This window comes from Lycium barbarum, chromosome 11, assembly GCF_019175385.1.
Source record: "Lycium barbarum isolate Lr01 chromosome 11, ASM1917538v2, whole genome shotgun sequence".
In the NCBI taxonomy this organism is placed as follows: domain Eukaryota; kingdom Viridiplantae; phylum Streptophyta; class Magnoliopsida; order Solanales; family Solanaceae; genus Lycium; species Lycium barbarum.
Window position 1 is genome coordinate 87,347,943 of NC_083347.1, and position 72,089 is coordinate 87,420,031.

Here is a 72,089-nt window from a genome sequence, read left to right on the forward strand (position 1 = left end):
AGGAACGTTATTCATTATAGAAACCTCTACGAACATTTCCAAGACAATCCGAGACCATCTCTGAAAGATAGGGACATTACTACTTACAGAACTCTTAAAAAAGAACAAGAACTCTCTATGCTTTGCTTGTTATTCAATCGTACAATAAGCTCACCTATACTAGGTATACTCATATCAAGAAGTGAATAAGAACCATTAACAAGCTTGGAACCAAGAATAGAGTTACCCCAAGATACGTATTATAACTTACTTAGCTCTAGGACATGCCAAAAGAAAGAAAGGGTAAGCCTTACATACCTTGCCCGCTTCATAAGATAATTCGAACTTACGTCTCGGCTTTCGCAAGATCTACAACAATGTCAAAAGATCTCAAACATTAGCTATAGATACTTAAGAGTACAATCCTAAACTAACACTTCATTTACAGAAATTTTTGCAACATTTCCCCTGTAATTACAACCAACCCCGAGAATTCAACTCGGCCAAGTCATCAACAACAATCCCAACAATCATGCCAACAACATCAATAATCAATTCAAAACGAATTCTAACGTTAGTAACTCTTTTCTACATAATTCGACAACATCCCATTTACATTCAAATCGACCATATACAGTCAAGCTAACACCAATGATTTCACATTCAAGTGTTAATCCAAAATCATTCTAACATGATTCAAGAACACTTCAAACAATTCTCACAACATTCAAGACAACCCAACCAACATACCACTTCGTCCGAAACCTTGCAAATTCAACAAGAACAATAACAACACATTTCCTTCTTTCAAATTCATGAACTACACCAACAATCTACACATTAGCACTTCATTCTCATAATTACAAGAAATCATACTAAAATCACATTAACTTCTACAACAACCCACAAACAATTTCAATGCTAACTTAAACAATTAAATCTTCATTTGCATCATAGAATCCATAACAACAACAATTAAAAATACTAGATAAATTTAGTTCCTTCCTTGCCATACCAAACAACCCATATTCGGCCACCACCCCACACACCTAATTTCATGGTTTTCATCCATTTCCACACACTACAACATGTACAAAATATCCACAACATATGAAAAAGAGATTAAACCTTACCTTTTTCACTACACTTCTTAGCTTGGCTAAGGTTGTAGATTACAACAAGATGAATGGTTTGCTTGTCCAAAACCACTCCACGTTAATAAGGGCCCTCAAATTAGTTGAATTGCTAGAAGAAAATATTTTTTTGATCAAGATTTTTGGACCTTAATTTTTGGTCACCATGGCCGAATGGTCTCTTTTGTTCTTCTCCAAGTTTCTTCAACTTTCTAAGTGATAAGGGTGATAAAAAATGTGATCAATTATCATCTTTTATTTACATATATTATGCATCCATGTGGGCCAAGGCCCACACCACCTTGGACGACCCACTTGGCCCTTTTTCTTCATGACTTATAACTTTTCATAATTCACTTTCAACCCCAAATTTTCCTTAATAGTCCATACTAATAATACTTACAAGCAACTTGTGCATTAAGTCCAAGCCGGAAAATAACCTTGCCCTTGACTTATAGCGGTTAGCTCGGAATGTCCCAATGTACAAAATACGGGATATAACATCCTCCCCCCCTTTAAAACATTCGTTCTCGAATGTTGAATTGGTCCCGTAAGGTTCTATCAAAGGTAGTCTTTTATTTGTTTACCCCAGTTCGGATTTATAGCTATGGCCTTGCTATGTTGTGGGCACTTCCCCCCTTAAGGTTTCAACTAAGTGTCTCACGAAGTCTCTTGTCTCGATTTACCCTGTTAACCGCTATGCTCGTATTCTAACTTATGTTGTGATACATCATGTCATAGTGATTAGGAACGGTTCGGATATAGTTTAAATCCACCAATAAATTATATGAATAAGGATATACCTGATGGTGCATCCTGCGGTGTCTCTAGACCCGGTCTCTCACCTAGAGCGTAGATACGATGCGGCCCAGTACTGGAACTAGATGCTCTACCTCCGCCCCTACCTCGGCCGGAAGAAGTCTGGAGTCCTATCTCGGGGGCTCTCACTGAGGGTGACAACGCTACTACCGAATTCTCAGGGACAATACTACCCACTCTTTGTGGGTAATCTCTAGCATAGTGCCACGGGTCACCACAAGTATAGCATACACCCTGACGACACAGTCCTACATGACGTCTCCCGCAAGTCGCACATCGGGGAGGGGGCATCACCTCCTGCCCTGACCTCACCTGCTACTGAGGACCCGATGCATTAGAAGAACTCTGTCTCTGCCTAGGGTAAGTCTCCCTACCCCGCTGAGATCCTCGAAACTGCAAAGGTGCACTATACTGGGGTCTGCTCTCTCTAGTGGGACCCCTATTCTAACCCTCTGACATGGCCCTCTTGGGCTGACTACTACTCTGCTCCGAGATAGCCTCTCGTTGGCGCCTACGATCCTCTGTCCCTTGAGCATAAGCCTGAATACGAGCTATATCCATACCCAGCTGCATTGCTACTGCCATACAAGCCTCCTACAACCCTGGCTCTAATCCCATCACATATCGGTGAACTCTATCTTCCATTTCCTGCACAATAGAAGGGGCATATCTGGCTAAAGAATCAAATTCCACACTATACTCTCTAACAGACATGCTACCCTGTCGCAGGTTAAGGAACCTGTCAACCCTTGCCCGCCTCAATTCGGGTGGCATATAATGGCGCAAGAAGGCATCCGAGAATTCCTGCCAAGTCTGCGGAAGAGCGTCCCTACCCCTCGATAATCTCCATGACTGAAACCAATTAATTGTTATACCCTGTAACCTATAAGCAGCTAACTCAACAGATTCTGTAGCTGACGCCTTCATCACATTTAAGGTGCGCTGCATACCATCTATAAACTCCTGAGGATCAATATTACGGTCCGTGCCCTTAAATGCTGGGGGATTTAATGTAAGAAAATCTCAAGCCCTGGCACTAGCAGCCCTGTTTGGATACTCATGACCCCTATCCTGTCATCCAGCTTGGGTAGCAAGTATCTGAGTCAACAAATGTATAGCATCTTTCATCTCTTTTATCTCCTGACTCTGAACATCTGGCTGAGGGACTGGAGGTACTGGTACTGGTGCTGGAGCTGGGGCTGAATCAGGTGCCCCTCTAAGCTCCTCCGAAGATGGGGAAGTAGGAGAACTCTGGGACTGAATGTGTATTCCAGCGTGAGTTTGAGCTCTGGTAGACCTAGGGGCTTGGCTAACTGCCTCATCCACAACTGGTTTGCCCTTCTGGGTTGTTGTCGCTTTACTCTTCTTAGTCATCACTGAAATCATACAAGGTTATTAGATTAAGGACTTTACTTACGACACAGCTCTATCCGCACGATCTTCACCATGAAGGAAGGAATGACACCCTATTAATGTCTCGTAGCCTCCTGTTTATAGATGTGGTGCACAACACACCGATGAACAAGACTCTACTAGACACCGTCTGCGAACATGTCGAGGACCGAACTGCTCTGATACCACTTTTGTCACGACCCAACCTAGGGCCATGACGAGTGGCCGAGCTTAACCTGCCCGATAACCCAACTTATGTTACCTGTACTCAAACATGGCATTCAACAGGGCTTATTTAACTAAGTCTGAAAGCTGTAAATAAAATACCGAAGTCGACCTGCAACTCCAAAACATCCCGAAGCATATTTACATATACATAACATATGACAAGGCAAGCCAACGAGGCTACCAACACTTCTGTACAACAAAATAATGGCCGACAAGGCCAATCAGTAACCATGACACCCACGTTGTTCGCAGACTACTAAAAGAGTATGACCGTGCATAGGTGATGGGACAGGGCCCCATCGTGCCCGCAATATATACACAGAATTATACCAGAACGGGAACAGTCTCCGAAGCAAGTGGAGCTGTCTGACTCGCAGCGCTGACTCCTCCTAGGTGGCTGGATTGCTGAACCGCGTCCCTGAATCAGCGGGCATGAAACGCAGCCCCCGAAGAAAGGGATTCAGTACGGAATATGTACTGAATATGTAAAGCATTACTGAATCATAAATAAGGAAAGGCGTAACAGTAAACCAGTTTAAAAGTAACCCGGGAGTAACCTGGAACAGCATTTTAATCCGTGCCATGTAGTACCTTACACAAATTCTAGCATACACAGTGTGAATATAGTATCACAATAGTCCCTTCGAACGGCCGTTCCCGGCTAATAACACAATAGTCCCATCGGACAGCCGCTTCCGGCATAATAATAATGATGGCCCCTTCGGGCATGCCGCTTCTGACATAATAATAATGATGGCCCCTTCGGGCATGCCGCTTCCGGCATAATAATAATGATGGCCCCTTCGGGCATGCCGCTTCTGGCATAATAATAATGATGGTGTCAACACAACTTAATCCACAAATATCAATACAAAGAAATAATGCTATGGAGTGTAAACATAGATCGTAAATGAAACGAAATAGCAAAATCTCGCACCCCTTTCGGAGTGGTTTTGAAAATCAACTTTATGTTTCCTTTAGTACCAAACTAATTTTCTCAAAATCATTAGTAAACCATAAACACGTTTCAAGTCAATCCGTGTTAGTATAAGAAAGTTATGGACATTATTCATTATAGAAACCTCCATGAATGTTTCCCAAAACAATCTGAGTTAGCACATGAAAGTTAGGAACGTTATTCATTATAGAAACCTCTACGAACATTTCCAAGACAATCCGAGACCATCTATGAAAGTTAGGGACATTACTACTTACGGAACTCTTAAAAAAGAACAAGAACTCTCTATGCTTTTCTTGTTATTCAATCGTACAATAAGCTCACCTATACTAGGTATACTCATATCAAGAAGTGAATAAGAATCATTAACAAGCTCGGAACCAAGAATAGAGTTACCCCAAGATACGTATTATAACTTACTTAGCTCTAGGACATGCCAAAAGAAAGAAAGGGTAAGTCTTACATACCTTGCCCGCTTCCTAAGCTAATTCGAACTTACGTATCGGCTTTCGCAAGATCTACAACAACGTAAAAAGATCTCAAACATTAGCTATAGATACTTAAGAGTCCAATCCTAAACTAACACTTCATTTACAGAAATTTCGGCAGCATTTCTCCTGTAATTACAACCAACCCCGAGAATTCAACTCGGCCAAGTCATCAACAACAATCCCAACAATCATGCCAACAACATCAATAATCAAATCAAAACGTATTCTAACGTTAGTAACTCTTTTCTACATAATTCGACAACATCCCATTTACATTCAAATCGACCATATACAGTCAAGCTAACACCAATGATTTCACATTCAAGTGTTAATCTAAAATCATTCTAACATGATTCAAGAACACTTCAAACAATTCTCACAACATTCAAGACAACCCAACCAACATACCACTTCGTCTGAAACCTTCCAAATTCAACAAGAACAATAACAACACATTTCCTTCTTTCAAATTCATGAACTACACCAACAATCTACACATTAGCACTTCATTCTCATAATTACAAGAAATCATACTAAAATCACATTAACTTCTACAACAACCCACAAAAATTTTCAATGCTAACTTAAACCATTAAATCTTCATTTGCATCATAGAATCCATAACAACAACAATTAAAAATACTAGATAAATTTAGTTCCTTCCTTGCCATACCAAACAACCCATATTCGGCCACCACCCCACACACCCAATTTCATGGTTTTCATCCATTTCCACACACTACAACATGTACAAAACATCCACAACATATGAAAAAGAGATTAAACCTTACCTTTTTCACTACACTTCTTAGCTTGGCTAAGGTTGTAGATTACAACAAGATGAATGGTTTGCTTGTTCCAATAACCACTCCACATTAATAAGGGCCCTCAATTAGTTGAATTTCTAGAAGAAAATATTTTTTTGATCAAGATTTTTGGACCTTAATTTTTGGTTACCATGGCCGAATGGTCTCTTTTGTTCTTCTCCAAGTTTCTTCAACTTTCTAAGTGATAAGGGTGATGAAAAATGTGATCAATTATCATATTTTATTTACATATATTATGCATCCATTTGGGCCAAGGCCCACACCACCTTGGACGGCCCACTTGGCCCTTTTTCTTCATGACTTATAACTTTCCATAATTCACTTTCAACCCCAAATTTTCCTTAATAGTCCATACTAATAATACTTACAAGCAACTTGTGCATTAAGTCCAAGCTAGAAAATAACCTTGCCCTTGACTTATAGCGGTTAGCTCGGAATGTCCCAATGTACAAAATACGGGATATAACATTACAGGTATCCTTACCATCTGTTCTCATGATGCTTACTCATTGATTGATCGGGTTCAAATTTATCCTATGTGACTCCTTATTTTGCTCTTGATATGGGTTTGAAACCTGAACCATTGTTGGAACCCTTTGTTGTTGATACGCCTTCGGGTGTTCCTATTATTGCTTCTAGAGTGTATAGAAATCGTGTTGTCGTGATTAAAGGTCGTGAGACCGTGGCTGATTTGTATGAACTTGAGATGGTAGATTTTGATGTAATTATGGGAATGGACTAGTTGTCGGCATGTTATGCTAATGTGGATTGTCGCCATAAGTTAGTTCGCTTCGCCTTCCCCGAGGAGCTTGTTATTGTGTGGGAGGGTGAAATTGCTAAGCCAAGGGATAGATTTATTTCCTCTCTTAAGGCTCATAAGATGATTACTAAGGGGTGTATTTACCATTTGGTTGCTGTTAATGATACAAAAGTCATAGTACCTGAATTTGCATCCGTTCCCATAGTTAGTGATTATCCCAAAGTGCTTCCCGAAGATCTCCCTAGTATCCCTCCTGATAGGGTTATTGATTTTGGGATTGATGTTATTCCCGAGACCCAACCTATTTCTATTCCACCTTATCGTATGGCTCCAGCAGAACTAAGGGAGTTAAAGGATCAGTTGAAGGACTTGTTGGATAAACATTTCATCCGACCAAGTTCCTCACCTTGGGGTGCTCCAGTCTTGTTTGTTAGAAAGAAAGATGGTTCATTTAGGATGTGTGTTGATTACCGTCAGCTTAATAATGTGATCATTAAGAATAAATATCCTTTGCCTACGATAGATGATCTATTTGACCAACTTTAGGGTGCTAAGTTCTTTTCAAAGATTGACCTGAGGTCAGGGTATCACTAATTGAAGATAAAGGAAAAGGATATCCCGAAAACTGCTTTCCGTACTCGTTATGGGCACTTTGAGTTTCTAGTGATGTCCTTTGGGTTGACTAATGCGCCTGCTGCGTTCATGGATTTGATGAACCGGGTGTTTAAACCGTATCAAGACCGCTTCATTATTGTGTTTATTGACGACATCTTGGTGCACTCTAAGAATCGTGAGGATCATGCTAATCATTTGAGGATAACTTTGACAACACTTGAGGAGAACGAGCTTTATGCAAAATTCTCTAAGTGTGAGTTCTGGCTTGAGTCTTATGAGTTATGGCTTGAGTCTGTGTTTTTCTTGGGTCACGTGGTGACTGGTGACGGCATTAAAGTAGACCCTCAGAAAATTTTAGCGGTTAAGGATTGGCCTAGACCAACTAGTGCGACGGAAATTCGTAGTTTCTTGGGTTTGGCAAATTATTACAGAAATTTTGTGGAAGTTTTTTCGTCCATAGCCTCACCATTGACTAAATTAACACAGAAGATTGCTAAGTTTTAGTGGTCCGAAGCTTGTGAAAAGAGTTTCCAAGAGCTTAAGACAAGGTTGACTTCGGCTCCTATTTTGACTTAACCTTTTGGGTCTGGTGGATATGTGGTGTATTGTGATGCTTCTAGAATTGGTTTGGGTTGTGTATTAATGCAGAACGGTAAGGTGATTGCTTATGCTTCGCGTCAGTTGAAGAACTATCCGACTCATGACTTAGAGTTGGCTGCCGTGGTATTTGCCTTGAAAATTTGGCGTCATTATTTGTATGGTAAGCATTGCGATGTTTTTTGATACATGAATTGCCTTAGTTCATGTATAGAAAATTAATTATGATACATGTATTATTTTGTTTTATTCATGAACTAGAAAGTATGAAAGTTGTTCATGAACTAGGGAAGATAAAGGATATCTAGAATTAAATTAGGTACATGTACTAGATTAGGTACATGCTAGACGAAAATCTATAAGTACCTATGTAGTTTAACATTTTTATTTAAGTTAAGTTGGTGGAAGAATATATTCCCACTTCTCTTCAAGAGAATAATCAAATTTGTAAGTTAAGTTGAGGTGAACAAAGAAGAATCGTTTTCTCACTTGTCTTTAAGAGATAATTTGAGTGATTGAGAGTGCTTCTCCTCTCTCGATTTTTCAACAGGAGTTTGGTAAGTAAAGAAGGGTTAGATAATGCCACATGAAAAAATTTGGTGGCGATAGAGCTCTGTTAGTGATTCGTGGCACGAATAAACCAAATATGTCACGACGGTGGCATATTTATGCCTAACTATCACCATTTATGATAGTAAAGGCATATTTGAGCTTTCTTCCATTTTAAAATACCTACGCAAAGCACAATTTTTGTCGTTTTCTCTAGTACTGAATGACCGTAGAGACCCAAATTTGACGTCTCTTCATGGATAGGCACGTTTGCTTTTCCTAGAGTATACACGTTACCGAAAGAGCAATGCAGGCCACGTAAACGTAACGGACTTGTCATCCTTTCAAAAGCCTGATTTTGAGGTTTGAATGACGACTCCGTCATCGTGGAATAGGAAACCTTTGCGATTTTTTTGCATTTATGTTGGACTAGTATAAATTATAAGCAGTACTAATGTAATGACAAAATAGTTATTGCTAATTACCGAAAAAAAAATAGTTATTGCTGCTTATAGAGGACCAACCGCAATCTTAGCAGAACCAAGAAAAAAATGGCCCTCCAATTCTACTCCCTTTTCAAAAGAAGGCAACATTGCAGAGAAAAGTATGGTTCAAAATCTTGATTTTTTTTTCTCTTTTAATGAATATAACTTATGTTTTGAAAATGAAACCATGTTGTTGTTGATTTGTGAAGGGAGACAAAGACAAGGATTAGAAGACATTCGATGGATGAAGATGATGGATTTGAGGATGCAGGTACAGGGACACCTTTATCTGCAATATCTGAGGCATTTGAGGAGCTTTCATCATGTTTAAAGTCAAATGGCTATCATGATCTTATGTTGAAGCCTTTTTGTGATGCTTGTTCTCTTGTTTCTGTCCTCTTTGGTTCCCTAGGAATCGCTTTTAAATTTGCAGAGCTTGAATACGTCTCCAAGGTTAGTTACTACCTATTCTTTTGATTTTTCTTCCATTATTTGTCAGTTTCTGAGAGAAAAAGTAAATAAGAGAAAGAGTTGGTTGGAAATTGGTGGGTGGGTTTGGAGGATCCTAAATAGACAGGATTGTAGAGTTACATAATCTCATCTCCACCAAGTTGAGACTCAACACCCGGCACGCCCAAGACTGGATATATGGAGATGAACAATATAAGATGGGGCTCAAGATCTGGTAAACATGAATTCACTCTGAAACCATGAGGTGAATTTTGGGCATAATTCAACTCCAAATTTATAGCTCATGAGGTGAGGATTGCCCCAGGTCATATAAAGAGTTGCATAATCCCATCTCCACCAATTTGAGACTCCCACACGAACAAGACTGGATATGTGGAGCGTAAACAATATAAGATGGGGCTCAACATTGGGTAAACAATGAATTGAGACTAACCTAGCTCTGATACCATGATTAAAAAAATGGATGTTGGCCTAACTCAACCATAAAAACTATAGGGATCTTAGTAGCTCAGTTGGTTGGCTACCTGAACTTTCACCTTGTTAGTGAGGGTTCGAATCCCCTTCCCCACCCCCTTATGAAAAAAAAAAAAATCTAAAAACTTAGCTCATGAGGTGAGTACTGCCAAAGACCATATAAAGAGTCACATAATCACTGATATGGGACTCAACAAATATTGTGTAGAAGTATTATTGAGACATGTTAGAAAATTGTGGTTACCATCTAGCTAAACTAGGAATAAACTGTTACCTCGTTAAGAATCAATTTAAGTGATTTGCCTATCTTCTGTTTCCCAGGATGTTTATTACATTTTCCCCTTAAAACATCAATAAGAACATACAGGAGCTTTCGAAGTTTGAAAACTAAATGGTATCCCCTGGCTTGGCTCCTTGATTGTTATTCAGTGGTGATGTATGCTCATGTTTTAATCACTTTTACTCTAGATGTATCACAAAGGGCTGATTTACCAAGAATTTGTTCCTAAACAGCACCATGAATGCTTAAGGCCTAGCTTTTAAATCACATTATAATGAGAATTGGTGTCTCGCATATGTGGTTTGACTACAATACTTTTTACATCAAATGTAGTTTATGCAAAAGAAGGCAAAATATACCAAGACGGTTTTATTGCTTTTGTATCTTTATTTTTCTAGTACTCTTTTAAAACATTAATATGGTTAAGAACCCTCTAGCATGAAGCACTTTGACTAATCCATTGGGTACGTACTACCTTCCTACCAACACAGATATCGGATTACTCTGTCCACTGACTTAGACGGAAGAGTTCACCTAGTGTTGCCTCTGTTTGGATTCGAACCTTAGTTCTCGGGGTTATTACTCCACCTCTTCCACTGGTAGGGACCCGAAAGAAAATTGATATGAAGAAGTTGTTTTAGCTAGATTAGTGGTCATGAGCAACAAATAAAACATGTGGCTCGGATTTATTGATTGTAACACCTAAAAGTAAAGCTTTATTTGGTATGAAGAGTATAATTATTCTTGGGGATCATTAAGCATCTGAGAAGAACATTGTAGGAGATTAGCTAATTCTTGTGCTAGTCATTGTAATGGTTGTTATAAACCTGTATATGAAAATATACTTAAACAGAATGTAAAAAATTTCAGAATTGAAAAACAGAATCTGGAAAAATATCAGAAGAACAGTATCTCAAAATATATGTGGGAATTAAATCGAGCCCACTGAATACATAGTGTGTCCTTAAGGAAATTATTCCCCTCAATGTACCCGAGGTTGTGGAATATATCCTCCCAGGATAGAACAATTTACTCACCGTTGTAGCGGTACAACAAACTCCGGTGACGGCAAACTCACTCGACGGCAGTATATCACACGAGAATTTTAGTGCAAGAAAAGAAGAGAGAAGATCAGAATTTCCGTAAGGAAAAATCTGAAGATCAACAAGACATAAATAGCATGGAAATGTTGGTTCAGAAAAGGTGCAACTCAAAGGTTGCATCCTTTCAGATGAGCAGGAACATTTAAATAAATCCGGGAAAGGAAAACCGGGTCACGGGTGAGAAACGGATAATCTGGATTTTTATTAATCCGGAACCCGGGTTAGGAAGTGGATGAATAATTAATAATTAAATAATTAAAATTAATTAAATAAATTTGGTCCAAAAAGATTGTCAATCAATTGACCAAATCTGAAGCTGAAGCAAAGCGAGCGACGACGATGACAGCACAAGGCTTGCCTTCTTCTCAACCCTGTAGCAACTAGAAGGAATGCTTCTACATATAAGCACATGAACTTTCCTTTCCACTACCAATGTGGTAGAAATGCCTCATCTAAAAAGCAATAAATGAACAATTCAAAATTTTCATTTTCCCTCCAGTTTTCTTCTCTCCATTTCCCATTCATCTACACTTAAAACCCAACAATGGTCACATGTCATGGCTATTCTGCAAGGGATATCTGTTACCTAGTTTGAACTTTATCCTATGCAGCTCCAGCCTCGACTCTAACAGGTCAACTTAATCCGCTTCAGTTTTCAGGAAGTAATTAGTGGATGATTAGCTAATTTTCTAAGAAGTTAAATAAAAAAAATGTTTTTTTTTTTTTTTTTTGATAAATATTTCAAAAGGACCGTCAAAGCATTGTGCAAAACATGTTGAAGTAAGTTTACATACCGTTTTGTCTACCTCATATGAATTTGCCTCATTTGAGATATAAAGACAACATGAGCAACTACTTTACATTTAGGATCTGTCTAAGCCTGTAAATTCTTAATGAATTTGAAAAAGATTGCATAATTTTTCAGCTGATTGGAAGTTAAAATGTGACTGGTAGATACTCACAAGAGAAAAGTATGATAACATGCCCCTCAACTGGGTATGGCATTGTGACCATAGTCTTCTAAGTACTATTCAGGATGTACTGAAAAACGTAGTCGTAAAGAAGCTGATCTCTTTTGATATTCGCTCGCTGTAGCAAATGTAGTGACAGAAGTTGATAGGCTCCGCTACAAGTCGTTGTCTTAAAAGCCTTCAGCTAGATTATGCAGATATGAGATTTTGTTTTCTTCTGGTAGTTTACCATCATTTAGCAATCTATGTAATTTTCTTTTGGTTCTGATGTCTGCCATACCTTTTGGTTTAAGCATGAATGTCGCTTTTAGGTACGTGATCTTGCAGAAGCATCCGAAATATTTGGAAGTTTGAACAGTATCCTTGATTATGATGTTAGAAATGATACAGTGAGAACACCAGGAAGCCTTTCACGCAATTTACGCAGAGTTCGGCAAGGTCTAGACCTCATCAGAGCCTTGTTTCAGAATTTTCTTTCAACCTAGTACGGTGTACTCCCTTCTTATGGCAACTTCTTTTTATGTAAATGTGATTTCCTCCAGCTTTTGTCAAATTGAAACTGCATAAATTTTGGCACAACCCAAATGTGTGTTGTCTTATTTTTTCTAATCTTTTCATAGAATATGCCCAGTTATTTCATGTACTTTTAGACTATTTTATGCATTCAAAATTTTTACTAGAAACTAAAAGAATGGATCTGGCGTTGTCTTTGTTGCAAATTCAATTTGCTTATGCATAAAAGCAAGCTGGATGCAGGTAGAGCTAATACACTTCTATAAAAGAGCTTCATGCTGCATTAGCAATTTTCGTTTGCTTATATAAAATTTACAATGAACCTGCTTGTTTCTTTTTGGAATCAAACGAACTCACTGGTTGATGAGGATGTGACGCCTGAACTTATGTGACCATCCTATCATCGAAAATACAAGTAAAATTTCCAACTCTTTCCTTCTAGACTTGCTTTAAAATATGAATGAGGAGATTAGTTTAGAAGGAATTAGAGAAAACAGAAAGAGAAGTCCCAAGATGCTTCTACTAATGTTTTCAGGTATCTTTAGGTTTTTACTCCATGAGTAAATTAATATTGGCTTTCTAGAAGTAGAACAGATGTATGGGGAAATACCACCCGCTTACAATGAAGTAAATGACGATCCTCGCATATTTTTGTACATGGGGCAAGAAGTAAAATATGATTTCAGTCAATTTAGAAGTAAATAATGGCCTTGTTTAACATTGTTAATCAATATCAGAGGCGTGCATTGATCTCCAGAATGTTGAGTCTGATATAGTTACAATTTCTCTCTAAATGTTTATTTTATCCCGACACTTGTATATCCCTTTTCCTTTTAACTATTTTAAATTAGCTCTAGATCTAATGGTTATACTTTCTGTTTAGTGATGATTCCCTGAAAGAAGCAGCTTCAATGGCATATGCAAAAGTTTGTGCACCTTATCATACATGGGCTGTGAGAACTGCTGTCTCTGCTGGTATGTGTGCTCTTCCAACAAGGGACCAACTTCTCATGAAGCTAAATGAGACTGGTAAGTTTACTTTCTGTAACATTATTAGACAATTTGTTATTCTGCCATTCAAGTTGTTGCTTTATCCATTAAAATAAAGATTCGGGTGTATTACTGTTACTCCGAATTAGGATATAGTATACTAGTGTTTCAACAGTTAAGAGAGTGTAAGATTAGGAAACGGTACTTTGATGAATTAGGAAACGGTACTTTGATGACCAACATAATTCCTGTATTGCCAAGCATGAGAACAATTTACTAGTCAGAGAAATATGTAGCTCATTACTCTGTAGATTCAACTCTTACCTGATTTCTCAATCATGGAGATTCCGTCGTTGTGAGAGCACAAGAGATGTTACAACATTACTATTTGGGGGTTTGGGATTTGCTAGTTGTTTCCATTTTGAATCTTAGTCTACATGACAGGTTTGTCTTCTACCATTAGAATCCACGCACCATGAATTTCTTTCTGCCAATTAACAGGATAACTTCTATCTTTATCCTGACATTCTTTTCTATGAATTGAATAATTTCAATTTTGGTTGTCTTGACATCCAACCACAAGAACTATTTCAATAATATTTGTGATCAGATGGCCGTCTGGTTTGAGTATTGAATTAGTAAGACAACCTGGCATATCTGGTTCTGCTGATGTTTACGTTGTAACTTAGGATTTATACCCTTGCTGAAATGGTAGCTGCAGATATATGAACAATGTTAATGAACTAGCAAGAAGAACGATTCGACTTGTTTTGGCAGCACGAATCCATTCACAAATGTCCTAATAATGTTTGAGTTCCTCTCATGAGAAGCAAAAATTACTTGTTGCAGATGATTCAGCTGAGAGAGAAATGAGAAGATACATTGATGCTTCGCTTCCAATCATCGAATACATTGACAAACTTTATATTTCAAGGAATATAACCTTGGATTGGTGATCTTCACCTTCGCTTGGGAAGAACCAGGAAGAAATGTCCATAATATGTCTTGACAACAAGAGGAAATTCAGAAGCAAAAAAAGTCAGTCCAAAACTTACTTCTGACAGAGTGGCATTTGATTGCTATACATGTACCCCATATTTAGGGGAGTGGGAGTTAGCCTGTATGTTGAGCAGGTGAATACACTGATGGCTGCCAATTAAATTTATGGTTTAGTACAAAGAAATTTATCTAGTTTTAGGTTGGAAATATGTACCAAAAGTAGTTTTAGAAAATACATCGAGTCCTATTCGTCAGATTTGATTTAGTGAACTTGGAAGTAACAAAGAGCAAGTAATAGTATTCTTACCTGTAAAGAAGTAAAGGTTAAATATGGAAGAAGAGTCAAATTTGCAGACTCTCGGTTAACTTTTCTGCCGAGAGAAAGAGTTTATTTATATATACATTCTGTACATGGATTGCTGTAAAAGGATTGATACAAATCCTATATTCTCACTAATCTATAATGTTAAAATATGTACAGCAAATCATAACAATAATTTAAAATACATCAGTTATTCAAGATAAGAGATAAAATAGGAACAAGATAGAGTTAACTAGAAAATCTTCTACCTATCTACACGGCACTTTTGGTGCTGGTGTGAGAGGGATTCTCAGTTAATAGCCCCGGCAAGCTGATGGTGAGGGTTGAACAAGGAGCATGGATCTTAACAGATTGAATCAAGCTGTACCAAGAGCTTTCGTAAAAATATCCGCTATTTGATTCTAAGAGCTAACAAAGGGAACAACAAGTGAATGATCATTTACTTTCTCCCATACAAAATGATAGTCAAGTTTGATTTGCTTCGATCGTTGATGAATACGGGGATTGGCCGAGATAAAGCTAGCACTTAAGTTGTCACACAATAGAATCGGAGGTTGTCTGAGAGGATCGTGTAACTCATTTAAAAATTGCTCGATCCAAATGATCTCGGTAGTAGCAAAGGCAAGAGCTCGATATTCCGGTTCAGTGCTAGAGCGAGCGACTGCCTTTTGCTTCTTAGAGCACCAACTTACTAAATTGCCACCATAGTAAAGAGCAAAACCATGTTGAGAGCAATCAGGCCGGAGTCGGTGGATGAGTGCAAGTTGGAGACCATGGTGTAGGGTGCCTTTAAGGTATCTGAGGATACGCTTAACTGCAGCCCAATGGGTGGTGGATGGGTCGTGCATAAACTGACACAGTCGGTTCACAGCATAACAAATTTCAGGACGGGTAATAGTGGCATATTGAAGAGCCCCAAAAATGCTTTATAGGTGAGGATCGCCATCATGGACAAGGCGAGATCCTGGGATAGCAAGAGTGGAGATAGGTTGGGCCATTTTGGCGCGAAGGAGAACATCACGAATGTATTTTTGTTGAGTGAGGAAAATGGTATCTTATTTCTGGTAACTTGAATCCCCAGGAAAAAATAAAGATGTCCGAGGTCCTTCAAAGAAAAGGTAGCATGAAGTGTTCCAGAAAATTGGTTAATGAACTGAGGATTGCTTCATGCGACAGTAAGATCATCAACATAATTACTTGTGGAACTCCTGAGGGTAGGAACTTGTACCTCTCATGTACGAGTTCCGATGCTCTACCATTAAATTGGACCATACTTGTATTTTGGCATTTCCTAATTGTCCTACTATACTTTTGTATACGGTAAAAATCGGACTTATGCTAGACCGGTGAGACCGGGAATCGGGGGAAGAAGGAAACAAGCACGAGCATGAAGACTTTCTTTTGGACTGGAGGTATCACACTAGAAGTGGTTGATCAGAAGAAAGCGAAGGAAGTCGTTTGGTCCGGTTTTTCCATAGCCGTGTTGATCGTGGTCGTTAGTCCGGTTGATCGTGGTCGTTGGTCCGGGTGATCAGTTACACAATTGCCACGCGTCAAGACCGTTCTGCCACATTGTACTGCCAATCGTACGGGTGTCAGACCGTACAACCCAACCTTATCCTTTTAGGGTTTTCTTTATTCAAAAGGGCTTTGTGTTGTATAAGGCAAAACTATAAATAGGGGACATTTCCCTACTTTCAAGGGTTAGCTTTTTAAGATCTAGAACATTGTAATAGCAAAATATATAAAATCTCTCCCTCTCTCTCTCTCTCTGATATTGGTCCGGATTTGTGTGTTCTTCTTTAGCTTTATTTACTCATCCAATACTTAAATATTATTTAATACATATATTTAGTGTAAATCACCGATTTCGATTCACTTGCTCACTGCAGATCCATATGCATTTTCTTCCAACCAAATAGATTAAAGCTCATCCACATATCCTATACCTCACGTACAAATTCAATTGATTACCTAAATTCGGGGTAAACAGTTTGGCGCCCACCGTGGGGCTAGGATAATAGTGGTCTGTGATCTTGGTTTCTATCTCTTACCCGTTAGGATCGAAAAAATCTTTTGTTCGTCTCTGTGAAAACGGACCAAATGGCAAACAGTGGACAATCTGATCACGTCAACAATAACGAGATTGTGGCCGAAAATGAAGACAGTGGACCACGGGGATTACCAGCAAATCCCGTCGACCCAAACCCCATTAATTCGAGGGAGGGCCTCAACCGGCAAAACACCGTGAATCAGGAGAATGCCGCCCCGCCGGCCACCGATCCTTTAAATGCTCACAATTCAATTACTTTGTCCCGGACACAAGGCCGGAAAGTGCCGGATGCCCCGGATGATAATATTGACTTACGTTTAATTTTTGAAATGTTGCAGGAACAGAGGGCGGCTATTGCCGAACAAGGAGTCGCAATAGCCCAGTTGCAAAGCAAAAATGATAAAACGACCCCGGAGAGGACGAAAGGTGTTGCTGAACACAGAAAGGACGAGACACGGATGGTCGAGAGTAATCGGTCCGGAGCTGGTTCATCCACTGAAGTTCTAAGAATGCTTGAAACATTGGCGAAGCGGGTAGACTCGACTGAAAAGAGGGTGGAAACATATAACTCTCGAGCGGACCAGATCCCGGGGGCTCTGCCTATTCTGAAAGGATCGGATTCGAAGAGGTACATTCAGAGGCCTTTTCCTCCGAGTGCGGCTCCGAAATTGATCCCGAAGAGGTTTAAAATGCCGGATATCCAGAAATATGATGGCACAACGGACCCTCAGGAACACGTGACTTCATACACCTGTGCCATAAAAGGCAATGATGTTGAAGAGGATGAAATTGAATCCGTGTTGTTGAAAAAGTTTGGGGAAACTCTATCGAAGGAAGCATTGACTTGGTACGACCATCTTCCTGAGCATTCAATCACTTCTTTCGAAATGCTCGTTGATGCGTTCATAAAAGCTCATGCCGGTGCCAAAAAGGTGCAGGCCCGTAAGGCGGATATTTTCCGTATAGCCCAAAGGGATGACGAGTTATTACGTGAATTTGTCAACCGATTCCAAAGGGAACGAATGGAGCTCCCTCCGGTTCCGAAGGAATGGGCTGCACAAGCTTTTACCAAAGGGCTCAATCCTCGGAGCTCGACGGCCTCGTTCAAACTAAAGGAAAACTTGCTGGAATACGAGGCTGTGACCTGGGCGGATGTCCATAACAGATACGAATCAAAGATTCGGGTAGAGGATGACCAACTCGAGCTTCCCCCGGGGCCCGTGAATATCAACAAAAGCTCGGAGAAATCGCGAAAAAATTACGAGCCAGAGTCCATACTATCGAGGGAAAGGTATCGGCCATACTCTCATTCGGAAAGGTCAAGCTTCAGGTTGGAAAAATCAAGGGTTGGCCCGAGTCAATTCTCCGGTCGGGGTGATAAACGGGCTGAGCGCACGTCGAACAGTCGAGGTCTCTCATTTAGGAGCGATGCCGGAAGCTCGGCCAGCAACAAAGACTTGCCGAGGATATCGGAGTACAACTTCAACGTCAACACTTCGGACCTCATCTCGGCTATTGGCCCTATCGCAAAAGCAAGATGGCTGAGACCTCTAAGGTCAGACCCGGGCCAACGGGACCCGAGCGTGATGTGTGAATATCATGGAACCTATGGACACAGAACTGAGGACTGTCGCCAGCTAAGAGAGGAGGTGGCTTGGTTATTGAAGAATGGCCACCTCCGAGAATTTCTAAGTGAACGAGCTAAAGGTCACTACAAGGAAAGAGAATCTCATAAATGGGCCGAACCAGTGGAACCTCGGCATATAATCAACATGATAATCGAGGGTACCGATACCCCTCGAGGGCCGGTGATGAAACGAACAAAGGTTTCTATTGTACGTGAGAAGCGCAGCCGGGATTACTTACCCAAGGGTTCCATCTCTTTCAACAACGAAGACGCAGAAGGCATCATTCAACCGCACAATGATGCATTGGTAATCTCTATTCTTATTTTTAAATCACAAGTTAAACGTATTTTGATTGACCCAGGTAGCTCGGCCAACATCATCCGGTGGAGAGTGGTTGAACAGCTAAGGCTACTCGATCAGATCGTACTGGTAGCCCGAGTGCTCAACGGGTTCAACATGGCGAGCGAAACCACGAAGGGGGAGATCTCTTTGCCGGTCAACATTGATGGCACTATCCATCAAACGGTGTTCTATGTAATCGAAGGAGATATGAAGTATAATGCATTGTTGGGTAGACCTTGGATACATAGCATGAGGGTCGTGCCATCGACATTACATCAGCTGCTGAATTTCCCGACCCCGGAGGGGATAAAAACCATCCGAGGTGAACAGCCCGCTGCAAGGGAGATGTTCGCGATCGAGGAAGCGTCACCTCTTCCCAAAAAAATGGATAAAAAAAAGATGATTCAACCGGGGACAAGGACACCAAATAGAAACTAAAGTACACGGGTTCGACAACGGAGCAGAAAGGTTGGACCTGGGGTATGAAGAGGATGATTTCGGTGTACCCAGATCATTCGTCTTGCCGGATGACTCGGATGCGACCAAGTCAACAGTAGAGGAGTTGGAGCAAATCATCTTGTTCGAATATCTACCGGACAGAAAGGTATACCTGGGCATGGGGTTAACCTCGGAGCTCAGGAACAAGTTAATTAAATTTCTTCGAGCTAATGCCAATTGCTTCGCATGGTCCCATATAGATATGACAGGTGTGCCACCGGAAGTAACAACTCACAAGCTCAGCCTAGACGGGAGGATCCCCCCGGTGAAGTAGAAGAGAAGGCCCATGGCAGAGGCAAAACACGCCTTCGTAAAGGATGAGGTAACGAAGCTTTTGAAAATAGGCTCTATCCGAGAGGTAAAGTACCCGGACTGGCTAGCTAACGTAGTAGTGGTGCCGAAAAAAGGTAATAAATTTCGAATGTGCGTTGATTATAAGGATCTAAACAAAGCATGCCCGAAGGATTCATTTCCGTTGCCTCACATCGATAGAATGATCGACGCGACGGCCGGGCATGATATGTTAAGTTTTCTCGATGCTTACTCCGGGTATAACCAAATCCGGATGCACCCGGAGGATCAAGAGAAAACATCCTTTATTACCCAGTATGGGACTTACTGTTACAATGTCATGCCTTTCGGATTAAAAAATACCGGTGCAACTTACCAACGCCTAGTTAATAGAATGTTCGAAGAACAAATAGGGAAAACAATAGAAGTTTATATTGACGACATGGTGGTCAAGTCCCTGGAAATAGAGGACCATTTAAAGCATTTGCAGAAAACCTTCGATGTACTTCGCAAGTACAACATGAAGCTTAACCCGAAAAAATGTGCCTTCGGTGTCCGGTCTGGTAAATTTTTGGGTTTCATGTTGTCAAATCGGGGATTGAAATCAACCCAGATAAGATCAAAGCCATCGAGGATATTGAGGTGGTAAATAACGTCAAAGGAGTGCAGAGGCTCACTGGAAGAATAGCGGCGCTGAGCCGTTTCATATCAAGGTCCTCGGATAAGAGTCACCATTTTTTCTCCTTACTAAGGAAGAAGAATGACTTCGTTTGGACACCGGAGTGTGAAAGAGCTTTGCAAGAATTGAAAAGGTACTTGTCCAGCCCGCAGCTACTGCACACACCGAAAGCGGACGAGCAGCTTTTTCTCAACCTTGCCGTCTCCGAGGTAGCGGTAAGTAGTGTTTTGGTCCGAGAAGAATCAGGTACGCAATTTCCTATATATTATGTGGGTAGAACTTTAGGGGATGCGGAGACCCGTTATCCCCACCTGAAAAAGTTGGCATTGGCATTGGTAAGTGCTTCTAGAAAGCTCAAGCCTTACTTTCAATGTCATCCGATATGTGTAGTGACTACTTACCGCCTAAAGAACATCATGCATAAACCGGAATTATCGGGTAGACTAACTAAATGGGCCGTAGATATTAGCGGATATGATATCGAATACAAGCCTCGGACGGCCATCAAGTCCCAGATCTTGGCCGATTTTGTGGCGGACTTCACCCCAGCTATGGTCCCCGAGGTTGAGAAAGAACTTCTGCTAACCTCGAGGAAAGCTTCGGGTATTTGGTCGCTACACACGGACGGGGCCTCAAACCTCAAGGGTTCCGAGCTAGGAATCGTCCTTAGAACCCCCGCGAGGGATGCCGTTCGACAATCTATTAGAACTGTTAAATTGACTAACAATGAAGCCGAGTATGAGGCTATGATTGGAGGTTTGGAATTAGCCCGGAGTATAGGGGCCGAAATAATTGAAGCAAAGTGCGACTCTCTCTTGGTCGTTAACCAGGTGAATAGCGTCTTCGAGGTCAAGGACGAACGGATGCATAGGTATCTGGAAAAAATCCAAGTGATACTGCACCGGTTTAAAGAATGGACCATGCAGCATATACCCAGGGAGCAGAACAGCGAAGCCGATGCATTGGCCAATTTGGGATCTTCAGTCGAAGGGGAAGAAATCAACACCGGGACTATGGTGCACTTGATGAATTCAGCGATAGAAAACAGACATGCTGAAATAAACACAATAGGTTTAACTTGGGATTGGCGCAACAAGTACATCGACTACTTGCGAGATGGAAAGCTCCCGAGTGATCCAAAAGAATCACGATCACTAAGATCAAAAGTTGCACGTTTCTGCTTGGTAGACGGCCAATTGTACCGACGGTCTTTCTTCGGACCCCTGGCCAAGTGTTTGGGTCCCGGAGAAACCGATTATGTGATGAGAGAAGTACACGAGGGGACCTGCGGCAATCACTTCGGTGCTGAAGCCTTGGTCCGGAAACTTATCAGAGCCTGTTACTACTGGAATCGGATGGAGGAAGATTCGAAGAATTTTGTCCGGAAATGTGACGAGTGTCAAAGACATGCCCCGATGATTTATCAGCCCGGGGAGTTGCTGCACTCGGTGATGTCACCTTGGCCCTTCATGAAATGGGGGATGGACATTGTTGATCCATTGCCATGGTCGCTAGGTAAGGCCCGTTTTATTTTGTTTATGACTGACTATTTCTCCAAATGGGTTGAAGCGCAGGCCTTCGAAAAAATTAGAGAAAAGAAAATTATTGACTTCATATGGGACCACATTATTTGCCGTTTCGGCATCCCGGCCAAGATAACTTGTGATAATGGTCCTCAGTTCGTTGGCGGCAAAATCAATGATTTCCTCGAAGGGTTGAAGATCAAGAAGATCGTATCAACTCCGTATCACCAGTGTGCAAACGGACAGGCGAAATCCACGAATAAAACAATAATTCAAAATCTGAGGAAAAGACTTGAAACGTCAAAGCATCACTGGAAGGAAGTATTACCGGAGGTATTGTGGGCTTACAGAACCACATCGAAATCAAGCACGGGAGAAACACCTTTCTCGTTGGTCTACGAGTCCGAAGCCCTCATAACCATAGAAGTTGGTGAACCGAGTCTTCGGTTCAGGTACACAACCGAAAAGTCAAACGAGAAGGCCATGGCCGTAAAACTCGATCTCACAGATGAACTTCGCTAAAACGCGTTGATCCGTATTGCAGCCCAGAAGCAGAGAATGGAAAGGTACTACAACCGGAGGGCCAATTTTTGACATTTCCAAGTTGGGGAGTTGGTTCTTCGGAAAGTTACCTTGAACACCAAGAATCCTAACGATGGAAAATTGGGTCCGAACTGGGAGGGGCCGTACAAGATAACCGAGGTAACGGGCAAATGATCGTATCAGCTGGAATCCATGAACGGGCAACGGTTGCACAATAACTGGAATGTGGCTCATTTGAAGAGATACTACTGCTAAGGTATGGACACCTTGTTTATTAACCTTTCCTTTTTTTGCAGGAAGTGAAGTACCGGATAAAGTTAGGAGCTAGGTGTTACACCTCAAAAATCCTGTATGTGTTGCCTTGTGGATAGGCTAATGTGAGCTTAAGGTGATTATGAAATCCCTATGAGGTTAAGTGAAGGATTAGATTGCTTGAGGTGCATATAATAAGATTTTGAAGTTCTATGAATATGTGAATTTTAGTTTGTTTGAAGGAAGCGAAACGTAAGTCGTGTTCGGAAAAGCTCCGCTATGATGTTTATATGGTGATGTTTTAGGGCACTGATATAGAGCCTATTGTATGGTTAATGAAGTATTAAACAAGTGGTAAGAAGGTTGTATAAGGATTAGAGATCAAATGAAACGACGAGAACAACTTCGGAAAAGCTGTGAGTTCCACGACCATGTTTCACGGACCGTGAAACTTTCCACGGACCATATACTGGTCCGTATAATACCCAGCAGAGATGATGGTTTCCTGGTGGTGAACCACGACCAGTTGTATGAGCCGTACAATGTTCCACGGACCGTACAAGTGTCCGTGGAAGTCCGGACGGGCTGATTTTCAATGTTTGTATAAATAGATGCCTTGGGTTCTTTTACTTCATTTTTCATATTCCAAAAGTGTTGAGAACTCAAAACCCCTTCTCTAAGCATATTTCACTCAAGTCCAAGAGAACACAAAGGTCAAAGACAAAAATCAAGTGTTTATGTGTTAGAAAGCTTCCAAGGGTTAGAGGGCCACAAAAAATTCCATTGGAGGAGAACTAGGGTTTTGGCTCAAGTGAAGTATTTTCACCCCCAAACTTGTTCCTACAACATCTAAGGTAAGATTTATGGTATTTCCATGTTGTTTAAGGTATTTGAAAGTTGAAATACTTGGATTGTAGAAGGATATAGAAAAATGGGTCATGAATGTGGAATAGTGCCATTTTGAGTAATAGCTTGAATTGAGTCATGATTCTTGATGTATTGTGATGTAGATATGTTATAAATGATGTTAATGACATGAGATAGACCTTGTATATGAATGAATGTAAATGTGTGTTATGACCATGGATATAGGTAATTGGAAGTGAGTTGAGAGATATGGATAATGTGGATGAATAAAGACTATTGTTATGACATTGTGAATGTATTGTTGACGTTTGGGCGTTGATATATGATACGGAGGAATGTCATATAAATAAATGAGATGTTGTCCGATTTTTCTCTAGCCTTAGTCATGTATGCTAGCTATCGATCTTTCTAATGATAGTATGCCTTAATGAAGATAGAAACGTGAGCTTCGGAGGAGAACGTGCAAGTGTAGAATAGTTGAACGGAAAGATATGTAAGGCTAACCCTTTCTTTCATAAGGCATGGTTCTTTGGCCAATCATCTAAATCTTCTATAAGTCTATGACGTAGTCCAAATGATTCTATCTTCAAAAGCTACTAAGCTTATGATTCTCGATATGTATCACGATTGTACTAAGTTCCTCATATGACGAGTAATCCTATAAGGATAGATGTAATGAATGACGATGATGGTGATAACGATAATGATAACGATGATAATAGCGATGACGATAATGATAGTGATGATAGTAGTAAGATTCTTATGAGCTATTATGTATGTGTATCTATGTATGACTATTATGGAACCCCGAGCTTATGAGGCCGAGTAGAATATGTATATATTTATGTAACGCGCGCACACCTCTGCAGATGGTACGGATAAACCCTGAAGCCTTGGTAGGGCCAGGTATGTGTAACCTTGAGCCTTGGTTGGCCAAGTATGTATGAAACACCGAACCTTCGTGGTCGGGCATGCTATGTAAATGCTATGTATATGACATGGATATGAATATGAATAAGAATATGTATATGAATACGATTATGGATACGAAATGTAAATGAGTACGGATATGAATACGAATACGGATACGGACGTATGTACACAATTACGCACTAGAAATGGAAAGTCCCTATGAAAGGCAAGTAAGTGCTTATGACGACGATTCTACTATCTCCCATCTTATGCTATTTCTCATGTAGTTTATTATGCTTCTATATTGATATTGATCATGCTTTACATACTCAGTACATTGTTCGTACTGACGTCCTTTTGTTTGTGGACGTTGCGTCATGCCCGCAGGTGCACAGGGAGACAGACTTGATCCATAGCTATATTCTCAGGGACTACATAGCGGAGCTCCATTTCATTCGGAGCTATAGCTTTTGGTATTGATTCTTTTGTGTACATAATTATGGGCATAGCGGGGTCCTGTCCCGCCTATATGATATGATATACTCTCCTTAGAGGTTCGTAGACATGTGTATATAGTTAGATGTGTTTGGCCTTGTCGGCCTATATTTTTGGATATCATTTTGTTAGCCTTGTCGGCTTATGCACTTTGATATGGGCTAGTTGCTATTGATGACATGAAGGCATTGTTGTCCAATAGGACTAGTATGATGGATGAATAGAATGTATGATTTGATATGTGGCTCACCTAGATGTGAATGTAAAGGTATGCTAAGGGGTGCCCGGGTGGGCTAGCACCGGGTGCCCGTTGTCACGACCCAACTATGGGCCGTGACGGGTACCCCAAGCTGACCACGAGCACCACTCCTTTCCTCACTCGTCATAACCATTTTTACCTTTCTTTAACTTTTATTATGTCATAATCATAACACCGTCATTCTCCGTTTGAAAAGAAAACACAACTTATATTATATACATAAGCCTCGTTAAGGCGACAACATAATATATTCACATATATCAAAGTATTCTAGTGAGACCTTCTAACCCACACTACGTATCCACGAGCCTCTACTGGAGAACTGGACATATATATGTATACACAAAAGCATAGACCCGACTGGCACCTCCGAAATAGTGGAGTGTTCCTGCAAATCTGCTGAAAGCTCCTAGTGGTCTGCGCCGTCTTCCTGCCTACCTATGGGCATGAACACAGCGTCCAAAGAAAACGGACGTCAGTACGAATGTTGTACTGAGTATGTAAGGCAGGAGTGAAATAAACGTAATAAAGAATCATAAGTCATAAGGTGAGAGCAAACCTGCGCAACCCTTAAGAACGAATGTATTTCCTACATACATCATATGTCATACATACACACCTGTCCTACGCTTATCGTCATACCTATCGCATATCCCACGTATACGCACTCGTCGTACTCGTATCGTCATAGCATATATGTCAATATATCACATAATCATCATCGTAATACAGTATCTGCTCATGCATATCAAACACAGTCATAATGCAACACAGTCACATACTCGTCTATCTGGGCTCAATATCACGCGTACTCGGCCTTGTAGGCTCGATAGTGTGCGTACTCGGCCCTCCCGAGCTCGATCATATGCGTACTCGGCCATATAGGCTCGATCATATGCGTACTCGGCCATGTAGGCTCGATGATCTGCATACTCGGCCATATAGGCTCGATTATCTGCCCAACTGATCAGTGGGATGAAATGCATACATACATACATGCACATATACAAACATACATAAAAATACATAAAGGGCACCAACATCATCTTATGTTTCTCATAGCACATGCCTATACGTCTCATAGTATCGTATATGTTTATACTCATCTAGTCACTATCCGTACTCGGCCACGTAGTGACTCGATAGTACCACTTACATGTCTTCCATACCCGACCATGACAAGGCTCGGTATATTTCTTATCATCATATCCATATACTTCCTATCATCACATTCATCATATTGCGTGCATGGGACTTAGGAACAATTGTACTTTATCGGGGTGACGTAAGGTCGTGAACCCCCGAGTCCATTATGGAACAATCATGAACACTATGCCTCACCTTGAAGGAATTAGCATATAAGGTGAGTGTATACTAGCTCCATAGGAACATCATATCGTAGACTACGACACCTCTTAGCCTCAAGCTTATCATTCATTAACACACTCATAACATATCTCTCATTTCATATGGCTATTCATAAACGAGGACTTATAGTCTTCTAGGAGATAGGAAGTTCATAAAGAAGAAGGAAATCCGTACCATAAGATCATGCCTTAGAAAGAAGGGTTGAGCCTCACATACCTGTTCAGCCTCCTATTAGCTACGCTTATTCGTCCGGGCTCGTAAATCTACATTTGAGAAGATTCGCACTACGTTAGTCTCCATATCACACCCTTATTTTGAGTTTCAATTTAAACCATTTTATATTTTATCGAAAATCGGGCAGCATCTCCCCTGTTTATATGCCTAGCCCGAATTCTCAATTCAGCAACCAACAACAACACAACAATATCAACATCAATAATATCATTTTTCATATCAACGTATCTCATAAAAAAACCCACACGCTGTCTTTCCAACTCCCATAATTAATTAACTCAGTGTACGATCATTTAATCACGCTTTCTTCGTAAATAAACCAATATTAACACAAGTAGAAATAGATTCATACCTTTCTCCCGTTAATAATATTGTATCTTCACTTTTCCGTCTTGACCTTAAGCCATAACGCCTCAATACACCGTTTTATAGTCGCAACTATACGTTGTTTGGACCGGAATTTGGGAATTATACCTGGTTTCGGGCTAAAACGTTGGCTTGGGTGTTGGGGAGAACTCTCTAGATTTTTGGAGAGTATTTGGGGTGTTTGATGATGAAATAAGGGGGAATCCCCTTTTTATAAGGTTCTGGGTTCTGCCCAGAACCGACATAAAATTGCCGAGCGCGTTCGCGTGGGTCTTGGGCGCGTTCGCGCTGGGTCAGTTTTTCTGACTGCACCTTCGTTCAGTAAAATGGTCATAAATCTTGATCTCGATATCGTGTGAGGTCCCACGACCTATGGTTGGAAAGCTAATTCAATTATCTACAACTTTCATTCTTGGTATATTTCCAAATTCCAAACGTATAATACCGTTATTGCCCCTCCAAGTTAGATCATCAGAAAATGTTTCTTTAAATCATCCTTTTGGAGGGCTTACACTCATTTTTGGCTTATGGATCCTTCTTGGGACTTGCTCAACTCTCCATGTACCACTCCTATGTCTCTTCATATGTCTTTTATAAAACTCTGACGTGTGGGCCCCACTTAGCGTGCGGCAACGAGAATTTCTTATTAAATGTCATATGAACCAATTCACCCCATATGGTCTCCAAATGCCTTATGTATGTGTTATTATCATATTCTTATAATATAACCTTCATCCTGAACCCGAGCTTAAATTTTGTTCAGCGCGGTCGCACCCCGTGGTGACGCGTTCGCGCTGCATTGGCTCTGGGCCTTCTGCGCGTTCGCGCAGGCCATTTTCCTGGTCTGCCAGCCCATCTTGTAACGTCCATATCTCCTTATCCCGATGTCCGATTGAGGAGCGGTTTGTTGCGTTGGAATCTAGACTTCCCGAACTTCACTTTAGACTTCCTCTTTACTTCAAAACTCTTAATATACTAAAACATATTATTCCTTTCATTTAGACTAAAATTTCCGTATCAAACCTTGCCTAACTTTCCTTCCAAGCCTCAGAAGCTTAGCCTTGTTAATCCTTGCATAGCTTTACTCTTCCTTTGGCCCATACCAAGCCGTCTACAGTTTTGATAACGCGAAATGTTTCCCGGGGTGTAACATTCTTCCCCCCTTTTGGAGCATTCGTCCTCGAATGTTAAAATATTCGGGAATTCTAGAAATATTTCGCCAGATTTTCCCCTGTAACTTAGCACTACCAACCTGTCACAGCAACCCATAATATTACTGCCTCCCAGGGCTATAACACAATACCAATATAATTTGGCCACACACGACCTATATGCAAAAAGAGAAGCATACATACCTTGTCATCTCGCCGTTTCATCACACCTTTCATCTGGATCTCTATATCTCATCAATTCTCCTCCCTTGCTCAACGGTAGCATTAAGTCTCTTATGGCTTGCAAATCTATCTCATTTGATCTCATTGGCGAAGTATAAATACGTGCAAGTTACATAGTCATTCTTGAGTGATTCGTGCACATACACACTTACACATATACATATATTCATATTCGCATGCATAATCATTTTCATAACATTTCGTTGTCCGTGGCATATTTACACTCATATTCGTATCACATACATATCGCTTATGTTATGTACACCTAGCATATTCGTACTCACATCAATTTCATATACATATCATTTACATAGCATACCCGACCACTAAGAGTCAGTACCTCACATACCTGGCCCTTCCAAGGCTCAGTGATTCCGTACCCAACTGTAGTGGTGCGTGCGCAACATCATACATATATATATATATATATATACTATATTATAACCGATCACACAGCTCGGGGTCCCATAATATCCATACATAGGCACATATACATATAAGGTCGTAGGTATCTTTTAATGTCATAGTTATCGTGGTTCACTACATCTATCCATTTCCATCGTAAGATCTTATCATGTTATATCCCGCATTTTGTACATTCGGGTAATTCAAGGTAATCGCGGGAAGTTAAGGACAAGGTTGTATTTTGATTTTTTTTAGCACACAAGTTGTTTATGAAAATTTTGATGTGGAAAAATTAAGAAAGGCTAGGGGTAGAAAAGGAAATTCGCAAGATGACTCATAGAAATATGGAGGAAGGCTAAGGGCAAATTTGGAATTTGGAGAATAATTTTTTATGAATTGCAAGACCAAAAAAAAAAGAGATGGACTTGAGACATGGGCCAAGTGGCCGTCCAAGCATAGTATGGGACAAGGCCCATATGGAAGTTAAATAAATAACCCAAAAAAGATGACAAGCTGCCATAATATTCATCTTTTAAACTTGGAAATTTCAAGAAGCTTGGAGAGGAGCCAAGGAACAAGGCCATTCGGCCATGAGTGACAAAAATTGAGACTTCAATTTTGATCCCAAAAAATTAATTTCTTCTAGTATTCCTACTAATTCAAGGGTCCTCTTTAACGTGGTATAATTATTGGAGCAAAAAAAACATTTATTCTTGCAAGGAGCAACTTTAGCCAAGAAAGAAGATAAGTGGAAAAAGGTAAGGTTTAATCCTCTTTTTATATGTTATAGATGGTTATGTATGTTGTAGTATGTATAAAATGAATGAAATTCATGAAACTTGGTGTGTTGAGGTTGAGCTGTGTGGGTGTGGTGTGTGGCCGTGGGTGTGTGTAGGAATAAAGGACAAATTTTACTTAGCATTTTGGTTGTTGTTGTTATGGATTCCATGTTGATAATGAAAGCTTAATGATCCTAGTGAAGTTGTAATGGTTGGAGACTTGTTTTAGAAGTTAATGTGAATTGAAAATAATATTCTTGTATTTATGGAAGATAATGTTGTTAGTGTGTAAATTGTTGGAGTAGTTCATGAATTTGAAGGAAGGAAATGTGCTGTTATTGTTCTTGTTGCATTTGAAAGGTTTCGGATGAAGTAGAGTATTGGTTGAATTGTTTTGAATATTGTACGGATTGTTTGAAGTATTATTGAATAGTGTTTGAATGATTGCGGATTAGTACTTGAATGTGTGAGCAAATATGAATTTAACATAAATGAGACGCCGTTGAAGTTGTAGGAAGAAGTTGCTAATGTTAGTATGCGTTTTGAATCGACTGTGGATATTGCTAGAATAATTGTTGGTATTGTTGTTGATATTTTGGCCGAGTTAAATTCTCGGATTTGTTGTTGTATGTTTGGCCGAGTTGAATTCTCGGGGATGTTGCATTTACAGGGGAAATGCTGCCGAAATTTCTGTAGATTGAGTGTCAGCTTAGAATTGGACTCCTAAGTGTTTGTGGCTAATGTTTGGTATATGTTAATATTGTTGTAGATTTTGCGAAGCCAAAGACTTAAGTTCGGATTAGCGTAGGAAGCGGGCAAGGTATGTAAGGCTTACCCTTTCTTTCTTTTGGCATGATCTTTATGGAACGAACAAATGATGTATATGTATGATTACAAATAAATTCCTATTCTTAGGGCCACTAGGATGGCTAATATCCATGATTTCCATAAGTTGTTTCATATGATCTTGATGCGTATTTATGTCGTCCGAAAATCTACGTGATATGTTTCCGAGTCTTTCTATGATTCTTATTCACTTCTGACATGAGTACGTTCGATATAGTTGAACTTATTGTATGGTTGAATAACGAGATGAGTATAAAGAGTTCTGTAAGTTTTAATGTCCCTAACTTTCGAAAAAGATCTCGGATTTACTTTGAAACGTTCGTAAGAGTTCTGTATGTTTCCGAATGGCATTCGAAAGATAATTGATACGAGTAAAGTTTGATTTTCAAATTATTGCACGTTTGATTACTCCATAGAGTCTTTAATACATTTTGATACGTACATATGGTTCCAAAAGCTCTATCTGAGTTGATCCATAATGATATTCGGAAGGTACCTAACGTGATTGTTGCTTTGATTTTCCAAAAAGGGCTTTCGAAATGTTCATAGAAGGTTCTGTACTTCAAACGCTCATAACTTTCTTATACTAAATCAGATTGACCCGAAATTTGTTTCTGAGCCTTCAGATGTCGGTAAGTGTATGTATCTATCGAGTCTGGATTTGTGTGCATATGGTTTCGCACTACTCTGCTCGTGCAAGCCTCAGTATGTATTTCACTGCACCCCGGGCCAGGTTCTGTTATCGTGCGTCTTCCTCTACATTGTTCACCGCGTCCCTCTCCCTTGCGGGCCGGGTTCTGTTATATGTACATCTGTATATGATGATATGAAGATATGGGGATGGCATATGATGATTCTGTCCACCGCGTCCCGCAATAGAGGGCCGGGATCTGTTATGTGCATATATGATATATGATTTTGACTTGCACCGATGATTCTGTTCACCGCGTCCCTCACTAAAGGGTCGGGATCTGTTATATGCATATATGATTTATGATGTCGGCATATATGATGACTCCATTCACCGCGTCCCTTACTAGAGGGTCGGGATCTGTTATATGTATATGTATACGATGACAAAAGATGTCGGCACACATGATCTGTGTTTGGAAAGTAAGTATTTTGATACTCTGGATGATTTACCCATCTTCTGCACTTTTCTGACATATGACATCGGTAAGCGTGATCTACGTTCGGGAAATAAGTACCTCGGTATTCTGGCTAATGTACTTACTTTTTGTACCATTGTTCCAGCTATGTCTCCGTTTTCTGTATTTCATGCCTTACATACTCAGTACATATTCCGTACTGACCCCCTTTCTTCGGGGGCTGCGTTTCATGCCCGCAGGTACAGACGTTCGTTACGGTGGTCCGTCAGCCTAGGATATCCGTTCTGCTGTTTCAAGTGCTCCCTTGATCTGGAGCCATACTTTTGGTACAGTTACATCTGTTGTATATATTTATGTATGTGTGACTATTCAGGGGTAGGGCGGGGGCCCTGTCCCGCCATATGATTCGGTTGTCTTTGTTAGAGGCCTGTAGACATGTATGTGGGTCGTGAGTCGTTTTGTTCGGATATGCTAATATGGTTTACGTCTGGTATTTCCCTATTCTATTATAACTCAGTCGGTTTATATATGCGATTCTATAAGTAAAGATTTAAATAATATATTGTTTGGTATGTGTTGAAGTCCCTAACATGCTAAACATAAGTAGATTTTGGCTAGAGAATATGTACGAGTGTCCATCTCGGGCACTAGTCACGGCCTACGGGGCTGGGTCGTGACAAAAGTGGTATCAGAGCGGTTCGTCCTCGGAATGTCTACAGGCCGTGTCTAGTAGAGTCTTGTTTATCGGTGTGTGGTGCACCACATCTATAAACAAGAAGCTACAGGACAACAACCTTTCTTTCGATCTTAGATCGTGCGATAGAGTTGTATTATTAGGATGGCTCCTTTCTGACGAAATGTTATGTTTTCAGCGATGCCTCCGAGAAAAGCGACAGCTGTCCAGAAGGGCAAATCAGCAGCAGTTGGAGAGACTAGCCAGGCCCAGAGAGTTACCAGGGCCCGTGCCCAGACTATGCCCGAGATTATTCCCCAGTCAGCGGGCTCTGCTACGCCACCATTATCCGAGGAGCCTAGAGCAGCAGTCGCTGCCACCATGGATCAGGAGGCGGCTCCACCATTAGCTCCAGAGGCTCCAGCGCCCGAGCCTCCAGCTCCCCAGCTAGGGGCGGAGGATAGGGTGATGAGAGACGCAGTATAGATGTTGACTAGAATAGTAGCAGGGCAGGCTCGCAGACGCGGGCTAGGGGGTGATGATGTGGATAGACGTGACTGCCTGAGGGTTCGTGATTTCTTGACCTGTAATCCTCCAGAGTTCTACGGGTCAAAGCCCGAAGAGGATCCCCAAGACTTTATTCGACAGATGCAGCGTACGCTGAGATTAGTCAGAGCTTCTGAGACTGAGTCCGTCGAGCTGGCTTTATATAGACTGCGTGATATAGCGGTTAATTGGTACGAGTCCTGGGAGCTGTCTAGAGGCGAGGATGCTCCTCCAGCCGTGTGGGACGGGTTCGTAGCGGCCTTTCTTGGCCACTTTCTGCCTCCCGAGATGCGGCAAGCGAGGGTTGATAGATTTTTACAGCTGAGACAGATGGGCAGGAGTGTTCGAGAGTACAGCCTAGAGTTTGACTCCCTAGCCAGATATGTGTCCACTATCGTGGCTGATATGACTGACAGGATGCACCGATATGTGATAGGGTTGGATGACTACCTGATTGATAGCTGTATGGCGGTAGCATCTCAGCCTGGGATGGACATTGCCCGGCTGCAGGCATACGCATAAGGAATGGAGGACCGACATAGAGGGCGTCAGCTTGATAGGGATTATGATATGAGACAGCCCAAGCGGGCTAGATCAGCTGGTTATTCTGGGGAGTTTCGAGGCGGGCAGCCTCAACAGCATACTAGACAGTCTTCTCAGCCAGCGCGAGGTGCACCCCCACAGTCCACTGGTGGGAGAGTTGATAGCACCAGATACTCAGGAGCTGGACAAAGTTCCAGGGCTACAGGTTCGCAGGTGAGCAGGGGTTTCAGTCAGTCAAAGCCACCCATGCCTTGATGTTCTTACTGTGGGAAGCCTTACCCAGGGAAGTGTTATCGTGCTATGGGTGCCTGTTTCTTTTATGGCCGTCAGGACCATGTTTTGAGGGAATGCCCGTTTAAGAATGGTTCCCGTGGTTCAGCCCAGCCCACTGGGTCGGTTGCTGGTTCATCTTCCCCTTCTGTAGCTATGCGGCCGACACCGGCAGGTCGCCGTAGAGGTCGAGGCGGAGCTCTCGGTTCTAGCGGTCCTTCGAACCACTTATATGTTTTGGCCAGCCGACAGGAACAGGAGGCGTCACCAGACGTGGTTACAGGTATATTGTAGATCTTCTGCTGAAATGTATATGCATTGATAGATTCAGACTCTATTTTATTATAAATTTCCCCCTGATTGCTAGAAGAACTGGGATAAAAACCCGAAATTGATAGGACCGTTTGAGGTAGCTATTCATATAGATAAAAAGTGAATGATGAGAATTTAAAAGGCTAACTCGGTAATTACATAATCAGAAAAATAAAAGACCCTCTCTAGATCGGAGTGGGACCCACTACGAGAACCTTCCGGAAATTGTTCAGACCCCGACTTGCCCTAGATTATGTGAGAAAGGTCGTGCAGGGAAGTGGGTGCAATTATACCAGCATTAACGCATCGAAATGCATTAAAGTTTTAAGGTTAAGCGTGCTAGGGCCAGAGCAATTTTGGGATGGGTGACCCCCCTGGAAAGTGTACTAAAATTTCCACAAATCTAGTTGTAAGATACAAATGGGAATTTGGGGTGACCTAAAGGAAACTAGAGTATGTGGGGTGGTTAGAAACCTTATAGAGGTCGCGTAGGCTGAGACGGACTAGATTGGTGAAAAGGAAGAAAGAGCAACGCAGCTCTGGAATCAGAGTAAGTTTGAATAAGCGTTTGGAAATGTTTTGTAAAAGAAATAGCAGTAATGTATATGTATGCATAGGACATCCCATTTATGACTATATCGATCGATAGGTGGACCCTAACAACCAGTGTTGTAATGTATAGAAGACATTAACTGGACGGAATGCAAGAGACAAAGTGAAAGGTATGGTACAGATGTTATGAGATAAACTGATACTGATTTCACTACAGGTTAAGATTGGAAGATTCTAATACAATGATATTTGGAAAGAAAAGAGAGTAGGTAAATGGAAGACAAGGAGATCAAATGTCGGAAATAGTGAAAAAGTAAGAAATATAATTAAGCAAAGCCTCTAAAAGAACCGACGGGCAAAGCATGAAATTATTTGCGTAGAAATCTGAGGGACAGGTCTGTGAAAGGACTAGAATGTAATAGTATAGGACAAAAAGGGGAAATAAACTTGAGGGAGGTCGACGGTGGAAATGGGACAAGCACATGGAAGTACGGTGGATATTTTAATAGGTTGGCGATAGCCGACTAACTACTTATCAAAGGAAGAATAACCCCACAGCCATGTTGGTATAGTTGATTTGAACATAGAGAAGCCTTTCTGGAGAGTGACTTAAGGATAGAACCGATTCGCACGAATAAAAGTAATATCTTATGAACTTCAGAGCCGATGCTACAAACAATAAGAGAAGAAAGCGACTCCCCAAGAAGGAGATTAAGGATAACATATCCAAAAGACACCTCGGGTGACAACAGTTAAATGAAATAACAACAGTTGGTAGTTGATAACTTTCCGAAGAAAGGAAGCGCGCTGCTTATATGAATAAAAGATAAAGGAAGCCACCGGGTATTAGAAGATGGTTCATGGACCATTAATCATATTGAACATGGGGGTATACGCTATGGAATTGAAAGAATAATTAACATGAAGCTATACCCAATTACAATTATAAGGAGTCCACGCCGGAGAACCAACAAGGAGTGACGATTAATGAAACAATCACCAATCCAAGGAAGTTACAGACAAGGATATTGGCACTGAAGAATGTGAGGAAAGGAAATGAGGAAAAGTTACGGCAAGAACCCAGAGATGTTGCGAGTTAAGAAATTTATTGAATTCGAATCATGAGTTGTCATGAGTATAGTTGGACTGCGAAGGATTAGAAATGGCAAAGCAATATCATGCATATACGTTTGGGATACTAATAACTGGCCTTGGAAAGGAACATAACCATTATGCTCGTTAGCGACAAAGTCATGATTGGATAAACACTTAGAATGTAAAATTAAAAGGGAAAGCCCAATTTGAGATATAGTAGGCTTTATCAAATTGTCCGTAGGATTGTCAAGTCACCCATAAATCAGAGGTATCACCGAATTAGAAGCAGTACATCCAGTCTTCCACGTGCCTATGCTTCGCAAATGTGTTGGTGACCCTTCCCAAGTGTTTATATAAATGATATCTAAGTGACAGAGAAGCTACCATATAAGGAATAGTCTGTGTCCATAACGGATGATCAGGTGATAAAGTTATATGCCAAATACGTGGTTCCGGTTAAAGTATTGCAGCCAAACAATAATAAAGAGGAGACGATCTGGGAAGCCGAAAGAAGAAATGAAGAAGAAGTACCCCTAATTATTTTTCTACGCCACAGGCAATCTAAGCTTCTAAAACGGATATACTAAATGATCGTATGTGACAACTATAGAGGAGACCTCCCCGAAATATTATAATACGCCATGAGGCCAGTTTAACATTCGAGGACGAATGTTCTAAAGGGGGGAGGATGTTATATCCCGCATTTTGTACATTCGGGTAATTCAAGGTAATCGCGGGAAGTTAAGGACAAGGTTGTATTTTGATTTTGTTTAGCACACAAGTTGTTTATGAAAATTTTGATCTGGAAAAATTAAGAAAGGCTAGGGGTAGAAAAGGAAATTCGCAAGATGACTCATAGAAATATGGAGGAAGGCTAAGGGCAAATTTGGAATTTGGAGAATAATGTTTTATGAATTGCAAGACCAAAAAAAAAGAGATGGACTTGAGACATGGGCCAAGTGGCCGTCCAAGCATAGTATGGGACAAGGCCCATATGGAAGTTAAATAAATAACCCAAAAAAGATGACAAGCTGCCATAATATTCATCTTTTAAACTTGGAAATTTCAAGAAGCTTGGAGAGGAGCCAAGGAACAAGGCCATTCGGCCATGAGTGACAAAAATTGAGACTTCAATTTTGATCCCAAAAAAATAATTTCTTCTAGTATTCCTACTAATTCAAGGGTCCTCTTTAACGTGGTATAATTATTGGAGCAAGAAAAACATTTATTCTTGCAAGGAGCAACTTTAGCCAAGAAAGAAAATAAGTGGAAAAAGGTAAGGTTTAATCCTTTTTTTATATGTTATAGATGGTTATGTATGTTGTAGTATGTAGAAAATGAATGAAATTCATGAAACTTGGTGTGTTGAGGTTGAGCCGTGTGGGTGTGGTGTGTGGCCGTGGGTGTGTGTAGGAATAAGGGACAAATTTTACTTAGCATTTTGGTTGTTGTTGTTATGGATTCCATGTTGATAATGAAAGCTTAATGATCCTAGTGAAGTTGTAATGGTTGGAGACTTGTTTTAGAAGTTAATGTGAATTGAAAATAGTGTTCTTGTATTTATGGAAGATAATGTTGTTAGTGTGTAAATTGTTGGAGTAGTTCATGAATTTGAAGGAAGGAAATGTGTTGTTGTTGCATTTGAAAGGTTTCAGATGAAGTAGAGTATTGGTTGAATTGTTTTGAATATTGTACGGCTTGTTTGAAGTATTCTTGAATAGTGTTTGAATGATTGCGGATTAGTACTTGAATGTGTGAGCAAATATGAATTTAACATAAATGAGACGCCGTTGAAGTTGTAGGAAGAAGTTGCTAATGTTAGTATGCGTTTTGAATCGACTGTGGATATTGCTAGAATAATTGTTGGTATTGTTGTTGATATTTTGGCCGAGTTAAATTCTCGGATTTGTTGTTGTATGTTTGGCCGAGTTGAATTCTCGGGGATGTTGCATTTACAGGGGAAATGCTGCCGAAATTTCTGTAGATTGAGTGTCGACTTAGAATTGGACTCCTAAGTGTTTGTGGCTAATGTTTGGTATATGTTAATATTGTTGTAGATTTTGCGAAGCCAAAGACTTAAGTTCGGATTAGCGTAGGAAGCGGGCAAGGTATGTAAGGCTTAACCTTTCTTTCTTTTGGCATGATCTTTATGGAACGAACAAATGATGTATATGTATGATTACAAAGAAATTCCTATTCTTAGGGCCACTAGGATGGCTAATATCCTTGATTTCCATAAGTTGTTTCATATGATCTTGATGCGTATTTATGTCGTCCGAAAATCTACTTGATATGTTTCCGAGTCTTTCTATGATTCTTATTCACTTCTGACATGAGTACGTTCGATATAGTTGAACTTATTGTATGGTTGAATAACGAGATGAGTATAAAGAGTTCTGTAAGTTTTAATGTCCCTAACTTTCGAAAAAGATCTCGGATTTACTTTGAAACGTTCGTAAGAGTTCTGTATGTTTCCGAATGGCATTCGAAAGATAATTGATACGAGTAAAGTTTGATTTTCAAATGATTGCACGTTTGATTACTCCATCGAGTCTTTAATACATTTTGATACGTACATATGGTTCCAAAAGCTCTATCTGAGTTGATCCATAACGATATTCGGAAGGTACCTAACGTGATTGTTGCTTTGATTTTCCAAAAAGGGCTTCCGAAATGTTCGTAGAAGGTTTTGTACTTCGAACGCTCATAACTTTCTTATACTAAATCAGATTGACCCGAAATTTGTTTCTGAGCCTTCAGATGTCGGTAAGTGTATGTATCTATCGAGTCTGGATTTGTGTGCATATGGTTTCGCACTACTCTGCTCGTGCAAGCCTCAGTATGTATTTCACTGCGCCCCGGGCCAGGTTCTGTTATCGTACGTCTTCCTCTACATTGTTCACCGCGTCCCTCTCCCTTGCGGGCCGGGTTCTGTTATATGTACATCTGTATATGATGATATGACGATATGGGGATGGCGGCCAGGATGGCATATGATGATTCTGTCCACCGCGTCCCGCAATAGAGGGCCGGGATCTGTAATGTGCATATATGATATATGATTTTGACTTGCATTGATAATTCTGTTCACCGCGTCCCTCACTAAAGGGCCGGGATCTGTTATATGCATATATGATTTATGATGTCGGCATATATGATGACTCCATTCACCGCGTCCCTTACTAGAGGGCCGGGATCTGTTATATGTATATGTATACGATGACAAAAGATGTCGGCACACATGATCTGTGTTTGGAAAGTAAGTATTTTGATACTCTGGATGATTTACCCATCTTCTGCACTTTTCTGACATATGACATCGGTAAGCGTGATCTACGTTCGGGTAATAAGTACCTCGGTATTCTGGCTAATGTACTTACTTTTTGTACCATTGTTCCAGTTATGTCTCTGTTTTCTGTATTTCATGCCTTACATACTCAATACATATTCCGTACTGACCCCCTTTCTTCGGGGGCTGCGTTTCATGCCCGCAGGTACAGACGTTCGTTACGGTGGTCCGTCAGCCTAGGATATCCGTTCTGTTGTTTCAAGTGCTCCCTTGATCCGGAGCCATACTTTTGGTACAGTTCCATCTGTTGTATATATTTACGTATGTGTGACTATTCAGGGGTACGGCGGGGGCCCTGTCCCGCCATATGATTCTGTTGTCTTTGTTAGAGGCCTGTAGACATGTATGTGGGTCGTGAGTCGTTTTGTCCGGATATGCTAATATGGTTTACGTCTGGTATTTCCCTATTCTATTATAACTCAGTTAGTTTATATATGCGATTCTATAAGTAAAGATTTAAATAATATATTGTCTGGTATGTGTTGAAGTCCCTAACATGCTAAACATAAGTAGATTTTGGCTAGAGAATATGTACGAGTGTCCATATCGGGCACTAGTCACGGCCTACGGGGCTGGGTCGTGACATATCATTAAATCTCTATACTTGTGCTCTTCTTACTCTCTTCCCCCCTTTTAAGGGTTCTACCTATACCATTCTTAAACCCCTAATCCCACTATTAAATCTTTTCTTCTTATATCCCTCACTATACTACATCATAGTCGTACCGTTCCTCGTGATCTATAGCTACGATAATCCGTGTGCGAGGGCTTAACATACTCGTATCTTACCTCTCTTCTTCACCTTATACATAAGTAGCTCTTTTTTGTCATAGACTCATAGTCATCGCTATCTTGGAACTTCTACCCTTCCTACCTCACTTTCTTAGACTTAAGAACCATGGTACCACTTATCATTCTTTATCTATTACCGTCGCTACAAAACGTAGACCCTTCAACTCACGCTTGCCTATTAATACAAATATTTGTCCCTCCTTTAACACATAATCAAAGATATGAATATACCTGTGACGGCATCGGGGAATGACTCTGGATCTTGTTGCTCGGCTAAAGCATATATGCAGGGCTGAGTGGCACCTGAAGTAGATGCTCGTCCTCTATTTCTACTTTGACCTGCTGAAATTGAGGAAGTTTGTCTCCCCGGGCGCACCGAGGAAGAACCTGCCGCTGATCCTGCGAGCTGAACCGCATGCCTACCGCCTCGAAAAGGACATTCTCTCATAATATGTCCTAACTGGCCACAACTATAACAAGCATCCGAACCCAACCGGCACGGCCCCCAATGTAGCTTACCGCACTGGGTACATCGCGGTATAGATGATCTTCTCTGGCCTGATTCACCCCTGTAACGAGAGTCCGATCCTGTAATACTCCAATCCAGTCCGGTATGACTAGAAAAATCGAACTCTTGGCCTGCAACCCGTGTGGGTACATTTGTCACCATCTGGCCTGGGCGCCTAGAATGTGTCTGTCTCAATCCTCTTCTATAGTCACTATCAGCGTCTATGGATCTGACTCTCTTACTTGGCCCCTGATTCATGTCACGCTCACCCCTTTGCTGTTGTTGTTGCCTTCACGACCCAACCCCGTAGGCCATGACTGGTGCCCGACATGGACACCCGTATACATACTCTTTAACTATATGTTCATTTCACATCAAACTCAATATGGGTCTTATAACGATCTCATCATGAAATAATACGCAAGCCGACAAGGCTGCCATCATATGGATGAATATCATATCACAGAACATCGTATAGACATAGCTGAATAGAACTCATACACAACCCACACATATGTCCACAGACCTCTAAGAGTATCAACAGTAACGTAACATATGACGGGACAGGGCCCCATCGTACCCTTAGTCCACATAGGCATATAAATATATATCCGAGAAGGATTTGTACCAAATTCTGGACTCTGGAACAATGGAGTTCTCCAAATAGCAGAAGGGAAATCTTAAGCTGTCGGATCACCAAAGCGAATGTCTGCACCTGCGGGCATGAAACGCAGCCCCCCGAAGAAAGGGGGTCAGTACGGAATATGTACCGAGCATGTAAAGCATGAAATACAGAAAACGGGATCATAATTGAAATAAGAAGTACAGAAAATGAGTACAATAACTAGAATACCAAGTACTTGCTTTTGAAACATAAATCATGCATGTCAATATCATATATCATATCCGGCCCCATTATGGGACTCGGTCAATATGTCAATATCATATACCATAACACAGCATAACATCAGAATATAATATATATCTCCGTAACACATCATATCTCCGTAACACAGCATAACTCCGTAACACAGCATAACTTTATATCACAGCATAACTTCATAACACAACATAACTTCAGAATATACATATATATATATATATATATATATATATATATATATATATATATATATATATATATATATATATATATATATATATATATATTGTACCCGACCCTTTAATGAGGGACTCGGCGAACAATACAGTGAAAGTGTACACGATAACATACCCGACCCGGGACTCGGTGAAAGATATATTGAGATATGCACGAGCAGAGTAGTGAGAAACTATATGCAATTCAAAACATTTTTAAAGACTCAATAGAATAGTCAACACGAACCATCGTTCGCAATTTCAAATAATAGTCATCTCATATACCTTTCGGATGTCCCTGTGGATTATATCAAAATGAATCTTTGAAATCATGTGTACACATTAATATAAATGAATCAAAACATAAGTTATGGGAATCAAAAATCAATAGCCATCCTAGTGGCTCTAGGAATAGGAGTTTCCTTTGGAATCGTATATATATTGTATATTCATTTCACAACGATCATGCCAAAAAGAAAGAAGGGTTAGCTTCACATACCTTTAGCGTTTATTCGTCACACAATATGTACACGCTGCCCAATAATACTTCAACCTATATTAAGATGCCAACAACTACGTTTAAGTTACGGGGAGATTCGAAACGTATTCTAACGTTAGTAACTCCTTTCTAGATGTTTAGGCGACGTTTACTCTTGTATCCAAACCAAGTACATATAACCAGCCCAACATCAATAATTATATGTTCAATATCAATCCGGACAGCCCACACAATAGTCCAAACAGCCCACATTCACAACATGCAATAACGATTCACATACGACTACTACATTCTCAAGTTACTTCTAATAGTTCGTAGCCTTAACGTTTGCATGTAACAACTTATAACAGCCCATCCAGCATACAATACAAAGAATAATCTTAATTATCATTAATCTTCCAAGTTCAATAACAACAACGTGTCAAAACATCCCGCACCTTACAACGCTAGATAATAGTGTACATGCGATTATGACACATCCAATTTATTCTTGTTAATCTATAGTCATATTATTTCGTCGAAACGATTCTATAATAGCCCAACCACTATGACAACATGATGTATACTCTTAACTATAATTATTTTTTCCAACTTGATGAAAACAACAAGTCCAAAACAGTCCATTACCACAACATATCCAAAACAGTCCAACAACATGTCCAAAACAGTCCCTAAACAATGTTCGGAATTCTTGCAAACGTTTACGAACATACTAAGCAAACCACATATGATTCTTACACATTATTTCATGTCTTCTTTTCATATAATTTCAGTAGGTTATGCCCAGCTATCCACACGACAAGTACAACATCAATTCATACGCAACTAAGCTACATCGTCATTTCTACAATTCTTACAACAACTCACAAACGACTTTAGTTTCAACTCCAACCATTAAACACCTTCATTCCATCATAAAATTCCTGATAATAACAATCAAAATATCATGTAAAAACAGTTCACTAACTTCCTCACAAAACAGTCCACAAACGGTTTCAACATGCTTCAACATCACTTCACATAAAATCATAGATTCAATCATTTTCATACTAACATAACTTCACCTTTAACCTTCCAATTCTTTTCAATTTTTTTTTTTACCATGAGATCTATGATAGTAACAACCATATTTATTAAAGAAAATCAGTCTATTAATTCCACCAAAACAGTCCCTACGGCCAACTAACATTCCAACACCAACTTTCATGATTTTATGCATGCGATTCATGTTCATCAAGTTACAACCATACTTCAACTTCAACACATATAGCCCCATAACTACTATCATGTTCCAACATCAACACACATCATTTCATGTATACAACTTATATTTACTCATCTACATCACCCTTAATACAAGCAAAAGAAAGTTAGATCTTACCTTGACAACTTGACTTCTCTACTTGGCTAAAGTTTGTGACTTGAGATGAAAATGGTTCTTGTTGCTCCAAAAACTATCTTCACGTTCTAGGGACCTTCTAAAGGGTTGAAACACCTTGGAAAATAATTTTTGGGTCAAGACTCAAAGGGCTCAAAAATCAGCCAAGGTGGCCGAATGCTTCTCTCTCTAGATTTAGGTTTTTCTTCCTTTCTGTTGTGTAGTTGAAATGAATGTATTTTCTGATTTCCTTAGTTATTATTTGGTTCACTATAATGCCTACAAGTTGGACACAATACATGCTCCATCATGACCATGATTCACTCCATTAACTTTACACCAAAACTCAATATTTTTCTCACAACTTTCGGCCATAGGCCTCTTGGCCGAACCCCTTTGTCTCTCCCTTCTTCTTTCTTTTCAATTTATTTTACAAGACAATCTCATGTCTGTTGAATGATTCATACACCACCCTTTGTCTATTGTAATCATGCCAAGATGGATGAGCAATATTTAATGTGAAGTGATCCCTCCACCATGTTATGTCCTCCTAAAATAATGTATACTTTCATAAAGTAGTGGATGCCCAAATATTCAATTGTAGGCTTCAACTTTTTCCTCCTTAAATTTTTCATCCCTTGGCCGAATTTCACACTTGATTATAAGTGTATTTTGTTGTCCACAATATATTGAAAATGTAGTGGATGAATCAACATTTAATTGCACATTTGTATGTCTTCCATTTGCCTTATTTTAGATGACTTTGAGTCATCCTTTTTACCTTGGACGTTGTTGCTCTTGTTGGCTCCTTATTGTCACAAATTTTTACTTAACACCACAATTAAGTAATTCCTAATCTCCAATAACATTTTTTATACTAAGTGAAATTTATAACCGATTAGTTCTAGTTTAGAAATTAAAAATCCGAGGTTTCTATCTCACATCGATTCCTTCGCGAATAACTCGACGTATAAAATACGGGGTCTAACAGTTGCTCTTCTAGATTTTGAGCATGGGCTTGAATGCGGGATATGTCCATCATGTCCTGCAATGAAGCTGTGAGGCAATCTTGGTACAAATGCGGCCCTAGGCCACTCACAAACCTGTGCACCCTGTCTCCCATATCGGCCACCATAGCCGGGGCATATCTAGCCAATGAATTGAATTGGAGACTATACTCTCGGGCGCTCATGTTTCCTTGCCTTAGATTCAAGAATCTATCCGCTCTAGCTCGGCGGACTTCAGGCGGCAAGTAGTGACGGATAAAGGCATCTACAAATTCTCGCCAAACTGGAGGAGGCGCATTCTCTCCTCTTGATAATCTCCAATTATTATACCATAAGACTGCCACATCCCGGAGTCTATAAGATGCTAACTCTACAGATTCAGTCTCCGAGGCATGCATGATATTCAGTGTTCGCAACATCTCATCAATGAAACTTTGTGGGTCTTCTTCCGGCTTTGACCCGAAGAACTCCGGAGGATTTAAAGTCAGGAAATCACGGGCTCTCGTACTAGATGGACAATCACCCGGGCCCGCATTTTGCCGCTGTGCCTGGGCGGCAACTCACTGTGTCAACAGGTGGATAGCCTCGGCCACTTGCTGACCTGAGGCAACCGGCGGAGGAGTTGGAGCTGAAGCTCCTCCTTATTCTTCTATACTAGGCAAGGCCTCATGCTTTGATTCACCCTCCTCTACATTCATCGGAGGCTCCCTTTCTGTCGTTGCTTTTCCCTTCTAGGCGGCTGTAGCTTTCTCCTTTGGCGGCATTTTTCTGAAATCACAACATACTATTAGGAAGGATTAAATCTTACACATGGCTCTATCGCACGATCTCATAGAATGAAAGACGGTCATTTTTCCTAAATGCCTAATAGCCTCCCGTTTATTGATGTGGCGCGCTTCACACCATAAACAAGACTCTACCAGACACAGCTCGTAGACACTTCCTAGGACGAACTGCTCTGATACCACTTTTGTCACGACCCAACTAGGGGCCGTGACAGGTACCCGAGGCTGACCACGAGCACCACTCCTTTCCTCACTCGTCATAACCATTGTTACCTTTCTTTAACTTTTATTATGTCATAATCATAACACCGTCATTCTCCGTTTGAAAAAAAAACACAACTTATATTATATACATAAGCCTCGTTAAGGCGACAACATAATATATTCACATATATCAAAGTATTCTAGTGAGACCATCTGACCCACACTACGTATCCACGAGCCTCTACTGGAGAACTGGACATATACATGTATACACAAAAGCATAGACCCGACTGGCACCTCCGAAATAGTGGAGTGTTCCTGCAAATCTGCTGAAAGCTCCTAGTGGTCTGCGCCGTCTTCCTGCCTACCTGTGGGCATGAACACAGCGTCCAAAGAAAACGGACGTCAGTACGAATGTTGTCCTGAGTATGTAAGGCAGGAGTGAAATAAACGTAATAAAGAATCATAAGTCATAAGGTGAGAGAAAACCTGCGCAACTGTCACGACCCAACCCCGTAGGCCGTGACTAGTGGCCGATCTGGGCACCCGAACCCATCTATTAAATATTATCTCAAATTCTATCAACTCATTCTAGTATATCGCGGAAGCCGACAAGGCTTTATTTCAAATTTAGGTAATTTCCAGAAAAATTTCGGTAGAGTTTCCTTTGTTTTACCGACTATCCAATATACCCTGCACGCAGAAAATACCAACAAAAGCCACACAGGGCTAACCAAGCAATACATAAACATATGCGGACCGGCCGCCTCGGCGTATAAGATCGCCCAAACAACATATGCGGATCGGCCGCCTCGGCGTATGGGATCGCCCAAACGACATGTACATACATCCATACAGAAAGTCCCTAACCAACAAACATGTCCACACACCTCTAAACAGACCGACAGAATCATATGACAGGACAGTGCCCCGCCGTACCCATGAACGAATATATACAAATGCACTAATAAAAATATATATACCAAAAGTATAAGCTCCGGAAAGAGAGGAGCACTCCGAATAGCAGAAAGGGTGTCCTAAACAGGTGGATCACCAGGCTGTGCGTCCGTACCTGCGGGCATGAAACGCAGCCCCCGGAGAAGGGGGTCAGTACGAAATATGTACTGAGTATGCAAAGCAAAAGGTACATAAATAATTCTGAACAATAATCGAATCAGATATATAGAAAATAATACATATAAAAAAAATATCAAAATGTTTATTTCCAAAGTATAAATTATGCATAGGGCACAGGAAAATGTGGTCGCCCGCCTGTCGATGGCGCCACAACACAGCATAACACCAGAAAGTTTCAAATCTCCGAATCCCCGTCACACATCACAACACAGCATAACACCGAACACAGCATAACGCCAAACATATGTGGAACCCGGCCCTCGAGCGAGGAGCACGGTGAACCATAATCACAGCATAACACCGGAATGTATCACAAAGCGCACGACAACAGAACCGGCCCGGGAACCGGCGAACGATATCATAGGGCACGAGCGGAGTAGTGAGGAAAGATATGCATAAAATCATCATCATAAATCCAAAAGATAAGTAAAATAGTCATATTTGAAATCGGAACAATAATTACCTAAAGGGCGTCGCCGGACCCACGGACGAGTATAGGCCCGAACTGAGCCCGCCTATGAAAAACATACTCATTTTATATCATACAAACTCCTACGAAAATTTCAAAGCAATCCGAGCTTTTCTGAGGAAATTATGAGCGTTTGAAGTTTTGGAATCGCTAAAGAATGAACTTTAAAACAAAAATCAGCTTTCATGTAATCTTTACAAATTATGGATTCCAAGAACATAAGGATCAATGTTTTGCCATGACAAGGCAAGGATGCCAAAGAACAAATGCGATTCATAAACATGCTCGGATTGTGAGAATAGAGTTTCCTCGAGGCTTATATCATAGCCTATTTTAACTAAGGCATGCCGAAGAAGGAAGATTACTTTACATACCTCAAACGCTCTCCAATACGATCCAAACTCAAGCTAAATCCAACCTATGATTCGGGCTGCCCACGATCTATAAACAAGCCATAAAATGCCAAACATTAGCTAAAGACTTTTTGGGCATTAAATTCCAATTTCGCCCTTAATTCTACAGAAATTTGGGCAGCATTTCCCCTGTAAATAGGCTACCCCGAGAATTTAACTCGGCCGTATCAATCAACAACAACAACAGCAACCAACCTAACAACATTAATAATCAATCCGAAAGGTAATACAACAATAATAGCTCTCTTTTCCATCATTCATCAACTTTCATAAATTCAATTCGACGACTTACCTTCAAGCCAAAATCGACGCTTATACGCTCACATACTAACCCGAACCCATACCAAAAACATTTCAAGACATTCTAAGCAATTCATACAACATTTCCAACAACCCAATTTTTTTTCTCCAAGCTGGCCGAACACAGCCCCAACCGAGACAGCCCTTTAATTTATTGTTTTTTTTTCATTTCCAAATCATGGTTTGTATCCTCAATTTACATTCTAACAATGCTATCTCATCAATATACCAATTACAATAAATATACAATAACCTCCAAAAACAGTCCGCACATTAACAACATCATTTTGAGTCAACAAACATTCATTTCCAATATAAGATTCATAGCGACGATGATTAAAACATTAAGCGACGTTCATTCGTTCATCGTCATATAATGTGACCCATTTCAATCAACACTACACATACACATATATGGATGATTTCCAATTGTTCTTCACCTTACAATGATCATAATCAACTAACTAAACATTAATTCATAATTTTAATCACAACACAACAACACCCATCACACGCCCAACCCTCATACATATGGCATCCACTTCACCATTCTTTATTTCATGATTTTCAACCATAATAAGATACTACAACATGAATAGAACCTTCATAACACAAATACAAGATCAAATCTTACCTTTTTCTCTTCAACTTCCAATAGGCTAGGGTTTCCAAAAGATGAAAAACAATGGGTTGATCGCTCCAACGATGCTTCCACGCTACTTAGGGACCTCAATATAATAGGTTTTCATCATCAAAATAATTTTAGAAGGACAAGAAATGGAGGTGGATTTTTTTTTTTTTTTTTGGGTTGTGGCCGTGAGCTCCTTAATGAAGGGAGCTTCACTTCTTTTTTTTTTTTTTTTTTTAAGTGTGGATGAAGAGAAAAATGAAGTGGTCATCTTTATTTAAGTTAGCAAGACTTGGTCAAGGTCCCTTGGCCCACATAATGAGTTGTTCCACTTAGAAGATGACACAAAGTTGTGTGGGCACCACATGGAATTTGTGGATGACTTTCCACTTCAAATTTTATCACTTTTGGTCTCAAATTTTCCTAATTGTTCCATACCAATAAATTCATGCACAACTTATATCTCAAAATAAATTCGAAGGTCAAGAATCCTGACTTTGTATCCCAAAATAATTTTGTCCTTAGCTTATCATAAATAAATCCGGATTATTCCACTGTACAAAAATACGGGTTCTAACATAACCCTTAAGAACGAATGTATTTCCTACATACATCATATGTCATACATACACACCTGTCCTACGCTTATCGTCATACCTATCGCATATCCCACGTATACACACTCGTCGTACTCGTTTCTTCATAGCATATACGTCAATATATCACATAATCATCATCGTAATACAGTATCTGCTCATGCATATCAAACACAGTCATAATGCAACACAGTCACGTACTCGGCCATCTGGGCTCGATATCACGCGTACTCGACCTTGTAGGCTCGATAGTGTGCGTACGCGGCCCTCCCGAGCTCGATCATATGCGTACTCATCCATATAGGCTCGATCATATGCGTACTCGGCCATGTAGGCTCGATTATCTGCATACTCGGCCATATAGGCTCGATTATCTGCCCAACTGATTAGTGGGATGCAATGCATACATACATACATGCACATATACAAACATACATAAAAATACCTAAAGGGCACCAACATCATCTTACGTTCCTCATAGCACATGCCTATACGTCTCGTAGTATCGTATATGTTTATACTCATCTAGTCACTATCCGTACTCGGCCACGTAGTGACTCGATAGTACCACTTACATGTCTTCCATACCCGGCCATGACAAGGCTCGGTATATTTCTTATCATCATATCCATATACTTCCTATCATCACATTCATCATATTGCGTGCATGGGACTTAGGAACAATTGTACTTTATCGGGGTGACGTAAGGTCGTGAACCCCCGAGTCCATTATGGAACAATCATGAACGCTATGCCTCACCTTGAAGGAATTAGCATATAAGGTGAGTGTATACTAGCTCCATAGGAATATCATATCGTAGACTACGACACCTCTTAGCCTCAAGCTTATCATTCATTAACACACTCATAGCATATCTCTCATTTCATATGGCTATTCATAAACGAGGACTTATAGTCTTCTAGGAGATAGGAAGTTCATAAAGAAGAAGGAAATCCGTACCATAAGATCATGCCTTAGAAAGAAGGTTTGAGCCTCACATACCTGTTCAACCTCCTATTAGCTACGTTTATTCGTCCGGGCTCGTAAATCTACATTTGAGAAGATTTGCACTACGTTAGTCTCCATATCACACCCTTATTTCGAGTTTCAATTTAAACCATTTTATATTTTATCGAAAATCGGGCAGCATCTCCCCTGTTTATATGCCTAGCCCGAATTCTTAATTCAGCAACAAACAACAACACAACAATATCAACATCAATAATATCATTTTTCATATCAACGTTTCTCATAAAAAATCCCACACGCTGTCTTTCCAACTCCCATAATTAATTAACTCAGTATACGATCATTTAATCACGCATTCTTCGTAAATAAACCAATATTAACACAAGTAGAAAGAGATTCATACCTTTCTCCCGTTAATAATATTGTATCTTCACTTTTCCGTCTTGACCTTAAGCCATAACGCCTCAATACACCATTTTATAGTCGCAACTATACGCTGTCTGGACTGGAATTTGGGAATTATACCTGGTTTCGAGCTAAAACGTTGGCTTGGGTGTTAGGGAGAACTCTCCAGATTTTTGGAGAGTATTTGGGGTGTTTGATGATGAAATAAGGGGGTAATCCCCTTTTTATAAGGTTCTGGGTTCTGCCCAGAACCGACATAAAATTGCCCAGCGCGTTCGCGTGGGTCTTCGGCGCGTTCGCGCTGGGTCAGTTTTTCGGACTGCACCTTCGTTCAGTAAAACGATCATAACTCTTGATCTCGATATCGTGTGAGGGACCACGACCTATGGTTGGAAATATAATTCAATTATCTACAACTTTCATTCTTGGTATTTTTCCAAATTCCAAACTTATAATACCGTTATTTCCCCTCCAAGTCAGATCATCCGAAAATGTTTCTTTAAATCATCATTTTGGAGGGCTTACACTCATTTTTGTCTTATGGATCCTTCTTGGGACTTGCTCAACTCTCCATGTACTACTCCTATGTCTCTTCATATGTCTTTTTATAAAACTCCGACGCGTGGGCCCCACTTAGCGTGCGGCAACGAGAATTTCTTATTAAATGCCATATGAACCAATTCACCCAATATGGTCTCTAAATGCCTTCTATATGTGTTATTATCATATTCTTATAATATAACCTTCATCCTGAACCCGAGCTTAAAATTTGTTCAGCGCGGTCGCGCCCCGTGGTGGCGCGTTCGCGCTGCATTGGCTCTGGGCCTTCTGCGCGTTCGCGCAGGACATTTTCCTGGTCTGCCAGCCCATCTTGTAACGTCCATATCTCCTTATCCCGATGTCCGATTAAGGAGCGGTTTGTTGCGTTGGAATCTAGACTTCCCGAACTTCACTTTAGAGTTCCGCTTTACTTCAAAACTCTTAATATACTAAAACATATTATTCCTTTCATTTAGACTAAAATTTTCGTATCAAACCTTGTCTAACTTTCCTTCCAAGCCTCAAAAGCCTAACCTTGTTAATCCTCGCATAGCTTTACTCTTCCTTTGGCCCATACCAAGCCGTCTACAGTTTTGATAACGTGAAATTGTTCCCGGGGTGTAACACCCGTCGCGGCCCTCAGGTTGGGTCATGACACTAGGTCAGAAAACACGTGTTGCACTCTTTTCCTTAGTACGGTTTTGTCCCAAAATGGGTTTTCCGACAAGGTTTTTAATGAGGCAACAAGTACAACGTGTTACTTGATAAAGACGAGGACAAGCGCCCGGAAACTCGAGGCCACACCCTACGAGTGGGGACTTAATAGTGCTTACCCGATCTTGCAGCTCAGATAAGCACTAGGGGACTACTATACCCACATTGAGATTTACCCCGGTTAGTCGAAAACGGAGGAGCTCAACAAACCAAAACCGGACCTTCTGTATTAGCTTTCGATGTAAGGACCAAACGATCAGAATGAATCGTGTCCACTTAGTATTTGCTACGGCAAAACCAAAACCGGACCTTCTATATTAGGTTTCGATGTAAGGACTAAACGATCAGAATGAATCGTGTCCACTTAGTATTTGCTGCGGCAAAAACAGAAGGAAACGGAAAAATTCTCATATCATGTACGAACAAATACTTGCAATACAAAGATTATCGAAAGTTCGGATTATTGCATTTCAGATATGTCTTCTTGTTAAAACACCCTTCCCCGGTGATTACCGCCGTATTTCGGTATCGCTTTATTCATATACCCTACTCCGGGCACTACAGTCGAAATTCGACAAAGGCAACAAGTTCACAATGAATCGAGCCAAAATCTTTAACACCCTCGAACGGGGACTGCTACATCAGAATTCGCTAAGGCTGGGATTCAAGTGTCTGAACCTAATCTATGATAAGCGAATAGCCGAAAAAATATCGGCCCTAAGAATGCCTAACGTGATTCGGAGACGTCTGAATTCACAAAGCATAGATAAGTCCCACGGACAAACCACTAGATCAAATTCCCGGACAAAACGTACCGGACGAAGAGAAAAGCCAATATTAAGGCACAGTCCAAAATAATGACTCCGAGTCTCTGCTTATCCTTAAAACGGACCGACAATTCGGGCAAAAGTCATAACAAGCATTCAAGCAAAAGAATAAAGTCAAGAAAAATGCACATTCCATATATGTTAAGGTTTTTTACACCTGAAATCCCTACGAAGTTGAAAAACAAAAATCAAACCAAAAAGGCAAAAGACAAAACAAAGGCTAATTATAGGCCCTGGTCTATCCGGTGTGGCTGGATCCGGAATGGTCGGATACTGTCCGCTCGGAATCTTCGGAGTCAGTATCGAGGGCTCTGTTAGCTTCTTCCTCGACCCTTTTAGCTTCGAGTATCAGGACCGGGAGATTCGTAAAGCCATGCTCGGCTTGTTCAAGGGTGTCCCTCCGAGACTTCCACCGTTCATACTCCACCACAATCGTGGTATGAGCCTCGGCAGCCTCCACACTCCTAAGGGCTTCTGCCAAATCGGCCTCAGCCTGGGCCAGCTTGGCCACTAGTCCATCCCTCTCTTCATCAAAGACCATTTGGATTTGAGTGGCCGACTCGAGCTCGGCTTTGAGAAGGTCATTGGCCTCGACCGTCTCCTCAAGTTCGGTTTTCATCTTGTCACATATTCGGGCCCTTTCCTCGACTTTTTGCTCGAACACCCTCATCCTCTCCTTGTATTTAGCACTCTCAGATTCAAGCAGCCGATGCCTCTCGGCCATGTTCACGGCATCAGACTTGATCGAGTCAAGCTCCCCCCGGAGTTGAGAGATAGTGGTTTCGAGCTCACCAAGCCTCAAAGAAAAATGAGTGTTGTCTTGGCTAAGGTCGAGCTTGTCCGCTTTTAGAAGTCGATTCTTCTCGACCATCTCGGCCAACTCATTCTTTAATCGAAGGTTTTCGGCCTTCGACGCGTCGAGCGCGGGTTGAAGGTTGGAAAGGGCGACAGCCCGGTTCAATTCATCCTTCTTCACCCGCAAAAGGTGCTGGAACTTTTTCGTTTCTCGACCCTGGGCATCCAGCTGGCCCTTAAGATCGTCAACTTCTTGTTGAGCGCGGACGAAGGCTTCATTAACAAGCACCACACTCTGTAAAAGAAACAAGAAGTTAAAACTCGGGTAAACGAGAAGCTAAAATTCCCATTGAATTATGCAAGGATAGGCTGATAAGCTTACTCGATTGCCCGCGTGCATGCCCTCGTTAATGAGGCTCTGCCAGGGGACTCCACTTATCTTCCGTTTGTCCGAGTCCGAGATGAGGTGCCTCAGGTAGCTTGCTACTCCCACCGGACGAGACAAAAAACTGCAGTCCTCGGGGACGGTAATCACGGCCGATCTTGTCCTCCTCAGGTAGCTTACTCGATTGCCCGCGTGCATGCCCTCATTAATGAGGCTCTGCCAGGGGACTCCGTTCATCTTCCGTTTGTCCGAGTCCGAGATGAGGTGCCTCAGGTAGCTTGCTACTCCCACCGGACAAGACAAAAAGCTGCATTCCTCGGGGACGGTAATCACGGCCGATCTTGTCCTCCTAGGTTCCACACTTGGTGTCACGACCCGACTAGGGGCCGCGACGGCTACCCGGGGCTAACCACCGAGCACCACTCGTTCTACCGCTTATCATACTCATTCAACGCTCTTTTGTCAAATTTATACTCAAATCATAAGAAAATCATCTTTCATTTGAAAACATGAATACTTTTATCCACATAAGCCTTTCGGCTATCAAAATAATATATATATATATATATATATATATATATATATATATATATATATATATATATATATATACATAGTAGCAACCCTCGTGAGACCATACTACCCACACATATGTATCTACGAGCCTCTACTAGAATACTAGACATATAGACGGGACAAGACCCCGTAATGCCCAAATTACATATATATATACACAAAAGAATCAACCGAATAGCACCTCCGGAATAACGGAGTGCTCCTGTAAATCCACTGGTGGCTCCTATGGATCTGCACCGTCTCCCTGTCCATCTGTGGGCATGAACACAGCGTCCAAAGAAAACGGACGTCAGTACGAATATTGCACTGAGTATGTAAGACATGAATGAAATAAGCATAATGGAAGAATTATAAACCATAGGAGGAAGATATAACCTGCATAAGTTTTATAGGTGAATACATTTCATGCATATATCGTATATTTATATAATCATAGTACATGTATCATCACACCATCATCATCATCGTTAACCCGCGTCCTGGTAACCATCAAACGCAGCCCGCATTAGCGGTGACATGTCCGGCCATCTCGGCACGGTGTAATCATAAGCAGCCCGCATTAGCGGTGACATGTCCGGCCATCTAGGCACGGTGGAATCATATGCAGCCCGCCTTTGCGGTGACATGTTCGGCCATCTCGGCACGGTGTAATCATAAGCAGCCCACATTAGCGGTGACATGTCCGGCCATCTCGACACGGTGGAATCATATCATCATATAATCAATCATAACCCATCATTGTTACACATCTCATGAACATATCGTAATCTTATCATAGCTTAACATTTTCATACATAACATAGGCATATTATAAGCTAGCATTATTGATCATTTTATAGACATATCATGACTTAGTATCATTCCACATTTGTCATTAATAGCATACATTAGACTTTGAAGGCAATCATGGCTATGTCGGGGTGACGTAAGGTCGTGAACCCCCGATTATATTATGAGCATTCATGAGTATTCTGCCTCACCTTGAAGGAAATAGTGTATAAGGTGAGTGTTAACAATAATGACATCATTAACGTTATAGGAACATCATATCATGAACTCTAGAATCTCTATACTTTAACTCATCATCATCATTTTCATGCTCGTATGTAGTTTGATATAGTTACGGACTCATAAGCTCCATCATATAGGAGGATCATGGAAAGCTTGAAGGATTCATGCCTTTGAAGGAAGGGATTATCCTTACATACCTTTATCGTTTAACTAATCTATCGCTTGTTTGTTCTCCCTTAATGCCCACGTTCTACCTTCAAGAGAATTCGCATCGACATTAGCTAACAATTATAAGAACGGACTTACTAACGCTAGAGAAAATTGGGAAGCATTTCCTTTGTTTATACTACTTTTCCCATGTTCTATATCATCTCCCAAACGTGCATATCAACATTCACAATATCGCACACGACAATCATCATTTATCTACATTTACCACAATTCACCATTTCCCTTCAATTTCTCCACAATTATGGTTATGACTCCCTATCGCGTTTTCTCACATATAATACCTATTCCATAGTCTAAATGTCATTAATAACATATTTACAATCACAACATATCATCATTCATAATTCATCTCAAACTATGGTTCAATAATGACATTATTCACTCATTCATGACCCATTTTCTATGTCTTTCCACAATTTGAGTGTCTTAGCCTTCCAATACCTTAGAAAACATGAAATGACCATAAAACTCACCTTAGATGATGGATGAATAAGCTTAGAGTGGAATTCCTCCTCTTGCACCAAAACCCTAACTCACTTCCCTTGGGTTTTCTTGGTGTAGATGAACTTTTGCTAGGTTTCACACACTTGTTTTCATGGATTTGGTATAGTTGATCATGGTTTTCATTTGAATTCTTGTGGATGAGTTATGGGGAAAGTTCTAGAGTTTTCTTGAAGAGAGAAGAGTGGAAAATGAAATGAGAAAGGGTCCCTTATATTAAATTAAAAGCTGCCCCGACCAACTTATACGGACCAACATACGGTCCGTACATTTTATACGGACCGTATATGTGTCTATATGTTTGGTCCAGATAACGGTGTCCCTCTTGTCTAAATATACGGCCTAACATACGGCCAGTATATTTTATACGGTCCGTAAGTTGGGCCGTATAGTGCCCAGTTGTTCCGTGTTCGTTCTCGTCGACTCATTTGATCTTCAATCCTTATGGAACCTTCTTAACACTTGTTTAACACTTCAATACCAATCTAAGGGACGTTATTACTCTTCTCCAAAGAATCATTAAATCATCATTGACTCGTTACTCATAATTCTTTCTGATACACAACGTATGCCTTACCTTCCTTGACAACTTTCTTCCCTCGCCTCCAATGCCTTTAAAATTTCAATTAGGATCGTCAAACGTTATTTCTTACTTATCAAAACATCGCATAAGTTGTAGTCTTCGTCATTCTATTCACTGTGCATGAACGGAAAATCTTCCGAGGTGTAACATTCTCCCCCCCTTGGGAACATTCGTCCTCGAATGTTAAACTATCCGGGAATTCTATGAAAAATTTCGCCAGAGTTTCCCCTGTAATATGGCACTACCATCTTGTCACAACATCCCACAATAATATTTCCTCACAGGGCCACAACACAATAGCAATATAAAGTGGCCACACGCGACCCGTATGCATAAAAAGGAGAAATCATACATACCTCATAATCTTGATATTTCCTCTCGAATGTCTTCCGGGGATGCAACAAGTGTGGGCACTTGGATTTCATATTTTCTTCCGCTTCCCGAGTCATTCTTCTCGGTTGTTATTTTGCCATAAGACCTTAACTGAGGCCACTTCTTTATTTCGAAGTCTCCGTACTTGCCTATCTAATATGGCAATGGGTACCTCTTCATAGATCAACTTTTCTGTCACTTGAACATCATTTACTGGCATGATCCTAGTAGGATTTCCAACATATTTACGAAGCATCAAGACATAGATGGTAGATCTAATTCATAAGCTACCTTGCCTATTTTGCACACAATCTCATAGGGCCTAATGTATCGGGGACTATGCTTCCCTTTCATTCAGTGGTCGTACTGCAGTCGTACTTATGTCATATTCCAAGTAATTGTCCTATTTGCCCCTAACGATAATCCCAACTCAACATTTCAACTCAGTTTGCCATATGTTTTCCTTCAACTGACCCGGAGCATCATGACTACATTATCCTTGTTTTACCTCTTACTTCTCTTTTAAGTACCCACTTGGTTTCATTGGCGACGCGTAAATATCTGCAAGTTACATAATCGTTCTTGCGTGATTCGTGTACATACACATCTATACATATACATGTATCCATATTCGTATCCGTATTCATAATCGTACTTATTTGCATATCGTATCCATGGTCATGTTCATATACATATCATTTACATAGTATGCCTGACCACGAAGGTTCGGTGTTTCGCATACCCGACCATGACTAGGCTCGGTGATCATTCATACCAAAAGTATTTTGTCTATCTATAGCAACTTATCTTGTCGTGCTCTCTTCCTTCCTTATCACATTTTATGTTCTACTGTAGAAAACCTTAGGTCCCTTTCTTAATTGTTGCTCATAAATAGCAATATCATTAACAACAACTCTACCATTAGTGCCTCTATCTCCATTCCAATATTGCATCGCTATCTTTTACAATATCCCTTGAGTTATTTGCTCTCAATGTCAAGTGGTTCAAGGTCTTCATGAACGATTTCCCGTACAGTCTCAGATGCTTGCTCGATTCGTGTTCGTTTATTTACCCGTTATTAGACTCATTTCTGCATAACTCTCACTCTTGGTTTTAGAGTATATCTGTCACATCTTAGGACCCATCATTTCAATCTCTAAACTTGTATTGTCTTTATTCGCTTCCCCCCTTTAAGGGTTTTACTTGTACCATTCTCAAGTCCGTTGTCTCGCCTTCAAATCTTGAATTCATATTCCCCTCACTATACTACATCTTATTCATATCGTATCCCATAATCTATAGCTACAATAATTCATGTATGAAGTCTTAACATACTCACCTTGCAGTTTTGTAATCAAGTAATACAACCGGCATAGCAATCCGAACAAGAATGTATTTTACTTAACTCATTTGGTAGTTATAAGTCAATGTGTAAATCCGCTCCAATTAACAACTTTTGTCCCATAGGGATGCTCACAATAGTAGTAGGTCTAGTTATCCATACCATCCATATAATGTCACTTGCCCTCTTCTTCGGTGCTCAAAGTTCACTTGTAACGTTATCTTTGTTTTCCAGAGCCTAAGTCTCATGTGCAACTAATACCCCTTATGCCTCATACTCTTTTACTCTTGTGTTGCACCCAACATTGATTTCAAAACCCATCATAATCATATTGCGTTTGTCGTTGACGATAGCTTTATTCTATCGTTTTATCGTCGTACGGTAGACTTTATAACTCATGATCATCTTTTCTTTTAAACTTATTACTTCATATACTTTAGTCGTTCTAACTTGGTATAGGGTATTCGTAGGAGATGCATCTTCCTTTTACCATAACACCACTACTTCTCAAGCACGCGTACTTCGTATATTTCCTTTTCTCTATATTCTCATTCTTATCCCTTTACATACCTTCCTCCTCAATTTATCTTGTTTTCTCCCATTTTTTAATCAATCCTTGATTCTTCGCACGAGGAACCTTATTCTTAACTTAGTACCGCTTTGTCCTTTAGAATGTACTACCTTTGTACAGTCCATTCTTTGCTCCCAAAACTTATTATGTTCATTCTGATCATCCCCTCTTGTCCTTATTGCGTTGATCCTTTTCCTAACGATCGTCCTATTTCGTTATTTATCTCTCTGTAGTCTTGGTCTTTTACATCCAGCTAAAGATATCACTTATAATCTTAATTATACCAATCACAAACTGCTACTACTTTGCCATATCACCTTTCTCTAATTTCTTTTTCAAGTTGACTTCCCTTTTTGTCATTACTTGCCATCATTTCTGTGTTATACCCCGTATTTTTGCATATTCGGAAAACTCGAAATAATTACGATTTGTGAGGAATAAGGTCATATGTGGATTTGAACTTATATATGTATGTTGTTCATGAAAAATATTGGTGTGGAAGTGTTGGAGAAGGCCAAGGGCAAAAAATTGAAATTTCGGAAATTTGTTTCGGGAATTTTGAAATAAGAATTTGGACCAATTGGGCTCAAAAAATAAAATGAAGAATTTAGGCCCAAATTGAGGGGGGTGGCCGGCCACATGGTGGCCTTGGCCCAAACCCATGATAATTAATCACATGATTAATTATATAAAGGAGCTTAAGCCTTAGAAGTTTCAAGAAAACAAAGGAACAATCAAGAAAAAAAAAAAAGGAAGAGCCATTAGGCCCTAGAGAAAAAGAAATGAAAAAAAAATAAAAATCTTGGAGCTTGGTCTTTGATTCAAAAATTTGGTTCTTCTTGAATTCATAGTAAGTTCAAGGTGCTCTTCAAGTTGGTATAATTTTTAAAGCAAGGAAGTGCTTCCTTTGGCAAGTGGAAAAAAATTTGGAAAAGGTAAGATTTGTACTTGTTATGTTGGAGGAATTATATATATGTTGTAGCATATGTAGAGTACATGAGAATTATGAAAGTGTTGCATGCAAGTGCAAGCCGTGTGGTGTGTGTTGTGTTGTGGCCGTGTGTGTATGTTAATGTATAAGTGTGATGAGTTAAATTTTTATGTTGTATTCTAGTTGTGGATATGGTGTAATTCACATTGGAAATGAAAGTTGAATGAATTTAATGGAACTTGGAGAAAGTAGGTGTTGGCCGTGTGGCATGGAGTTGAGATGAAAATGAATTAATTTTGTTTGATATGTTAATTGTGTTGTTATGGCTTTGTGAAGTAGATGGAAGAATAATGGGTTAAGCTAACATGAAGAATTTGTTGTTAAGTTGTTGTCGGAAAGTATGTCGTTTTAGTATGATCTTATGAAATTAAGAAAATGAAGTGGTTAAGGTGCAAATTATGATTAATGTTGATGAACTTGGAAGATGGAAATGTGTTATGAACTTGTATGTTAAAGATTAGGAGAATTGGATAAATTATGGCTTTGATGGAAAGTTTGCATGTTTTGTATGTCTTGTGTATATCTCGTGTATATATTGTAGAAATGATATGAAATGCTTCCAAATGACATTGTAATGATCTTGATTAGTAGTGAATATGAAAATATTGAGATTGGGTTGGAAATGTGAGATTGGAAATGAGAAGTTATTACACTATGTTGGAAAGAAGACAAGTTATGCCTTATTGTGTTTTGTAGTTGTTGTTGGTATTGTTGTTGGGTTGGTTGTTGCTATTCTGAGTCGAGTTGTATTCTCGGGGTGTCGCATTTATAGGGGAAGTGCTGCCGAAATTTCGGTAGGCAAGCATTGGTTAAGATTGAAATTTTAAGTCTCATGAATAGTAACTGGTAAATGTGACCATTTGCAGTTGTTGGACGAAACGGGAATTGAGATTGGACGAGCGTAAGGCACGACTAAGGTATGTAAAGTTTCTCCCTTCATTCTTAGGCATGTTCTAAACATAATAGGCTCAGTCGCGAGCCTTAGATATGACTCAGTCTCTCGAAATCCGAGATTGAAAGTGGCCTCATTTCATTCAGTAAGATTGAATTAGTTTCCTTACAAATTGTCGTCAAAATGACTTATGTGTATGAAACCTTCCCAATTGAAGTCGAATGGTTCCAAAACTCTCATAAATGACTCTATAAGGTCTATGATTCATAACTTGAGTTCACCACCTCGATTGACCCGAGGTGGGCCCGCAAATTCCGAGACCTCATACTATTGCTTTATTTGTCTTATATCTATACAGTGCTTAAAAGAAACTTTGGATTATTGTTCCGTTTATCAAATAATAAATGTGAAGAATCTGTATTATACTTTGATACGTGCTATGATTCTAGAAACATGATTTGATATGATGAATCGTGCCATCCCCAAAAAGGCCATACATGTACACTATGACTAACGTCCGACTTCTTTCAACTGGTTTGTCATTTGAACTGTTCCATTCGTTAAAGAATGACCATTCTGACTACCCTGTTGAACCCCATGGTATATTTTTTATGTACGAACAATCTCAGAAATTCTGCTTGACATAATCCGTCGCAAATTACGAAAGGTACATTCTATGATTTATTGTTTGGTTTGCCTAGTGAGTCTGGATTTATATGCATATGTTTCTGCACTACTCTGTTCGTGCAAGTTATAGTATGTCTTTTTACTGAGCCCGGGCCAGGACATGATCTCGTGCGTACTCCTCTGCATTACTCACCGAGTCCCTCGTACTTGCGGGCCGGGACACGTTATTTATATATGTTTATGATATGATGATATGGGGATGGCGGCCATGATGGCACATGATGATTATCCACTGAGACCCGCAGTAGAGGGTCGGGACACGTTATGTATACACAGTACATGATTCTGACATGCATGATTTCACCACCGAGTCCCTTAACAAAGGGCCGGGACACGCTATTTGCATATAGGATATATGATTTTGTTATACATGATTTTACCCACCGAGTCCCTTATCAGAGGGCCGGGACACGTTATATGTGTTTATGTGATGTTATATGATTTGGCATGCATCATCTATGCTTTGACATTACTTTTCTTAGGTCTCGGATAAGGTATTCACCTTTTGTACTTCGGACTCTGACTATAGCTCCGTTTGTTTTATTTCTGGATCTTCGACTCCGAGTATGATTCTGCTACCTATATCTTTGTACCTCCGGCTCTGACTGTGGTTTTGACAGTTATAATTCTGTACTCCTGTTCTTGACTATGATTTTATTTGTTACATTTCCGCTTTACATACTCGGTACATTTTCTGTACTGACCCCCTGTTCTTCGGGGGCTGCATTACATGCCCGCAGGTACAGACGCTCCTTTTGATACGCCACCAGCTTAGGACACCTGTTCCACTACTTGGGAGTGCTCTTGTTGATCCGGAGCTTATATTTTGGTATATATCTTCCGTTGTTTTCATCTTTTGTACATATGGTCATCTGGGGTACGGCGGGGCCCTGTCCCGTCATATGATTCCGTTATGTCTGTTAGAGGCCTGTAGACATGTTTGTGGGTTGTGGGTTGTCACTGTTCTGGTAGGTACGTGTGAGATTGCGACTTAAGTGACCTGCCTGCTATGATAGCCTTAACGGCTTATGTCTAAGTGTATGTATATATATATTTTGTGCGATGTACCCTGTATCCGTATGAATCTGTGTATGTCTAATTTGATTAACTGGTTAGTACGCTAACTCTGTCAGGTAGATACATATGGGTGCCCAGTTAGGACACCAGTCGCGGCCCACGGGGCTGGGTCGTGACATTCTGTCATTGAGGAACCTCTATGCTGGACTTTCCCTTAACAAGGTCTTATGAGATTTCTCATCTACTGCCCCATGGCTCGCTTGTTGGTTTCACACTTGCATTCATTCTTTATTCATATAGAACATGTCATATCCTTAGTCGTTTCCTCGCTATGCTTTGTATTACGGTTCTTGTTACGTTCCCATCAACGCTATAGAGTGCCACTTCTTTACCTCATTCGCAAACCTGCTCTTGAAATAGAATAAATCTTGCGAAGTAAGCATACCCACCCTGTTATTCTTTCCAATCAGTTCTATTACGCTTACCATATAAATTGTTTTACCAACGTATTCTCATTCATTATAACCCTTCGTATTCGTACCTCTGTCTCCGGGTACTGTTACTTTATTTGCTAGTAAACTTATCGTATCTTACTCGCACTTATCCGTCCAATCAATACTCTGGTATCACACTCTATTGGAGTTAACCTTTCTCTTCCATGTCATGTTTTAGTACTACTACGCATTTCTCTTTACCGTATCAATACCGCTCTTATAACTACTGTTACTGTCAATTCAATAGTATTTAACTCATCTCGTGTAGTTGTTAATGATAATCCTAACTTAATCTCGTCCTGCCATTACCTTGTTGCACAACATCTTTTCTCGTTAGGACATATTACAAGCTTATATCTTATATCCTTTAGATTCTAGGAAAATTTCGGCAGAGTTTCTCTTGTAAGCATAACAATCCCAAACCTGCACATAGCCCAGAAAATACGTCCGATGTCTCAATAGGACATATATCGGGACACACATAATACGCAACTCAGCAACACAAGATCACTTACCCTTAAAGGATATAAATAATAGAGCTTGTCTCATAAGTTGTGCCTGCACCCTCGGTCTAGAATTCCAATATATATATATATATATATACATACACATATTATTTATATTCACTCACTGTCAATCAACTTACTCGTAAGTCATGATTCTGGCTATCACTAGGTCACTAACAAGTATAGTCATCTCAAATTGTCGGATTGGCTTAGACTTTTACTCCAACACAGTCAATAACATCAGAAGTAATATCTGACGGCGGAGGACCCAAATCAATCGGTACGTACATATCATAAAAAGGATACTGACAATATACCTGGAACAATATCAGGGGAAGACTCAAGATGCTGTCGCTCAGCTAACACATGGATATGATGCTGGGATCCACTTGGACTGGGCGTTTCTCTTTGGTTTCTATCACCACCTACTAGCATCTGTGGCCTTGGCCTTGGAGGGCGTACCGATGATAAAGAGCCAGCTACCACTCCTGTAGTTCGAACCTTACCTTTACCACGTAGTGATGGGCAATCGCGCTTTAAATGGCCTGGCCGAGCACAGGCATAACAAACATCCGAGCCTAAGCGGCACGGTCCCAATGCAACCTGCGACACTGAGTACATCGTGGTACCGGTGACCTCTCCTGACTGGAACCACTTTGAATCCGAGAACTAGAAACTCTGAGACTCTGGGGTGACCTAGAATAAGTAGATCCATCAAATCTGGGTCCAGAAAACTGCGGTGGAGCACCCCTAAACTCATGATCAAACCTTGAAGAACTAACTCCCTTTCTCCAACCCCTGTTATCGTGGCCCACCTCCTGCCGCTGAGCTTGAGCGGCTACCGAGTCAGTAGAAGAATGGTCTGTCTCATCTCTTGGCCCGAGGTATCTGGTGGAGGAACGAGGGGTGCTGGAGCTAAAGTTAAGGCTCCCCTATGATCCTCAAAAGTGGGCGAAGTATGGGAAAACCGAGGTGGGGCCTTATTCGGGGGTTCGCCCTCCTCCATATCTATAGACGACTCTCGTTCAAGCTCTTCTTCAACCACCATCTTTCCCTTCTCGGCTACCGTAGCTTTTCCTTTCATTATCTTTGCTGAAACTATAACGCACAATTAGGGAGGGGATAATCATATAATACAACTCTATCGCATGATCTCTTAAGATGAAAGATGGTCATTTTTCCTAAATGCCCTGTAGCCTCTTGTTTATTGATGTGGCGCGCAACACACCATAAACAAGACTCTACTAGACACGGCTCGTAGACACTTCCTAGGAATGAACTGATCTAATACCACTTTTGTCACAACCCGACTAGGGGCCGCGACGGGTACCCGGGTCTAACCATCGAGCACCACTCGTTCTACCGCTTATCATACTCATTCAACGCTCTTTTATCAAATTTATACTCAAATCATAAGAAAATCATCTTTCATTTGAAAACATGAATACTTTTATACACATAAGCCTTTCGGCCATCAAAATAATATATATATATACATAGTAGCAACCCCCGTGAGACCACACTACCCACACATATGTATCTACGAGCCTCTACTAGAGTACTAGACATATGGACGGGACAGGACCCCGTCGTGCCCTAATTATATATATATATATATATATATATATATATATATACACAAAAGAATCAACCGAATAGCACCTGCAGAATAATGGAGTGCTCCTGTAAATCCACTGGTGGCTCCTATGGATCTGCACCGTCTCCCTGTCCACCTGTGGGCATGAACACAGCGTCCAAAGAAAACGGACGTCAGTACGAATATTGCACTGAGTATGTAAGACATGAATGAAATAAGCATAATGGAAGAATTATAAACCATAGGAGGAAGATATAACCTGCATAAGTTTTATAGGTGAATACATTTCATGCATATATCGTATATTTATATAATCATAGTACATGTATCATCACACCATCATCATCATCGTTAACCCGCGTCCTGGTAACCATCAAACGCAGCCCGCATTAGCGGTGACATGTCCGGCCATTTCGGCACGGTGTAATCATAAGCAGCCCGCATTAGCGGTGACATGTCCGGCCATCTAGGCACGGTGGAATCATATGCAGCCCGCCTTTGCGGTGACATGTTCGGCCATCTCGGCACGGTGTAATCATAAGCAGCCCACATTAGCGGTGACATGTCCGGCCATCTCGACACGGTGGAATCATATCATCATATAATCAATCATAACCCATCATTGTTACACATCTCATGAACATATCGTAATCTTATCATAGCTTAACATTTTCATACATAACATAGGCATATTATAAGCTAGCATTATTGATCATTTTATAGACATATCATGACTTAGTATCATTCCACATTTGTCATTAATAGCATACATTAGACTTTGAAGGCAATCATGGCTATGTCGGGGTGACGTAAGGTCGTGAACCCCCGATTATATTATGAGCATTCATGAGTATTCTGCCTCACCTTGAAGGAAATAGTGTATAAGGTGAGTGTTAACAATAATGACATCATTAACGTTATAGGAACATCATATCATGAACTCTAGAATCTCTATACTTTAACTCATCATCATCATTTTCATGCTCGTATGTAGTTTGATATAGTTACGGACTCATAAGCTCCATCATATAGGAGGATCATGGAAAGCTTGAAGGATTCATGCCTTTGAAGGAAGGGATTATCCTTACATACCTTTATCGTTTAACTAATCTATCGCTTGTTTGTTCTCCCTTAATGCCCACGTTCTACCTTCAAGAGAATTCGCATCGACATTAGCTAACAATTATAAGAACGGACTTACTAACGCTAGAGAAAATTGGGCAGCATTTCCTTTGTTTATACTACTTTTCCCATGTTCTATATCAGCTCCCAAACGTTCATATCAACATTCACAATATCGCACACGACAATCATCATTTATCTACATTTACCACAATTCACCATTTCCCTTCAATTTCTCCACAATTATGGTTATGACTCCCTATCGCGTTTTCTCACATATAATACCTATTCCATGGTCTAAATGTCATTAATAACATATTTACAATCACAACATATCATCATTCATAATTCATCTCAAACTATGGTTCAATAATGACACTATTCACTCATTCATGACCCATTTTCTATGTCTTTCCACAATTCGAGTGTCTTAGCCTTCCAATACCTTAGACATCATGAAATGACCATAAAACTCACCTTAGATGATGGATGAATAAGCTTAGAGTGTAATTCCTCCTCTTGCACCAAAACCCTAACTCACTTCCCTTGGGTTTTCTTGGTGTAGATGAACTTTTGCTAGGTTTCACACACTTGTTTTCATGGATTTGGTATAGTTGATCATGTTTTTCCCTTGAATTCTTGTGGATGAGTTTTGGGGAAAGTTATAGAGTTTTCTTGAAGAGAGTGGAGTGGAAAATGAAATGAGAAAGGGTCCCTTATATTAAATTAAAAGCTGCCCCGACCAACTTATACGGTCCGTACATTTTATACGGACTGTATGTGTGTCCGTATGTTTGGTCCAGAGAAAGGTGTCCCTCTTGGCTAAATATACGGCCTAACATACGGCCAGTATATTTTATACGGTCCGTATGTTGGGTCGTATAGTGCCCAGTTGTTTCGTTTTCGTTCTCGTCGACTCGTTTGATCTCCAATCCTTATGGAACCTTCGTAACACTTGTTTAACACTTTAATAACAATCTAAGGGACGTTATTACTCTTCTCCAAAGCATCATTAAACCATCATTGACTCGTTACTCATAATTCTTTCCGATACACAACGTATGCCTTACCTTCCTTGACAACTTTCTTCCCTCGCCTCCAATGCCTTTAAAATTTCGATTAGGATCGTCAAACGCTATTTCTTACTTATCAAAACATCGCATAAGTCGTACTCTTTTTCAGTCTATTCACTGTGCATGAACGGAAAATCTTCCGAGGTGTAACACTTGGGGCCAGGAAGATGCGCACCAGGCTATCCCTTGCACCAGTCTCGGTGGACCGGCTAGCTGCCCTCGTGACTGAGGGATAGGGAGATGTCCGAAATCGGCAGCTACCCCGGTCGCAGGAGGAGTATCCGAGAACATGTCATCAAAATTATTCGACCTTGAAGCTGAAGTTGGAGAACTCGGAGCGGCCTCAACAGCCTCGGTAGAGGCAAGGATCTCGGAAGTTGCAGTAGTCTCATAGCCGGGCAGTGGACCAACATCCATTGGAACTTCGGTATCGGGGACCGGCTCAGCCCTCTGATCGGCTTCAGGTATCGGGGACCGGCTCAGCCCTCTGATCGGCTTCAGCAGCTGGTGCATGCCCGGACCTTGTGGTCCTTTGCAGGGGGGTTTCCTCGGATGAAGCATCACCTGAAATATCAACAAATTCAATCGACCTTAGAGGAGTCGGGTAATGAACTTCTTCCCCACCTGTGTGCAATGCCGGAGCTGACGGTCCTTCCCCGGCTGAAGGAAGTGATGAAATGATGGTACCCTCCTCCGGAATAGAAGCAACGGAAGGGGTCACACCGATCCTCCGAACGAGGAAATCGGGCTCTGTTTCGTCTCTCAGAGTCCGAACGACGCTCCTCGCCCTCTTTTTCGGTTTCTGCCCTTTGTCCGAGGGATTTTTTCTCTTGTTGGCAGCAGCAATAATACGGGATGTACCCGCTGAATCAAATTCGGGTGCCGACGCAGCGGGTTCGGCCGCTGGCTCCGATCTTGGGACCACCGAGCTCTTGGGTAAACCTGAATGCCGAAGATGTTATAAAAGGGAAAGGTAAAAAATGCAATGAATACCGATCGAAGCAAAGTATTACCGTGGTTTTGAGCGACCCATCGGCCACGCGACAGGAGTCCCCATGTCCGTGCTTCATGGGTGTGTTGGCTAAGGAGAGCACCAACCCATTCGTTCATGTTCCAGACAGCCGGAGGTATCCATGCCACGACTGGTATAAAGAAAGGGACAAATCGTGAGAATGTGAAAGGACTAGTGTTTGACGAAGCATTCAAAAGTAACTATTAAAAGAACTGAGACACTTACGATTATCATTCCATCTCTCCGGAAAGGGGATATAGTTGGCCGGAATAATGTCCGCGGTCCTCACCCGGACGTAGCGCTCTAGCCAACCCTGGTCTCTATCTTCGTCCATCTTCGAAAAGATTGGGTTCCGGCTTCGCTTGGCGAGCTTTATTACACCCCCTCGGAACAACCTCGGGGAATATAATCGAATGAAGTGAGCCAGCGTAAACTCCTTCTTCAAGTTGTTGGCCAATAGCCGGAGGCAGGCCACGGTCCTCCAGACAATCGGACCAATCTGGGCCAGGGTTACATTGTATGTCCGGCACATATCTAAAATAACCGGGTCGATTAGGGGGTCGAGCTTGAGTGTAAAAGGATAGGTGTAAATGTATAAGAAGCCCTCCCGATGGTCGGTGATTGATTCGTCAGGTCCGGGGGCGAACACTTGTACCGGACGGTTATCCCATCCGCAATCAGCCCGGACTTGATCAAGTTTGTCCTCGGTAATGGACGACGGGTACCGCCTTACATCAAACCCTCTATCAGAAACCGGAAAAGGCTTCTCAACTTCAAAATCCTTGTTATAGTTGGGTTTGGACGGTACAATGTCCAAAGCAGTGGGCTCAAAGGCGATTTTTCCTTTGGGTTAAGAAGTTGGCTCGGTTCCTTGAGAAGAAACCGGGGGAACATCATGGGAGGTGATTTCGGTGTTGGCAGACATTTGGAAGTTATGGAAAAAGAGATTGGCGAATTCGAAAAGGGAGAAGTTAAACCATAGGAGTAAAGGAGCAGTCGAAAAAAATCAAAATGGTAAAGTGAGAAGAAACAAAGCAGCACTTTCGATAGGAAAACAGCAAATGAAGAAGTTGGCGGAGTTGGTTTTCTTTCACACAATATAAGCAATGAATCAAGGGGATAAAACGGTTGAATCAGTAAGAAATATGAGATGGAAAATGATTAGAAGTGGGGAAGTGAAGAGAAGTAAAATGGAGAAGTGAAGGGGTTGAAGGCCTTATATAGGCATGGGAACCCGAGGCGGTTACAGATCCCAGCCAACCGGGGGATGCCACGTGTCCCACAATTAATGAGAAGTGATTTGAAACGACGTGCGTTACGGCGGTTGCCAGAGCTGGCCGTTCGGGATGAGACACATGGCTAATGACAGAAGGACGTGACGCAACTGTTCCCACCTAAATGAAAAGATAACAACGAGCTTATGGAACCACCGGTTTCGTGACTCATCCACTTCCTGTTACTCCGGTAAAACTACGGTCCGAAAAGTGTGGGGACTATCTGTATACGGTAAAAATCGGACTTATGCTAGACCGGTGAGACCGGGAATCGGGGAAAGAAGGAAACAAGCACGAGCATGAAGACTTTCTTTCGGGCCGGAGGTATCGCACTAGAAGTGGTTGATCAGAAGAAAGTGAAGGAAATCGTTTGGTTCGGTTTTTCCATAGCCGTGTTGATCGTGGTCGTTAGTCCGGTTGATCGTGACCGTTGGTTCGGGTAATCGTGGCCGTTGGTCCGGGTGATCGGTTACACAATTTCCACGCGTCAAGACTGTTCTGCCACATTGTACTGCCAATCATACGGGTGTCAGACCGTACGACCCAACCTTATCCTTTTAGGGTTTTCTTTATTCAAAGGGGTTTTATGTTGTATAAGGCCCATAAGACAAAACTATAAATAGGGGACATTTTCCTACTTTCAAGGGTTAGTTTTTTCAGATCTAAAACATTGTAATAGCAAAATATATAAAATCTCTCCCCCTCTCTCTCTCTCTCTCTCTCTGATATTGGTCCGGATTTGTGTGTTCTTCTTTAGCTTTATTTACTCATCCAATACTTAAATATTATTTAATACATATATTTAGTGTAAATCACCGATTTCGATTCACTTGCTCACAGTAGATCCATATGCATTTTCTTCCAACCAAATAGATTAAAACTCATCCACATATCCTATACCTCACGTACAAATTCAATTGATTACCTAAATTCGGGATAAACAACTTTCTTTTTGGAATCTGAGGAGAGGAGGTGCATTAACTGATCCGGGCATTATTATTATAAAAGATTCATGATTTCTTACCGGTAGACTACGAGCCATGTTTAAACTAAATTAATGAAACTTAAAACTAGTTTCTTACCGCTGGATGATGAGATTGAAACTTGAAATAGAGAAACTTTTGGTTCAAACAGTAACTCTGATATATAAATCGTTTTTTTTTCCTGGCATTTTGTATACTACTGCAACAACTTGTTCATGGACGGTCATGTTTCTTTATTTAATCGTCAAATTTTAATCAATCTTCCATTATTTCATTTTCATACTGCTTTGAATTGCTTGTCATTATCTGACCTTTTTTGGCTATGCTTTCTTTTAAATCGAGGGTTCTTCGGAAACAGCCTCCCTACATTGTAGGGATAAGGTCTGCGTACATTTTACTCTCCCCAGACCTCACTATTATGGGATTTCACTGGGTACGTTGTTGTTGTTGTTGTTGTTTACTTTACTATTTATTTATACTATATTAGAAGCATGAGTTGGGGGTGGTTTCGCCGTCCACCTCCAACTCATGTAAAAAAAAAAAAAAAAAGTAGACTTCATACTAAAAAATCAAGCAATATAAAATTAAAAAAAAAAATGGATCTCACCACCTCCAAACTCATGAAAAAAAAGTGGACCCCATATTTAAAAAAAAAAAGCAATATCAAAAAAAAAAAACGTGCACCTCATGTTAAAAAGTCAAACCATATTCATGTAATTCCCAAAGTATCCCAATTAAGTCAATAATGATGGATTCATTGTCACATGCGTTTCAACCCATTAGTGGGAGCAAATGAAATTATTGTACAGCAAAAAACGTGGATCTCATATTATTGCTTTCTTCAAAAGGTTAAGTAGTCAAACCATACAATTTCCTTTCTTTTCTTATATTAACCTGAGATCTAATCTAGATATTTAACTGTTGTATTTGATATTCCGCCATGTCATTTATTTGTTATGTTTACTAAAATAAATATACTTAAAATATTTATATTTTAAAATAAGATAGAATTTAATTACTTTTTCATTTTTATTCTTACTCTAATAAATGTGAAAAGAAATTAATGTCGTAAAAGAAAAAATAATATTAAATGGAGATCAGATAATAAATAAGGTAAATTAGTCAAATTATAATTCTAATTGACGTTTCCTTAAAAAACGTGCAAAAGACAACATGATAAGTAAAATGAGCTAAATCAAGAATATTCAGCAAAAATTAAAAAATAGTAGTTTTTCGTTTAAATAAAAAATCAAATTTCTACTTTGTTTCGTTTTAAACATGTAAAATTAATTTAATAATTTGAATCAGAATTATCCAAATCAAAATTTGATAAAAAAAATAATAAGTATTGTTTAGGTCCAATCTACATACATTAACAATAGAATATTTTACACATTTAAATTGATTTAATTAAAATGCAAAGTATCAACTGATGCTTAAATATTGTTATTGCTTTATCTGAAAGAGAGGAAATAGTTTCCTTTTAAACAAGTTCTCTTTTAAAAAGTATTAATAAATTTTTACAAACATTGTATTCGTAGCAAACACTAATATAATAAAATTTTGAATACGGTGCACAAATTACAATGTTATATTAATCGTGTTTTGAACATAGTTTGTGCATATATATATATATATATATATATATATATATATATATATATA

General features: G+C 40.5%; 1 protein-coding gene and 1 long non-coding RNA gene across 4 annotated transcripts; one reads left to right on the forward strand and one right to left on the reverse strand.

Annotated features, from left to right (window-relative positions):
• Positions 1–8,570: 8,570 nt before the first annotated feature.
• Positions 8,571–25,267, forward strand: LOC132616698 (ACD11 homolog protein). Of its 3 annotated transcripts, XM_060331286.1 has the most exons (6): positions 8,582–8,952; positions 9,043–9,104; positions 9,246–9,286; positions 12,444–12,616; positions 13,529–13,674; positions 14,485–15,031. In XM_060331286.1, the coding sequence occupies exons 1-6, from the start codon at positions 8,900–8,902 to the stop codon at positions 14,589–14,591; spliced, it is 582 nt and encodes a 193-aa protein (XP_060187269.1). In that variant the 5' UTR covers positions 8,582–8,899; the 3' UTR covers positions 14,592–15,031. The 3 variants fall into 3 exon arrangements, with proteins under 3 accessions (XP_060187268.1, XP_060187269.1, XP_060187267.1); XM_060331285.1 differs by lacking the exon at positions 14,485–15,031 and adding an exon at positions 24,932–25,267 and having other exon boundaries at positions 8,571–8,952; positions 9,043–9,286; XM_060331284.1 differs by having other exon boundaries at positions 8,596–8,952; positions 9,043–9,286.
• A 21,031-nt stretch (positions 25,268–46,298) lies between these two features.
• LOC132618707 (uncharacterized) lies at positions 46,299–48,826 on the reverse strand. The gene is made up of 3 exons (XR_009574268.1): positions 48,364–48,826; positions 47,391–47,457; positions 46,299–46,482 (listed from the first exon to the last, which is right to left on the reverse strand). It is a non-coding gene; the product is annotated as an uncharacterized LOC132618707 (long non-coding RNA).
• Between the last annotated feature and the right edge of the window lie 23,263 nt (positions 48,827–72,089).

Coding starts and splice junctions, on each gene's coding strand:
- LOC132616698 (XM_060331284.1), top strand. CDS start 8,900: ATGGCCCTCCAATTCTACTCCCTTTTCAAAAGAAGGCAACATTGCAGA. Junction 8,953..9,042: donor AGGCAACATTGCAGAGAAAA/GTATGGTTCAAA, acceptor TGATTTGTGAAG/GGAGACAAAGACAAGGATTA. Junction 12,617..13,528: donor CAGAATTTTCTTTCAACCTA/GTACGGTGTACT, acceptor CTTTCTGTTTAG/TGATGATTCCCTGAAAGAAG.